This window comes from Canis aureus, chromosome 1 (assembly GCF_053574225.1).
Source record: "Canis aureus isolate CA01 chromosome 1, VMU_Caureus_v.1.0, whole genome shotgun sequence".
Lineage (NCBI taxonomy): Eukaryota > Metazoa > Chordata > Mammalia > Carnivora > Canidae > Canis > Canis aureus.
Window position 1 is genome coordinate 19943536 of NC_135611.1, and position 72089 is coordinate 20015624.

The 72089-nt window shown below is 38.8% G+C and overlaps 2 long non-coding RNA genes across 2 annotated transcripts; both read left to right on the forward strand.

Annotated features, from left to right (window-relative positions):
* The first annotated feature begins 15968 nt into the window (after positions 1-15968).
* LOC144281038 (uncharacterized) lies at positions 15969-32283 on the forward strand. The gene is made up of 3 exons (XR_013349518.1): positions 15969-16094; positions 18812-18925; positions 32164-32283. It is a non-coding gene; the product is annotated as an uncharacterized LOC144281038 (long non-coding RNA).
* Positions 32284-41420: 9137 nt separating this feature from the next.
* On the forward strand, positions 41421-57643 carry LOC144281075 (uncharacterized). The gene is made up of 6 exons (XR_013349548.1): positions 41421-41559; positions 48523-48584; positions 49924-50077; positions 54252-54441; positions 54522-54635; positions 57269-57643. It is a non-coding gene; the product is annotated as an uncharacterized LOC144281075 (long non-coding RNA).
* Positions 57644-72089: the final 14446 nt, after the last annotated feature.

The window sequence follows — 72089 nt, forward strand, 5'->3', positions numbered from 1 at the left end:
AAATATCCGTGACTGATAAGTGCAGAGAAAACTGCCTTCCCATGTCCTGTGTGTTGTTGTCAATCGCCCACACTTACATGATTTGCTCAGTGACGTAATGCTTTCCCTAAAACCTAGTTGCCTTTTCCCTGAGTGACTGTGAAGTAGCTGCATCCACAGGCATCTTCTGGGAGAACTGGTTGACGTCAGAAGCCCAGCTCTGTTGTGTGGCAGAGGCAAATAAAAGTTCTTTGTGGGATTACAAAAATGTACTGAGACAGGGGTCTAAGTAGATGTATCTTGAAATACATCTGTGTGATATTGTACAGAGTGGATTTCTCCACTGCTGTGACTGAGGTGAAGTCTCAAGCTGGCCTCGTTCAATCTCTAAGTCCTTCCTCTAAGTTGAGGTATAAAGGTACATTCTCTTTCATACTTCCTGTGGGTGTCAAGGCCTCACTTCCTTTTTGAGGTTTACAAGTTTACATTTGCAGAGGGGGCTGTTCCATATAGGGGGATTGGCTGAATTGAGAAGTCTGGAGGCCTAGCCATGTCTCACTGCTGTCTAAGTGCAAGCAGTTGTTGACAAGATGTCCTTAAGGCACAAGTAGCCTCTAGGACCAAGCAACATCAGTGATGTTCACTAAAATAGATACAATAACAGAGGAGTCAGGATGAGTTCTCTCAGGATTCACTGGCTCTGGCCACTGTAAGTATTCGTTCAGACGCTGGGTCCTCTCTCAGAGTTGATTCTCAGTTTTCTGAGTAGTCTTAGGTACAGGGAACACCCTCCCAACACCCTTGTCGCCCACACCCCAAATTTTGTAGGGTGTCGGTCTGGTAAACACAGTGTTCTTTCTTCTACTTCATCTATTCTCTTGTCAATTTATTATTTTTGGATAAACTCTTTGGTTGCCCTATGGGTATATTAACACTCTTAGATGTAACCCAGCTATCTCTTCCTTTTTTTGTCATCATCTCAGAGAGACACCACACTGATAAAAGAATGATATACGGCACTAGAAAGTAATTGGTCTTAAGCCATGTGAGTGGTGGTGGCTTTACAGATTCAGAGACTATGCCACCATTTGGAATTCCTACCTGTGTTCTCATGCATTTTGCCAGCTTGACCAGGGCTTTGCCTTTTGATATGCAAAACTTTTTATTCCCCTCAAAATATTGGTTCTTGAAAATTAAAAGCAGTGACTTTTACTTTTTTTTTTTTTAATTTGAAAGCTGAAATAGACTCTTTCTTGCTGCTTTCTTACTATAGAATTCTTAGTTCTCTCTGAAGCAGTGGGAACCTCTGATTGAATTATTTCCACACACAAGAATTTGTTCAAATTGCCCTCTGTCTTCCAAGTCCTTCTAGCTCCTCATTGTCTATAAGATTAAGTCCCAATTCCAGAAGAGATTCAAGAGCTTTAGTGGTCTGCCATCATACTTTGGTCTCATCTCCTGCCTCCCTCCCAGGCTCCCTTTGCTAGTCATCATGCTATTTCCCAATGAGGCCTCACCCATTAGTGACATCATACCCTTGTTCATGCTTTTCCACCACAATGGTACATTACTGACTCTTCTCCATTTGGGGAACTTTTACTTAATCTTTAATGCCCAAATCAAATATTATTTCTTCTGTGAACTACTCTATATGGACTTAATCTCACCTCCCTTGTCCTCTGAAAACATACTATTCATCACTAAAACATAGCATTTATCACATTTATAACACCGAGTTTCATCCTTCTCTCACTCACTATCCTGTGAACTCCTTGAGGCAGATAATATATCCAATTAATTTTTGCAACTGTACTATCTACCACAGAGCCTAGTACAGAGTTGATTCTCAATAAAAGTTTGTTGAATTAGCTACTAGAGAATTCTTTACAATAAAACTCAATTTGGATTATGCTAATTTGGAATTTATGAGTTAAAATGTTGTTACCATTTGTGAGTAAACTACTAATATACTAATTAAAATTAATCCCTCTATTCATTAAAGTAGGTCCCCAATGAATTTTGTCTGTCAGTATTTTGTTAGCTTGAGTTACTGTATGTATTTGAAATTTGTAAGCTTCATTTCTTTAAAAAAAAATACACCATTATTTACAAATTGGTTACTCTTTAGTATAAGTTCAAGAGATTTTAAGACATTTCCATATGAAGATATCCCATTCCAGACCTATGATCAGCCATGAAGTCTCATGAAAACCCAATAGCTCTTATTTTGGCCATTGAACTGAGTTTCATTGGCTACATTTTTCAAAGGAGAGAGGACCATTTGTGCATCATGTTCCACAGAAATATTAATGGTTCATCATTTGACCAAGTAATAATCCCCTCATGCAAGTGGATCACCTATGTGTCTACTCAGGTGTCCAGCCCATCATAAAGGACTTCAAGCCAAAACCATCTAAGAGGACTTTGAAGTTGTCAGTTTCTGAGATTTGGATCTGCAGTGGGAAATCTTCCATTCCAAACACAAGTCAGTATTTGGTCCAATCAAAGTGTCTTTTTGGTCATTATTCTTGTTAAATATTACTCCTCAAGTGGCTTTTATTTTCATCTAGTAGTTCCTTTGAGACACAAACATGAAAGAATAAGAGGCTTTTAATCATTACTCAAAGTGACTGTCCTACTTCCTGAAGTCACACTACAGGGAAGATAGCCAAAGAGGGTAGCCATATATGTCAATGTCAGTTGTGATCATTGTGCAAAGGGAGGAACACTCCCCCTCTAAGGTTATGTGCTATGTGCCAGCTAAGACGTGCTCTGCATGGTCGATGAATGCCAAACGATGGGAGTAAATGTAATGGAATTATTCAAGCAGTATGTCTTCCATATTTTAAAAGCACTAGAGAATGAAAAGTGATGGCACCTCTACATCATGTCATCCTCTATTTGAGAATCAGCCTGATTATTGTAATTGTAAAAGAGAAACATTCAGTTCTCTAAATATTTATGGGCCATGGTCTGTACTCTTCTGGTTACCATTTGTTGTTCTCAGAAAGAGTATGAAAGAATCCTGAGATCATTTCTGAGTTCTGGCTACTTGTTTGATTGGTTTGATCTTCATGATTCCAGATCTTGGACTCTGACCTAATAGTTAAATCTTTCCTTATTTGATGTCATAGCTTCCAAACCCTTGGATGACTACTGTTAGGTCAGCAGGGAAATACTGACCAGTGTCTTGACTTCTTGACTTTCAAATCTTGACTACTTACCTTGGCTCAACTCAGCACCCCCTGACTCACCTTAGTCCACTTTGACTCACGTTGGCCCATCTTGGCCCACTTTAACTCACTTTGAGGTTTTAGCAAAGGCTATGACATTAATCCTAAAAGTGCTGATTTAGGATATGAGTTCCCTTTCTGGTTTTACCCTGAATCTGACCCATTCTTCTGACCTTCTTCTATCCTAGGTCATTTATGCTCAGTGTGCTGCTTTGTTAGTTGGTGGCCTCTGGAACAAACACAGAGGTAATGGCACATAAACCATAACTGTGATGAGCAGAGGCCTTCTTAAGGTTGAGAGGTTTAATGCAAGAAATCATATGTCTAGCTATAGTAGCAAATTAAGGAACAGCAGTGTCTTGAGAAGACCTGATACAGTAAAATTGTTAGTAGTTTTGTGTGTGAAATTGTCTGGGAAATCTGACATTTTCTTTCAAACTCTCTATTTCACCCCATCCTACTTTAAGAAAAAAATATTTTATTTATTTATTTATTTGAAAGAGAAAGAGACAGAGCACAAGTGGGGTGGAGGGGCAGAGGGAGAGGGAGAAGCAGACTCCCCACTGATCAAGGAGCCCAACACGGGGCTCGATCCCAGGACCCCAAGACCATGACCTGAGCCAAAGGTAGATACTCTACTGACTGAGCCACCCAGGTGCCCCACCCCATCCTACTTTTAATTGAATCATAGCAACACAACAAGGGACAAATTCTTTAGATAAATTGTTTGCCTTTCCATCATAAAACAATGTTGATTTTAGATATTTTTGATGGAAAATGTTCTTTCATCCTATCTTCTTAAAGAGAATACATTGGGTGGAATTTAAATTTTTAAAAGAAGATTCAATTTCATCATTTCAAAAGCCTGATGATGTCATTATTGTTTAGTTTAATATTGCTTTTATGTCCCCTCAAACCATTGCAGACTCAGTTTACAGTTGCTATATAACAACCATCTCCATACGGAGTGGCTTACAACAATAATCGTTTCATTATCTCTTACAATTCTGCAAGTTGACTGGGCTCAGCTGTGTGGTCCTTCTGCTCCAGGTGATGTGGGCAGCAGCTGCATCCTGGGGGCTTGATTTAGCTGGACATCCAAGATGGCTTCCTTATGTGACTGGCAGTTGGTCCTGGCTTTGTCAGCAACTCAGCTGGGGCTGTTGATCAGAGGGACTCTCCCGGAGATCTGAGCTTTTCACAACATTGCATCTGAGTTCCATGAGAGGGAGCATTCCAAGAGGTAAAAATGAAAGCTATAAATCTCTTAAGGCCCCGTTCCAATACACTGTGTCACTTCTGCCAAAATCCTATTGCTTAAAGCAATTCACAATCCTGACCAAAATTCAATGTGGTAAGGCTATGGTTCACTGGGTGCCATCTTTAAGGATCGGTGATTAGAAATACTTAGCAAGTTTCCTTCTAATAATAAAGCTCTAATTTCTGGGAGAGTTACTCCAGTGGCTCAGCATCTGGTTAGTTCTCCTCTTGGTTCCAGTTCTAATCCCCGGTCTCTTGACTTGTTCTTTGTGACCAAATCCTACTTAGATACCAGATACAGTCATTGGTCTCTGCCCCTCATCTCCAGGGCTTCCAGCTGACTATAAATCATGTGCTGCCAAGTTTCTTCCATACTAACTGCCTAAGTCATCCTTAGATAATCTTCCTCTTTCCCCATCTTTTTCACTGCTGTCTCCCTCCTTGCTGAACCTCCTCTTATTTACTGAAAAGTTGGATTTCTCCCTCTGGGATCTATTTGATTTGGACCCAGATATCAGTCTGACCTGGCTCACTATCACCTGAGTTCCACTAATGCAGGAGCTTTTCTCTGAGGCTGAAGTTGCGTAGAGCTTGTGTCTGCCTGTGAGGTGGTCTCTATATCTGATTTGTTCCTAATGCAGTTTAATTCTGAAAACAATAAACCTAGTGCTCTTTGGATTGTTGGTTGGGCCATGTTTGCTATTTATTTAGCTGTATGGACTGGTCCCCTCCCCAGGGCCCGGTTGGCCACACTAAGATAGCTACATATGTTTATGCTCTTACCTCTGTGGCAATATTCCCCTAGCTCCTTATTTATGTTGACTCTGGCATGTCAGCTTGTAAAACCAAAGAACTTTTGCAATAAAATAATCTTGCAAAGGTCAGCCATACCTTTAACACTGGCCCCTTTTTCACGATTTTTAGAATATCCACCATCTCAAAGAATGTTAGCCTTCTATAACACAGGATCCTGGGTCATGCCTATTCATCTTATTTCATTCTCTTCCAAAAGAAACAGAACATGTGTTGGCATAAGGTGGATGTAGAATGTTTATGTAATGACATAGTTATTTTAAGATTCCTGACTAGGAAGCAGCTTGTTGCTGCTAAAAAGCTTAAAAGAACACCCCATACTGCCAGGACAGTCTATTAACAAAATGTCATTTTAGCATGCACGATGCCTATGTGTGTACCTTTAATTACTGAAGTCACAATTTATTAATAGATTTCTTTAACCTCATGTTCTGGACATGTCCCAGTTTGAAGGAATGTATTCTTCTTGCCTAAATTTTTTTTAGTCCCAGGCTAGTGAGAGCAGAATAATAGGCTAACCCTGACTTCCCGTGGTCCACTCAGGTAACCAATAAACGTTTGATGGCGTATGAACTGAGCACCCTCTAATGAACATGCATTTTCCATAATAGTAACTTCATATAATAGATGATACATATTTATTGATTTGACTTGAATTCTAACCTGACTCGATGGTAATTCATCTCATGCAACTTGTGGCCTCGTACACTAATAATAGTATTAATAATATTTCAAGTGTTTAGTATGTGTCAGGTACTATCCCACGTCTTTTACATGTTCTATCTTGTTTGATCCTTTCAATGAACCTATGAGGTAGGTTAGGTACTATAATTATTCTTCTCCAATGACAAGGAAACTGAGGCACTGGGGATTACATAACTGTATCATGTGGCACTGACATGCTCTTGTTTTATCAGTTGTAATTCAAAAGCACCAACAAAAAAACTCAACATAAACCTCATAGAAAACAAAAGGAACTTCACTCTTCCTTTCTAATAGAGAGGTGGATTTGAAGAGGCAGGAATGAAATGGGCAGGACAGGTGCCACATGGATGAAGTTTATGAACTCTTGCTATGAACTCTCTGTATGGGATAAGGCTCACAAACTATATGAGTGTGTATGTGTGTATACACATCACTACATTTCATTTGTGCTTGTGTATAAGGACTATGAATAGCCAAAAAGTCTTGCTCCAAATAGGAAAATCTTTAAAGATTATGAAAACATTTCCTAAATAAAGGAAACATGTTCCTAATGAATCAAATGGAGAATTATAAGGTCTTGTGTTCAAATCAGATGAGGCTTATTTAAAGGTCTTGAGAAACTATCAGATCTTGGTTTTGCACTTCCATTGAGCAGGCCAGGCTTTATCTATGGTCTCCTTAACTCTGACATTGTTGTGAATTTTTAACTATGAAGAAAATTGAGAAGATCAGCAAACCATTCTTGTCTGCAGAGGATGTGTTTATCCTGTTTCTCTGAAGCAGATTCTATGGCTGGTGGCTTCAGAGAGCTCCAAATAATTTTTTCCACTATGGGAAAAACTAAAAAAGCTATGCCTATTGGTTACCCTCTGTTTCTATATATGGTGCATCTGCCCATGCTATTTATATGTAGATACTTGTTTTTTTCTCTCTGTACTGACTGTGTGCTCCAACCAGCATCCATTGCCTATCCCTTTTCCTCACACACTGCAGGTTCTAGAGCTTCCCTCTCCTCAGCTTTAGTTATTTCTTTATTGCTACTGTATGCATGGTGGCCTTGTTGTCACAGCCAAATAAACCCTGAATCTGGATCCCCTTCCTGTGTCACATGTGAGTGGATTATTTTACCTTAAGAATTATTCACACAAAGATGATTCCTATAAATGCTGCTCCATGGTGGGAGGTAGTAGGCAATTATGAGAGTCAACCGTATTTTCTAAGTTCCTCTGAGATTCTGGGTAGAAGTTCAACTGATTTCACTCAATTGCTTTTGAGTAGAAGAAACAGAAGGCCAATGTATCTATGCTATTTGCTTTGGCAATATTAAGAGTTAGTACTGTTATTTAGTTTAAAAGTCCCCCAAAACATTGATGCCAAGTTGTTAGAGCAATGAAAGCCTTGGAGAATGATTACATTCAAACAGCAGTCCTCATAAGTGCTCAAAACAATAATATTGTAGAGTAGATAAGAATCTAATTTCTACATTGGTTCCAAAGAGAAACTTCTCCAAGTCCTTTTCAAACCCTGCTTTCAGACCCATCCTCTGGAGTCTCTTGGATTAAATAGAAAATAAACAACCCAGAGTAAAACACACACGCTGGAATCCAAGTGCTTTCTGTGAACAAGGCTTGATTTTGTTGGATTGCTAATAAGACTACTATAGTTCTTTGTACTTTAAAAATAAACAAATATGTTTTATGGAAGCAAGAGATCTGGAAGCACTGTCAGAAGTATTGAAATCTAGCCTAAAGAAAGCAGCTAGAGGTCAGCTCAGAGTTGGCTTGTCTTTCCTAGGACACATTCATTTAGTCTGGGGATAGACCAAAGTGGAAAACAAAATTCCATGTTTGCTTTTGGGGCACAGATGGACAACATAGAAGCCAAGCACCTTTATTAGCAGCCATTGTGAAATGGCTGGAAGCAGAGTAGGGAAGGCCTGTCATTATGTTTCATTACCTATCCCAGGACAAGGTGGAAGGTTCAGCCATAAGTGCACGTCTTGGGTCGGGATGTCAGAGAACGATGAGAATTACATAAGTTTGTGGTCAGCCTTCTTGACAGGGAAGCCTTATCCTTTTCTCTAGCTTTGCTGAGGATATCAATCAGGACCTCAGTGGGGAAAACTGCCACTGTTTACCCAAACACCTTCAGTACTGTTGTTTCCTGTTATTGAGTCTTGTTCTGCAATTCACATTTTATTGTTTTAGCTGAGACAGGGCCAGTGCTGTCAAAATGTGAGTTTTCATTACTGGTCTGATTGTCATTTTGTTCCTGTGCTAATAAAAAGGCTGAGCCAGAGGCTAATATCTGGCTGCCCTATAGATGCTCAATTTCTACTGGTCTCTCCCTGGACATTCATGGTACAGGGGTGGAGTTCCCACCGGCCCTCTTACTCTTGTCCCCCTGGGTTGGTTCTTTTCTTTCCACCTCTGACAGCATTGACTGAGGAGGGAAAAAGGTCATGGGGCACATTGCCAGATATGTATGGGGCTTTCCAAATACGATGTAATAAAGTTTACAAGGTTTGCTCTTGGTTTTTCCCATCTTCTTTTGTAGAACCTTTAGCTTTTGGGCCTACAGTATTTTGCTGATAGTAAATGAAATCCTTAAGAAAACTCAATCCCTGTGTGAATAGGAAGAGAGTTTGTTTAAAAAGTTATAGTTCATTTTCAAAAATATTTGCATTTTCAAGGAGGAGGTCTGAAAAAGTAAGAATTATTGTAAATGATCACTCAGTAATAATCAAATTTAAGGCATTAGAAAGGGAGATACATTTATTCAGGAGTGGGCTCCACCCTGATTAGATGGCTACCTACTGTTTCTTTCTTTCTTTGGCTGGCTGGTTGGTTGGTTCGTTGTTTTTTAAGTCCGTATAGAGCACAGGACTGTAAAGTATCATTTATCAATTATGTGTGTTCCAGTCTGCTTCTTCATCTACCCTTCACAGCTATAGTTCTGCTCTACAAACAAAACAAAACAAAGCAGAAACCTAAAAACAATCTCCCCTGACATAAAAAACAAAACACAACTAGAAGCCAATGATGAGACAGAGAAACCAAGGAAGACTAGAAGTAAAACTATTAAAGAAAGGTATTAAGTGGCTAAAGTCAGGAGGATGACTTATGTTTATTTAGGAATGATCTAGATGCTTTACACCTGGACCAGAAAGAATTCAATTAATGATGAAGGACTTTTCCAAGTTATGAGAAAAAAATTATAATGTGGGCCTACATCTACATCTCTGAGGAGGAAAAATTTAACAGAACTTATCCCCAAGGGCCTACCTGTCAGCTATTTGTTCTACTTATTCCATTTAAAAATTTCCAAAGGATGAGGAAAAAAGACATGATCTATTTCAAAAAGTGCAATTTACACTCTCAAGGTGTCCCATATTAGCTGGCACTTTGGTAAAAAATAAGCCAACCAGTAGGAGAGGAGATGACGGTGAGAAAAAAAGGAGCATGGGCATAAATATTAAATGGGTCAAGTTAAAATTAAATTAATTCACTGGCATTATGCTCTATGTTAAACTAGAAACCTGTGAAAGTTAGATGCAGAGAAATGATATTCAATGTCTTCATTCAGAGTTTTCACAATATTTTATCTGGTTAGGAATGTTAATATGCGGAATTTTTTGAAAAGAAAGATGATTTGAGCCTAAAACAAATGCTTCTTTTATTTTTTCTGATGATACAATAATACATGCTATTTATAGAAAGACAGAAGAATTAAAATGACAATAATCTCACTATCAAGAAATAGGCACGGCTAATATTTTTGGAAACAAATTACAGAAAAAAATTCCCTTCTAAGCATTTTCTTGCACACATGTGCACATGAACACGCATTTTACAAAATTAAATATTTTGTATTTAGTTTTGAAGCCCTTTTTTGCATTCACATAATTAACATATCCCTACATCATTAACATATACTCTCCAAACAATAGCCCACTTAACATTCTTCTATTACACCTTGAGGTCAGTTCTAAAGTTTTTAATATTATAAATAAGGCTATGATGGACGTTCTAGTACAACTGCTGCATTGAATGGCTTCAGAATGAACCTCCCTCAAATGTGCCACCTTGGCATGTGTATTTTGGTCTGATGACAGTCAAGGCCCAAAAAAGGAAGAGCTTTTTACCTTCCCCTTAATTGCCTCTGAGAATTTTGATAGAGCGCATGGCCCAGGAAAGACCTATCACCAGTACAAAAAGTGTGGGCTAGGTGTGGTAAACTAGGCTTGTGGGGGGTGGTGAACAGTGTGGGGAGAATGGCACTCAGCAGGGCCTTTTTGCTCAGGTTCCTCTGTGCCCTATTGTCTCTGCCTGGCATGGCAAGCATTTGTTTACCAAACATTTGCTCTTCCCATCTTCCTGTGAATGGTCTTCCTACCCTTTATAGCCTCAGGCTCCCATCCCCTTCTTAGTTTAGGATGGCATATAAACCTCAATTGTCTGTCTTTTGGCTTCTCATATCTTTGTGGGGCTTCCATACATATTAAATTAAATTTGTTTTTCTCCTCTTAATCTGTCTTGTATCCATTTAATTAATAGACCAGCCAAAAGAACCTAGAAGGGCAGGATAAAAATTTTTCCTCTCCTGCATAGGTTTACTTATTATTTTATCAGGGTTTTTTTCCTTTTAATTATCTTCTAAACAACATCTATCTTATACCATTTTCTAATATAGGTGCATGTTTTCTTATAAAGTTGTAGGGTTTTTTTTTTATACGTTGATGATATGAACACTTTGTAATATTTGTTCCAAAGCTATCCCCAATTCTTCATGCATCGATTATATTTTTGATGCTTTTATTGACATATAGAAATTGTGCCAAATTTCTTGGTTTTCCTTTGGTCTTTCTTCCATGCCTTCTAAGTTTTGAAAGTCTTTCATCACCCCAAGATCAATAAAATATCCATCTACATTTTCTCTCCATTTTGAAATATGCGTGACATTGTTACTTATTGTTTTTCAAAAAACAAAAGAGAAGTATAAAGTAAAAGTAGAAGTGCCTTTGTTCCCCACCCCCTTCTTCTTGCCAATCCCAATCCACAGATGCTCCTTCAGTTTTTGATGCTTTCACTTTTTACATTTCACTTTCGAACATCAGCTGGAATTTATTTTGTTGTGTGGTCTGAGGTGAAAATCTAACTTGAGAATTTTTTTTCTTCCAGATAGTGAGCCAATTTTCCCAACACCATTGTTGAATAATTCATTCCTTCCTCTTTGGTTTGTGAAGGCCCATATTTTTTGAGTTACCAAAGACAGGAAACGCACAATGACATTATGCAACAAAAATAACCTGCTTTCAGTCTTGAATACATGACTGGCTAAGCACATGGTTACTTATACACCTACACTCTATGTGGAGGCAGAGCATCTCGCTGTAGGGCAAGTGATTGGATTGTCCATTTTTAACAGAACGTTCTAATTTGCTGAACCACACAAGTCTTTAATTTTTCAGTTCAGTTCAGTTCAATTCAACTGACTTAATTTTAACCAGTGTTTATTAAATGCTTATTATATGCATTCACCGTAGTATGTGAATTATGGTTGATCCAGTTTTGGATTTCAACCCAGCCCATGAGCAACTTGTTTAATAACACGGGCAAGCACCAAATAAAATTCCCAAAACAATTCTGGAAGAAAAGAAGGAGGCTTTGCTGAAGTAATTTTAAATGACAACCATCAGAGTTTGAACTGATATGCTTTTGGGGCTGCAGGGTGCCTTCATGTTCTCATCTCAAAAGCTGACAATAACAAATTGTCCAAGTCGTTTGGATTATGCCATGGGAGCAGACTGAAAGCTCATAAGCACACGATTGAGCAAAATAAATAAATAAAACAACATATGTAAGTCAAGGAGACACATTCCTTTCCCAGTATAAAAACATAGGAAGACAAAGATGCCTGCCATTCTCGGATAACTACCCATAGTTCATCAAGTACAGAGGAGAAGGCGGAAACAACATTCTTATCACAGACGCCATATGAATATCTAAAATAATCATGTCCACAAATATTCTATTTTACTTGTATTTCTATTGCTTATCTTTTCTTTTCATCATGTTAGTATTCATTTTTTCCTAGGATGATATAAAAACAACCTGATGAGATTATATATTTCACTGGTTCCTATTAGAGAAAACAAAATTATTCATATGATCCCATTAGCGTATGACAGAAAACTGCTGACAGAATGGAAATGTACCAAAGATGTGTTCCTTGTGTTTGTAGTTACACTGCCATTTTTCTTTATTACCCCTGACATGTTGCCTATCACATCAGGCACAGTATGGGAAGCGAGGGAGTGCTGTTGGAAAACTTCACTCCTCCAGGGAGTTCAGAAGCACCTGCTAATTGCCCAGCACCCCTTTGCATTGCTCACTACCTCTTGGAATCTCCACAGGGCAAGATTTCCCACAATCTACATGACGGTCTTTTTTTGTGTGTTTTATTTTTTGCTTTTTTTTAGTTTACTCAACATCATCATTGTCTTTAAACTTGGTTTGAAGAGTATTTTTTTTTTACACAGTGTATTTTTATTTCCTAATATTCAGCATGGCTGCAATTTTACATTTATTTGTGTGAAAAGTGAATCGACTTTATAAATTCACTACGGAGAAATTAGTGTACTTTCACACCAAGGTATTTCTAGTACTTAAAACAGTGTATATAACGGAAACTCAATGAGTATTTATTGACTGAATGTTGAATGAACCAATTATAGGGAAGACATTTTGCTGGATATGAAGAGAGACACAAAGATGTGTGACATATTGTTTCTATTCTCAAAGTACTTACAGTAGAACTGGGAGCCATGACAGACACAAAATTAAATAGGAAGACAAGCCAATAATACAAGAGATGTCTTTCAAAAGCATACAAAGTATCCAATTAAAGGTACCACAGTCTGTCCTTGTGTCAGAGACAGTGTTTACCAAATGAAACACTCCTACTCATTTCTCAGCCTCCCTTGCAGTTACCGGCCAAGCCACTAGTGCTAGCTCCATTCTCTAAAATGTGAGTGTAGTTTTGTGTGTATCATCCAGGTGGAGGCTGTTAATTACCAGTGTGCCTCCTCCAACACGCTCTTCCTCTGCTGGGGCAAATTTAGAGACGCCCTGTTCCTAACAACCTAGCTAGGAGATGAAAACAGCCTGGATCTCTGAGTCACCACTTGGAGGAGCGGTGCCCTGTACACTCACTCAACCCACCTCAGACTATGATGTGAGCTAGAGATCAACCTTTTTTTTTTTTTTTTAAGATTTTATTTATTTATTCATGAGAGACATAGAGAGAGAAAGAGAGGCAGAGACACAGGCAGAGGGAGAAGCAGGCTCCATGCAGGGAGCCTGATGCGGGACTCGATTCCAGGTCTCCAGGATCACACCCTGGGCCCAAAGTAGATGCTCAACCCCTGAGCCACCCAGGCGTCCCATTTTTTTTTTTTCTTCAAGTCATTGATTTGTTGGTGTGAAATATCTTCATGCGCTATTACCACAGTTTTAGGAAGTTGGAATCACAGATCCATTGTTCTTTGGTGAGGTCTTTGAAATGCAGGAACACTGAGAACTTCAGAACCACAAATGCACTGGTGTGGGAGGAGGAGACCGTGGGAACAGTCCCCAAAGGAAATAATCCTCAGGATAGACACATTTTATTTGGGATGCAAGATGCTAGATTCAGAAGTAGAAACCTCTCCATGTCCTGGGAGAAGGAAAATACCCTGGCAATCAGAGCCTTTACTTTATCAGGCAATCAATTCTTCTTCTTCTTCTTCTTATTATTATTTTACAAGACAGAAGCTGCAAGGTACATATTCCTGTTCTACAGGATCAAGGGTGGACATACAGAACCTCTTAAAAAATTCACAGCAAGTTTTCTCAGCTTTCACAAAGTGATTTCAATCACATGGACAGAGAAAAACATACCAACTCAAAACAGTAACAAAAGCCTTTGAAGTCAGCTAAAAATATTGTGATTGCTTTTGTTTAGGAATGGAAAATTAAAGAATTGAATATTAGGCTCTTAGCTGAGGGGAAACAAACAAGAAGAAATAGCAAAACAGAATATTAAGAGGGAGGAGTGGAATTCAGCAACTTTTCATAATACTGGTAGAAATTGTTCAAGTTTTCTAAGGCTTTCTACAGAAACCACCCCATTTGAATTATGTGGGAACTTTTAGTCTAATGGGTGTCCTCTCTGGATGTTGGCACCACCCCAACTCCACTCACCAGAGACCTTAGTTTTCCTTTTTATAATTTTGTTTCTTGTGAATTTCAAGGTTTAGTGGAGAAGGGAAAATGTCTACATTTCCTTTGTGGGAGGATTTCTAAGATAAAATACTAACATTCTGGATCATGCCCCACTCTGCTGTGCGTGTGTGTATGTGTGTGTGTGTAGATCGGTGACAGCTAAAAAACTAGAACTAGAATTTAGGAATTTCTCCCAAAACTGCTACACTGTTACTATTCAGTCCCATCCAGGCTGCCCCCTGAACTTTAAGTGACAGTCTGATTAGGTCTTAGATCATGGATAACTAGTGTGATACTTGGCAAAGCATTTTAGCAGCAGAATAATTTTAGGTCACATGAGGCCTGGGGAGCTCCAGCTTAACTTGATCCATCGCAGCAGAGAAACAACAAAAGACTTTTAGGTATGTGGTGGCCTAAGTCCCACCAAAGAGTACTATTCAGCACTCCGGGTCAACTCAATATTCAATTATATCAGTTAAGCAGGGAATAATCTAATACTGGCTTTGTGTAAATACTCTTTCTATATTGAACCCTACATGCCATACATTTGCCAGAAAGGAAATTTTGAGTTTAATGATGTTTAAGAGTTCCTTAATAGAAGCACCACCTATTCCTTGACCTGCTTTTTAAGACATAGACGCAGTCTCAGCTCTGACAGTCTCTAAGGGAGGAGATGAGAATGGTGGCTCTGCCACTGTGTGCTCGTGATGGGGACGCGTCTCATCAGCCTGTGTACCGTGGGCCCTGCTGTCACTCATTCCAGAGTGTGCACACCCCTCTCCCCATGAGGAGCCTTTCGTGGCTCCCTTCCTGCACATTGGCCCCCATGTCCCTCGTGGGGGAGAGGAACACAACTCCCCAGGGATGCCCCCGTTTCCTGTCCCTTTCAGTCAACCTCTACTTACTCCTCACCTCCAATCTCTGAGATGCTTGATGGGGACTTAAAAGTCTTGTTATTCCAAGACCAGCAACACCTTATCACTCTGGAAGAATATTGCTGCAAAGCCTTGTTTTGAATGGTTGTGTTCCGTCAGATTGATTGGAAGTTTCTGGCTGGAATGTTTAATTATCACCTAATGAAGACAGACTTGCGTTAGACTCTTTTTTGCATGCCATGAGGTTTGCCAGCAGCGGGGTAAGTATGGCTTGATTGACAGCTGTCAGTGGCCCAGATGGAAATGACAAATAATATGACAGGAAGCGATCAAAGTTTTCACCTCAATGCTGACCTATGCCAGTATTCCTCTCTCTACTCCAGCATTTTAGGGCACATGCCATGGCCATGGGGTGCACTGACATGGTCATTAGAAGGCTGTGTTCTGGGCAACCCCTGTAGAGACCTGTCAAGCTATTCATCCTAATTTACGTGTTGCACCGTCTGGGTTGCATGGACCACTCCACTGAATGATCCACTGGTTGGAAATTGCAGATTCTACTCAGAAGGCCTGCGTCGCTGCCCACGTAAGCCACACCTAGTGCACTGAAAATAATGTTGCATCTTTATGAGATCAACACAGAAGAAGTTAGATGTAATAGCTCTGTAGGCTTTTATTTTAAAATCTGGTGTGCAAGGTTTGCTGGTGTTTTCACAGGCCCTGGGAGGGACAAGGAGTTGCTAATTCTGATTTTTGTTCTATTCCATTCATCCTGATTGGTACCCTAAACAAAATTTTTTTTTTTGAAACATCACAGCTTTTGTCACATTAATCACCTACTCAGAGGACCCTGGAAGACTGCCCATTGCTGACCATGGTAGTCCAAACTCAACTTGGATTCAAGGCTGTGTAGGCAACATTATCAATCTGCCTGTCCGGTCACATCACCTCCTGTTCCCTGAAAGGTGTTCCACTTTGACAAACTGTCTCCTCCCTATCCCCCGGAAGGCATCTTTCTTCACTTTATTTCCAACCTTGACTTGGCCTTTCTTCCATTTCCTGCCTTGGTGAGTGGAAGTCTTCTAAGTATACTCACTAGACTTCTTGCGTTAATTGGAGTTTGGCATTCTCTGGGGCTACAGATTTTTCTGGAACTCAAAAGAACAAAGGTTCATTCCCTGTACCTCAAGCAACCCAGATGAGGAGAGAGGAAGGATGTAGCATGCTTCTTGATCCCCATGGCCGCTCTCACTCTTCTACCCTTGCAGAAAATTTCCATCTGTTTGGATACTTACAGCATCCATCCAGACTACCTTCTACACCATAGCCTATTGTCTCTCTCATCTGTTCAGTCCTCACTTCCCTGTCCCCTAAACCACGATTGTGTTCTCTGATCTGTGATTTTAATTTCTGCTATGATTAATGTCATAAGAGACATCGTCAATGTATGTTCAGGGAATCCATGTAATCTCCCTTCTACTCTCTTTATTTCCCTTGGAATTGTTAGCTCCAATGACCTTTATAGCATTTCTGGTGCAGTATCATATGTTTCTGTCCACCCTCAGCATTATTGCATCTTTGAAACCTCTGATTATCTCTGTCCTCCCAACTGCCTTCTACCACCATTAGATTTGTTCATTGGCCTCAGTGAGTCCTCCAGACTTGAGACCCTTTAATTTTTACTTGTGTATCCAGCTCCGATCTCAATGATACATCATTTTGATTGTTCACTGGCTGATCACCCCTACTCCCTTTGCTCTTCCATCTTTCAGTACATCTACCCTCTAAGACACAGCTTCCTGACAGTCCAACCATGTGTTTCCTCTGTTTTTAGAGATGAACTTCTGAGCTGCTGAAGGAAAAGAAAATGTGGTCAAATAATGCTTCATAACTTGAAACAGGAACATTGTGGTCATGTCCTAAGAATGTTTCCTTCTAGAATCTTTAACAGGAAGTTCCGATGTGGTGTAGAAAAATGAACACAACTAAGAACCTGGAGGTTCTGTCTTTAATATTAAAGTAACCTTACTCGATATTTCAGAGACCTTCTTTCCTCTTTTCTCCCTTTCCTCCTTCCTTATTTCTTTCCTTCCTTCCTTTTTTCATCCATACTCCCCTTTTCCCTTTGTCTTTTCTTTTTCTTTCATGAACATTGATAAGGCATCTACATTATTTGTGTTTCTGGGGACACAAACAAGTGGGACATAGGTCCTTCCTCAGGGAGTTCATAGGACAGCAGTCAAGGAAATCATCTACTCTGGTGTGATGCAGTAGGTACAGCTGTAGTGCTCTCAACAGTGGAGTGGTAAAAGAGAGGAAGATGAGAGAGGGAAGAAGATGATTCTGATCCACATCCAATTCATCTTCTCAGATTTAGGGAATTGATCTGTACAGATAGACTAACCACATCTCAAGGTCAAGCCACCAAATGAATTTTCATATTCTGAGTTATTTATAGTAAAAAAAAAGTATAAACTTACATCTTTTCTTTGTGTCGTGCAGGCCTCACTGAAGGATCCCACCTCTGACTCTTCATTCAGTCACCCTCCCTAGAGCTAGGCCCTCACAGCAGTTCATCAATGTACAGATCCCTCTGGAACATGCTGTCTGGTATGGTAGCCACCCGGCACATGTAGCTATTTAATTTTGAATCTAAATTAATTAAACAATATTAAGATTTAATTCCATGACTGCACAAGCCACATGCCAAGTGCTCAATAGCCCCATGAGCCTAGAGGCTACCATATTGGACATAGTTATACAGATCACTGTCATCATTGCAGAAAGTTCTATTGGACTACACTAATCTGAAGGATGCTTCTTTCATGATTCTTTTTTCTTTCCATCAGATCTAACTGTGCAAGCCAGGCTAGACTCAGCCCATGAGTCAGGGCCTGCCCTGCCTTATGCTTAGCCTTTTGCCCACCTCCATGTCAGAGAGCAATATGGATGGAGGAGAATGTCTTGGAGATACCTTATGTCATTCAGTTTCATAACTGTGGCATTAGGCAGGTCCATCTTACGGGAAATAATGCCAATAGCAGTTATTTACTGTATTTTTATTCTATGCCAGACACTGTACTATTTTTTATATATTATCTCATTTAATCCTCATAACAATTGTTGAAGTCAGGCACAATCGGTCCTTCATATAGACGAGGAAACCAAAGTCTAGAAGAGTTAATTAACTTGCCAAAGATCACACAGCTAATAAGTGGCAGAACTTAACTCACTTACATCTAACTCCAAAGCTCCTATATCTGTGGTGCTAACACACAGTACCTGCAAGCAGGTTATAACAGAACTGGCTGAGGAGATCCCAAACTGGCAGTTCCTGGGCTTTATCACAGACTCACAGACAACCTGGGAAAGTCTAATGAGTGCTTTGTATAGAGAGTATAGACAACCCCAGGCATGCCCCCTCCTCTCCAGAAAGACCCTGCATTTGGTCCGTTTTTCTGTTCTTTGCTGTCCATACCACTTGCAAATGCCCAGAGCCAGGCAGAGTCATCACCTACTGCCTGAGGCACTGGGATGAGACTGAAATACTACCCTCAACTCTCCATCACTGGAGTAACTGCTTTGGTTTTCTCAGGTGATACTTAGCACTGGACTACCTCTTTTCCTTGTTCTTTCTACTCATTTATTATTTGGGTGGCATATCTTTCTGTTCTATCACCAGGTCCTGAGCTTCTAGTGAGGACAGACACCATGACTCAGTCCTCTTGGCACCAGCCCTCCCTGACCCTCTCCCATCTACATACTTATTAATGTCCAGTGTAGTCTTCTGCATAAGGTGAGAGCTCAAAATAATTATGTTAAATGGAGATAAAGGGGAACAACTAAGCATTGTTTTAGGTGCTATTGATCCAAAGTAAGGGCAATAGCATCTAAGAGAAGAAAAAGAGCAATATGATTAATAAGCCATGAAAGTTTCTGAGGAGGAAGAGAAAATTTGGTACCAAGTAGTGCAGTTTTAGAACCCATTGCATGGAAACAATAACTTCAATGGATGTGTTCTTTATTGTTGTATGAACTAAAAGGACTTTACTACACCATTATTTAACATTTAGCATTTTTTTCCTGTTGTAATTTGAATTAACAGTGGCAGATTTTGAGACTCTTCTATTTCATCCTATTTATATAATAGATTCATGTCACAAAATGTACTGCATCCCATTTCCACTTTAATCTGTGAGAGGTAATTTAAGACCATATAGTCCAATGGCTACAAATATAATTGCAGTTTCAAAATCTGCTGAGGTCATTAGTGGAGGACATATTCCATATTAAAATGATGCTTTAAACTTATTTTGCTATTCATTACTAGCATGGTAGCTAGTTCATTTCTATGAACCTATGTAATAAAAAGAAAGTCTGCAGTTTGAGCTGGTACTTAAAGGTGAAAGTGAATCAGCTTTTTAACTCAAATCTTAACTGGACTTTTAATTTATAAAATGAAAGGCAAAGTGGATACATCAAGCATTATAGTTAGAAACTCCATTAAATGTCTCTCAAAACTAAGTTCAAGGAAGGGGAAAAGCATAAGGAAATAAATAATAAAATGAATAAACTTGATTACATATAGATTTATATATGTATATCAATATATCTCCAAGAAATTGAGAAAGTATATATTTTTTCTGAGTACACATGGAACATTTACAAAAACAGGCTAATAATAATAATATAATAATAATAATAATAATAATAATAATAAAAATAATAAAATAAAGAAGTCTAAATTTAGGATTGGTGACATTAGCAACATGGTGGCATAAGATATTTCTCCCTTTAATCCCCTTTTAAGTCAATGAATTAGACACCTCTATGTGAACAAAGTGCCTTGGTGGGTCTTTGGGGTCTTAGAACTTCACTCCAGCAGACACAAGAGAAGTCTCATTCACCAGTGTAGCTGGTAAAGAGGTCTTGGTTTGAAACAGCATGTGGGGGATACCTGGGTATCTCAGTGGTTGAGCATCTACCTTTGGCTCAGTTCATGATCCCAGAGTCCAGGGATCGAGTCCTGCTTTGGGCTCCCTGCAGGAAGCCTGCTTCTCCCTCTGCCAATGTCTCTGCCTCTCTCTGTGTGTCTCTCATGAATAAATAAATAAAAATCTTAAAAAAAAAACATGTAGAGGGAAATTTTTATGTATATAAATTTATATCTTTAAATCAATAGCACCCAGTGTAAAAATTCAGGTCAGTGCACAGCATTGAGCTCCATGATCCTGCCCCCCATTTTCCACCATAAGCCTACTATCTCCTAACATACTGATAATTCACCTATTTATTATGTCTATTAATTATGATATGTCTTCCCCAATTAGGATATAAGTTGCAGAAGGGCAGTGCTTTCTGTTTTTTTATTCATTGATGTACTGCCAACTATTAAAATGGTACCTGGCACATAGGAAGCACTCATTAAAATATGTTGAATGAATGGATGAATGAAGAAGGGTTTTTTTTTTTTTTTAAATATAAAAAATATAAGTAAGGGTGATTGCATTGATATTAAAGACATCTGTTCAACCCTATGGAAAAGTCAACAGACTGATGATAAGTTGGGAAATTATATGTGTAACATTTAAACCAGACAAAGAACAAATATTTAGATTATACAGAGAGTTGCTGAAAAACAATGAGAATAAGCCAGGAATCCAAATAGAATAATGTGTAGTCTGAAAAATGCAACTAACACAAAAAAATAAAATGGAAAAAAAATGGATAACACTAAGTGTCAGTGGGATACAAACACCTTTATTCAGTGCTGATGGAATATAGACTAATCTGCTATTCTGGACAGCAAAGTAGTAGTATTTTTCATTATGAATTCATTATGAATGCACATATCAATTTCACTCCTGGCTCTCAATCTCAAAGAAATTCCTATATAAGGGCCCATGAATGAAAGTGTTCATCAAAACATTCTTTGTCATGCTGAGGCCCCTGAGTGGTGCATCGTTAAGACTTTGACTCTTAGTTTGGGCTCAGGTCCTGATCTCAGGGTAGTAAGATTGAGCCCTGAGACTGGATCAGCACTCAGCATGAAGTCTGCTTAGGACTCTTTCTCCCTCCCATGCTGCACCTGCCCCCTGTGCATGCTGTCTCTTTCTCTCACTCTAATAAAAAATCTTGTGAAAAAAAAGAAAGAAACATCCTTAGTCATGCCATGATAGGGAAAATGTCTGATGACCACCACACAGGGAGTGACTGGGGAATATATGGCACATGCATACCAAGAGCTAGATATATACGTGGCAACATGGATAGATTTTTAAAATGTAGTGCTGAGTGTGGGGGAAAAAAGTAAGAAAGAGAATAAGATCTAGAACAATATAACTTTTTTTGTAAGTTCAAAATACAAGGACAAAATAATAATATATGTTATACATAAAGATATATAAAGGAAAGAATGCCATTTGGCAGGGGTTTAGATGATAGGAATATATAAAAGGGCTATAAGGAAATAAATAAATAAATAAGACAAAATAAATGCTTTGTACAATGATTCTATGCTATGAACTGAAAAATAGAATAAACCGAACCTTCCAAAACTAAGACTCAACTGAAAATTTAAAAAAATTCAAAATAAATGAATAAATAAAAAAAATAAAATAAAACAGTTGTCCAGGATAATTTTTAGGTTTCTTTACATAACCCAGAGTTTTTAGTAAATGATTATTCTCCTTAAATGCTAACCTTATAGAATTCACCTTAGAATTTCATATAGGATTAGCCTTAAATGATTTGTAAATAGTTTATAAATGTTTTACAAATTCATTTTAGTGTGCATAGTGTACTTTCAGTCAACATATACTTTACATTCTAACCATTTTGCTTTAATGTCTGCCTTTGATCATCATCTTTCCTATAAAGCTTTCTCTAGTTGTCCTGAGTGAAATGTTCCTTCCCTTTTTACCCTCTGCAAAACTTTCTTTCTAATAAAACTTATAGTTGACAATGAAAATATAGCCTTCAGGGAAGCCGAACCCCTATGTTGCATCAGAGAGGTTTGTAGGGTATAGAATAGAAACATCAAGTCCTTCACAGTATTGAGTTTGTCAGGGACAAAGATGTTTGGGGCTTGGATGCTAAAATGGTACCCATCAACCAATTCCTACTTTTCACAGAGTATATTTCTAAGGGAAACTGAAAAGGAGCATCCATGAATATTAATATTCCAATGAGAGAAGACTATTAGAATGAGAGAAGAATATTAGAATGCTCTAAAATGAAAAGCTAAATTATAAGCAAAATTCATGAAGAAAGGTGCAAACTTACTTACTCATATGAATTTTAAAAATTACAATGGTTTCTCCCTAATACACCATGATTAAATAGTCACACTTTGTTGAAAGTGAAATACTTGCATTTCAAATAATTTCATTTAATACTTGCAGTATGAATATATGTTAGTATATGCAAGATTTTTTTTAAGCCTAAATGGGATCATAGAATATGATCACTACTTGTTTTGCTCACTACCCAGTGAAGTAGGACTTTTTTTGTAATTTTGCCCAAAGGAAGAAAAAAATGGATATTTGATGATTTTCCAGATTACCTTTTCATGTTAAATTTCTGAGATAAAGGGTTAGTAAGTAAACTAGATGCAAAGGTCGCATTCATAATTACCCTTTTGAACAGATGTTCTCTGTCTGTTGAGGCTGGCAAAGATCTGAGCTTGTGGTTTTCTGCATGAGTTCTCTGAGCTCCAGAGAGGCGGAAGGTGGGGTTTTGAGAGGGTGAAAGGAAAAGCAAAAGCAGAAGTCAAACTGTTTTCTTGCCTCCACTCCTCTGTAGGAAACTCTTTTCTCTTCAGGCCAACTCCTATGGTAGGGACAGCTTTTCATTTTGTACTTATTTGTATTTATGGTTATGTGGTCCTCTACACTTTATAATGCTCTTAAAGCTCTTTCAAATTCAATATCTCATTTGATCCTGACAACCACCCTGTGAGATAAGTAGAACTCTATTTTCACTTTACTGATGAAGTGACCAAGGCTTAGAGAAGATAAAACTAGAACTCAAACAGTTTTGTTAACTTTGAATATAGCGTTCTTTCTTTGAACCAAGATAAGTATTAGGTTCCCTTCACCCCATAGCTTTCTCATCCCATGATTCTCTCATCCAATGCCAACATCACCATGATCAAAAATGGGTTTAACATTTACTTTAAAATTCAACATCACCGTGCATCTCATACAAAGTTATTATTTTAAAAAGAGAGAGAAAAAAATAAAAAAAATAAAACAGAGAGAGAGAGAGAATAACAAAAACAACAAAAAAAGCAGTGGGACAGTTAGAAACCCTAAAATTTGTAATTTGAGAAGACATTCCCTAAATAAAGGAAGACTCAAAACTGCATATTGAAAGAAGACATCATATTTCTGGGATATCCAGCACCAAGATATATGCTATTCAAATTAGTGGATATTAAATTTAAAAAAAATCATTTGGACATCTAGGAACCACTGTTTACACAAATAAAGTAAAACCAAATATGAATTAAAAGTTATCTACAAAGGAAAGAAATCACATTTTCATTAGATAATTTTGATGGTTGTTGGTAGAAGAGCATGGAGTAACATATTTTCCTTTAGAGACTAAAGTTTAAAAATGAGCTAAGGATTTTATACCCAGCTAAAACAACTTCCAAATATTACAAACTTATGAATATGCAAGGAAGAATTAAAGGAATATTCTTCCCATGAATACTTCTTAACAATTCATTTGTAAACATGCAAGGAATATTCTTCCCATGAACACTTTATTTATAAACGTGCTTTACTTAAGCAAAATGACCAGAAAGACACCAACCAAAAAAATAAAAAATGAATCACCCCTATGCTGTGTAGTTAAATAAACTATTTAAAGCCAAGAGATTTAGAAAGGCTAAAAATAAAAAGGTAAACAAAGATATATCAGACAATGAAAACATAAATGAGGCAGAGGTTATATAATCTTGTTTCTTGATAAGGCAGAGATCAGGTCAAGCATTATGAGTGACAAGTTTAAAAGATAAAGGCTAAATTGTAGTGAAGATAAAAGTTATTAATATAGTATCAACCAATGACTCATTGACAACTTTCATACATCAAAACTTTTGGAGATTCAAGGAGAAATACATAAAGCTACACAAAGATTACTCCCAAAATGTAAACTATAGGGCAGCCCGGGTGGCTCAGCGGTTTAGAGAACACTTCAACCCAGGTGTGATCCTGGAGTCCCAGGATCGAGTCCCATGTCAGACTCCCTGCTTGGAGCCTGCTTCTCCCTCTGCCTGTGTCTCTGCCTCTCTCTCTTTCTCTGTGTGTGTCTCTCATGAATAAATAAAATCTTAAAAAAGAAAAAGAAATTGATTATTAGGGGTTCCTGGCTGGTTCAGTTGGTAGAGCATATGACTCTTGATCTCTGGGTCATGAGTTTAAGCCCCACAGTTGGTGTAGAGATTACTTTAAAAAGTTAAAAAAATGAAAAAAAGAATTTATTATAATCCATTTTTATAGAGTTAGGAAAAAGATTCATGTTTTAGAGCTAGGAAGAAAATTCCTATCTCCACAAATATATAAAAACATTGAAAAATTTATCACCTATTCACAATGAAAGTACTCAATAAGGTAGGAATGGGTGACTATTTCCTTAAAGACAGGTGATAGGTAGCTTCTTAATAGATAGCTTCTTAATTAATGGATAGTTAGCTTCTTAATTAGTGGAGAAACACCAAAAGCTTTTCTATTAAATCCAAGAACAAGTAAAGGATGTCCATTATAATAATTATTATTTAATAATGTATTAGAATTACATGCAATTATATAAAAGAACACTAAAGGCAAAAGAATTGGTAAATAAGAAGTAATTACTATCTTTTTATTTTTTTATTTTTATTTATTTATTTTTTTGCAAATGGTTACAAATCTGGAGAAACCAAAGGTCAATAGGAAAATAAGCATTATAAACATGTTATAAAACAAACCTTAAAAAGAATAGCTATTATGAATATTTTCTGGATACTACCAAAAGAAACTATAAGAGTTTTTTTGGTTTTGCTTTTGTTTTTTTTTAGAGAGAGAGAGTGGGCAGAGGAGGGGGCAGGAGAGGAGCAAAGGGAGAAGGAGAAAGAGAATCCTAAGCAGACTCCCTACTCAAAACAGAGTAAACACAGGCCTCAGTCTCACAATCCTGAGTTTATTACCTGAGCTAAAATCAAGAGTTGGATACTTAACCAACTGAGCTACCCAGGCACCTAAAACCACCTTTTTTTCTTATATCAAAAGATTCAGTATTGCAAAGATAAATTTAATTTAATATCAAGAAAAATACCATAATTTCCTTTTCTTCAGCAAGACAAGTTGGTTTTTAGGTTTATTTGAAAGGAAAAAAGAAGCAAAAATAGCCAGTATAATTTTGAAAAAGAACAATGAGGTAGCACATGATATTTGCCCACTCAGTAGAAGAATATATTAAAACTCTCTTTAAGTAAAATAATATGATGTTAGCACAAGAATAGACAGACCAATGGGACAGACAGAAAGCCCAGAAATCAATTATCTTTGGATATTCGAATGCTTTGAGATAACTAGATGGCTGGATGGTGAAAGATAAAATTGAAACTTGCTCTTACACTCTCACCAAGATAAATCCCAAATGGATCCCATATTTAGATAGTAAAAAGTGAAAATATACAACTACTAGAATAAAACAGGAATTATGGTTTCTATAATATAGGAGAGAGAAAACTTTCCTAATTATGCCTAAAAATCCAGAATAATTGTATTGCTTTAAAACCCCCCACACTTTCTAATAAAAAGTTGTATCGGGGTATAATTAACATACACCATTGTATTGGTGTCAGGTGTACAACATAAGGATTTGATATTTTCTTTTTTTTTTTTTGGATTTTATATTTTCATACACTGCAAAACCATCACTATAATAAGCCTAGTAAACATCCATCACCACGCATAGTTCATAGTTATGCATAGTTCATATTTATGGAATTTTTTTCTTGTGATGAGAATTTAAAGATCTCTCTTAGCAACTTTCAAATATATAATAGAATATTATTAACTTTAGTTGTACATTACATCCTCATTACTGACTTATTTTATAACTAGAAGGTCTGTAGGTTTCGACGATCTTTACCTATTTTGCCCAGCCCTACACTTCCCATCCCCAGCTTCCCTTCCTCTGGCAACCTGTAGTCTGTTCTCTCTCTATGAGCTTGGAAAAACCCACATTTTCACAGCAAAATTATCATAACTAAAATAAAGAGACAACAAACAAATGGAGAAAACCATTTGCAACTGACATCACAAAGGGATAATGTCCCTTACATTTATACAGTTTCTTAAATTAGAGAAGAAAAAAACCAAGAACCCTAGCAAAATGAACTAAAGAAATGAAGAGACTGTTCAAAGAAAAAGGTGCAGTGACTCTTGAACTTGTGAAAAGGTAGCCAATCTCCCTTCCTCATAATAAGGGAAATGCAAAATAAAATTACATCAAAATATTATTTCTCATATCTCAAATTGACAAAATTCCAAAAGTTTGACAACACACTCTATTGGGAAGGCAATTGGGGGGACGGGATTAAAAAAATGGTACTAGCTCTGAAAAGGAATTGGCAATGTCTTGCAAAATTGCACACATATAACTTCGACCTCCAAACCTCACGTTTAGAAATCTATCCCAGAGGTACATTAGCAAAAATTGAAGAGATGTATGCTATAGACTACGAATTCCAGAATTATTTGCAGTAATAAAAGACAGAAATCAACACAAATGTCCATCAGTAGGGACCAGGTTGAGTAAAACATGACGCATCCTTGCAGTAGGGTACCACGCGGACCAAAAAAGGAATGAGGAATATTTGTAAATATTGATATATTGTGAATTATTTGAAAAATGGAAGAATGAGTAATTTTTCAAAAAGTTACCAAAAAAGAGGAGTCATAGAAACTTGACTTATCTGAATATACATTTTTTTTCTGTAGTTTTAACTTTAGAAACTTGTAAATATTTTCTCTAAGTATAAAACAAAATTTAGGGGCAGCTCGGGTAGCTCAGTGGTTTAGCGCCGTCTTCAGTTCAGGGTGTGATCCTGGAGACCTCTGCCTGTGTTTCTGCCTCTCTCTCTGTGTGTCTCTCATGAATAAATAAATAAAATCTTTTAAAAAAATTTAAAAATTTTTAAAGATTTTATTTAAGGACACCAGAGTGGCCTAGTGGTTGAGCATCTGCCTTTGGCTCAGGTGGTGATCCCGGGGTCCTGGGATTGAGTCCGCGTCGGGCTCCCCCATGAACCTGCTTCTCTCTCTGCCCGTGTCTCTGCCTCTCTTTCTGTATCTCTCATGAATAAATAAATTAAAAATCTTAAAAAAAAACATTTTATTTATTCATGAGAGAGAGAGCACAGAAGCAAGGGGAGGGGAAGAGGAAGAGGGAAAAGCAGGCTCCCCATGGAACAGGGATCCTGAAGACAACAACACAGGGCTTGATTCCATCCAGTACCCTGGGATCATGACCGGATCGGAAGGCAGATGCTTAACCAACTGAGCCACCTAGGTGCCCCAAAACAAAATTTAAATTTTTTTTAAGATGTGGTATATCTACACAATGAAATATTACTCAGCCATCAGAAAGGATGAATCCCTATCATTTACAAGATTTAAATTTTAAAAGCAGTCACTAAAACATCAGAAGGAAGGTGAACCAAATGAACCGTATTTTATTCCGGAAGCAATGTGCCCTGATAGAAGCAATTCTTTCTCAGCTTTGTTCGTAGATAGCAATAGCTAATGAGGTGTATTTGCAAGTCATTCAGTGAGGCTTCTGAAATATCTCTTTAAAAGATCCAGTTTAGCTCTGAGAATTTTTTTTTTCCCTTGCCCTTTGCCTTCTTCCCTCCTAAAGTGTCAGCATGATGGCTGGATCTCTAATAGCCATATTGCAACTTTAGAATGAAGTTATTCTTCATTCTTCCACAAGTTATTGATGAAGGGAAAGTAAGAAGGAGTTTGGATGCTTTGTAAATTTCTGGTTTCACTATCCTAACCCTGGATTACCAAGCTTTGGAATGATTTTATATGAGAAAACAAGCTTTTGATTCCTTAAGCCACTGTAATTAGGTCTCTATTGCCAGCCTTTGAAGGCAATTCCTAATCAATACAGTGTTCTACCCATTTTTTAGCAGTCTGGAGGGATGGCGAGGGTAGGAGTTTTTAGGTGATGCAAAAGTTGTCCTTGTTAAAATAGCTGAGCTGTGCTTTCTCAGAGATATTGTTTTTTATTAGGGTTTTTGCTACATGGTTGGCAGGTGTGGACCATGACCATTAGGGTGTAGCTTGCTCTTCCGATTCCTTGGGTAGCCCTGAGCCTTACTTCCACCAGAGAGTCAAACCCATCTCATCTTTTCCTATTTCTTCCCAAAGACCATTTCCACAGGTCAGAAGAATGAAAGATGCAGATACTGATTCAAGTTGCTTCTCTCCAGAATGGGGGGATATTAGAGATTTGTGGACTCACCTGTACATTCTCTAGAGGGTGAGAGCAGAGCCAGGAGCTGACCATGCCTGGTCTCTGTTTCACTCCAGATGCTTCTGCTTTCTACTGTGGCAACTGGTCTTTGACACTTATTTCATTACACCTTTTACTTCTATGAATAATCATGTCCTCATATATTGAAGAGAGAGGTTTTCCAATACCGTTTTAATTATTTAATGTAATATTTTTTTTTAAAGATCAATATTGCCTTTATTTTGATTTAGTGTAGAGACACAGGTTAATCTGTAGTACTGGAAAAGTCTAATTTTTAGTGTCTTTTCCACTAGTGTGTCCCCCAAGTCAGAAATCCCATGGAGTTCTTAAACAGGAATGATCAGATGTGGTGCTACAGCTATCATGGCTGTTTATAGCCGGTGTCTCTCTTGAGTGGACATTTCCCTGCTATCCTGATCCTTAGATATTTAGAATATCACACCTGTTGTTTTATAAAGAAGGATACCCATAGAGATTGTCAAAGTATGTGTGAAAAAGGATAATTATTTAGGGGAATCAAGGGATAAAGTCAAGCAAATTCATGTCTTTGCTGCAGGATTTATTATCGACTTTAATATGCTAATGTTTTTTCTGGAAGCTCCAAGTGAATGGCTTAGTGCGTGACAAGAACTTCACAAATTTATTCAAACTCTGAGCTTCTTTAACTGGAGCATCTCTTGGGACTAGTATTCTGAAATAAACTCTGGGAAACACTTCCTTAAACATTTAAATTTTTCAATGAATTTTGAAGAATGAAGAAAATATGGCAATTATCGTTCAGCAGTACAAATGCTAGGCACAATATTTAGCTGTGATTTTCCTTCTTTTGTGTATCTTCAATTTTTTTCTCCTAGAAGGAACTTTTATTTATATGCAGATTTAGTTTTCAAAATATTCTCTAATATTCAGGAAGACATTGTTTAGTAGGAGAATCTATGCTTTTTTTCCTGACCCTCAAGTTTGAAGAGAGCCTTTGTATTTGAACTAGGGCTAAATGTATTTTATAAATAAACACAGGCACAAATCAAAGACCTTTCCATCATCTCTGTATATGTCAATCATAAAGATATTGTGAGCTTTGTGTAGAAAGTGAGCATTATATTGATGAAATAATGTTCCTTTTGGAAAATCTGTAAAAATATAATATCAAGAAGGCAGAAGGGAGGATCCGAGCCCTCTTTAAATGTGGTTGGATTTGTCCCAGTACCAAATATCTAAATAAGTGCCCCAAAGTTTAATTTATCGTCAACATTTTCATGACTAGAATTTTTACTTTCATTTCTTTGTGTTAAAATAATCACAACTGTGGACACTTTTCAAAGCCTTCTAATTTCAGATACTTTGAAGTTTATATTCTGATTTTTATCCCCTTAGAGGTTTTTTTTTTTTTTTAAGATTTATTTATTTATTTGAGAGAGGGAGAGAGTGCAGGACGTGAGGGGAGAGGGTGTAGAGGGAGAGAGTTTTAAGCAGACTCTGCACCGGAGGCAGAGCCCAGTGTAGGGCCCAATTCCATGACCCTGAGATCAGGACCTGAGCTTTCACCAAGAGTCAGACCCATAACCAACTGCACCACCCAGGAGCCCCTACCCTTAGGTTTTAAATCCTTTCCCTCAACCTGAAATTCATGTATAAACTAACATCCCATTTTCTGTGTTTTGCTTTCATCCTATTTTTTTGGTTGGCCATTCCCATCGTGTCAGGGGCAAGACTTTAATTGTTTGGATTTGAATATTCTCTTATTCATTTCAGTTTTAGCAACAGCAGTTTTTGCTGTTTTGTTTGTTTCCCAGGGCTTGCCTTCAGTTTCAGGCTCATGGTGACCCAACAATGTAAGCTACAAAGACACAAATGGGATAAACATCCCTGACTGGCCCCCTCCTGGGCAGAGGCCAGGTTCACCAACTCTGCATGGGCCTTCCCATGAAGCAAATGGGCATTTTACAAGTTGGAGATTTATAATAATTAGATTTATAAATTAAATAAACACCAGATTATAAACAATGACAATTTCTTGGTGGGTGTACTGATAAGCCTTTTGTTATCATGGTTTTTACATTTTATCCCCAGAACTTATTTTATAGCTGGAAGTTTTTATCTTTTGACCACCTTCAACCATTATTCCCACTCCCCTCCATTTTTTTTTTAAAGTTTGTGCTTTTCCATGTTTTGTAAAATTTTGTAAATATTCTTTCATCAGAAAAAAGTCAGTAAATGTCTTCGGCCTTTATGAGGATGGCACAGCAAGCTTTCTTACCTTTGGAAGGCAGAGGACATGTCTTTTTCCTCTCTCTCAACACCTTCCTTGCTGTGTTTCCTGCAGTCTTCCTGTGTTGGCAACATCTCATTTAAATTACATGCAGTTATTTCTTTTTTAAAAAAATATTTTTAATTAATTTATTTATTCACGAGAGACACAGAGAGAGAGGAAGAGACATAAGCAGAGGGAGAAGCAGGCTCCATGCAAGGAGCCCAATGTGGGACTCGATCTCAGGATCCCAGGATCTCAACCTGAGCCAAAGGCAGGCGCTCAACCACTGAGCCACCCAGGTGCCCTCACATCCAGTTATTTCTTATCAAGAACCAACAAGATATTATTGGTTCTTTAGGAGGATTGGATGGTGTAGTAGTGCCCAAAATATTCTCCACATCCAAGGTATTTATAACACCCTAGGGGAGACATACATGAAATCACTATAGAATATTACACAACAATATAAACATGGACAGGAATGTGTGGTCAATGCTGTAATTGCCTAGGCATTCAGAGAACATGATCAATCCCCTCTCCCAGTGTGTTTTTAGAACTTTCTTGATAATAGAAATTGGGTTGCTCCTTAAACATACAGAATCCTGGGCCCCTGCTCTAAATGTATTCATTCAGAATCTCTAGAGAAGAAGCCTGGGAGCCTGTCCCTTCCCGATGATTCCTATTATCACAGATGTTTGGGGAAACATGAGCTAGAATGACTGGGGAAGGTTTCAGAGTTGCCGGAACACGAGAAAAACATTAAGGGATGGGCCAAAATTAGGCAGAAAAGTCAGAGGGCGAGAGTTCCAGGGAAGGCTTCTTGTAAGAAACAGAATGTGAATTTAAGTACATATATCAGCAGGAAAAGGGAAATTTGTATAACCGAATGAGTCCCTGGGCCACTTGGTCAATGGATTTTATAGAGATACAGATTTTAGGGGGGAATAAAAGTAATGTGGCCTTAAGTGAAATTCTCTCTCTCTCTCTCTCTCAGGCTTGCTCTCTCTCTCCCTCCCTCTGTCTTTCAGAGTAGAGTAGAGCGTGCATGCCATGGTCTAACCTGAAGACCTTTTGAAGATTTATATTTAAACTTGCTACCCAGACTTTGAAATGAATACTGGAGCCAGGAGGGTATCATGTTAAATTCATTTGCAGAACCATGAGAAGCTATCACATACTTTTATCCATTTACATTAAATCCGAACCATCCATCCTCATACAATTTTTCTCTGCCTTCCCTATAGGATTAATATAAATCACGGGAGATAATTTGCAAAGAAGGCTATTTAAAATTGCGGCAGAGCAGTTCATTTGTTGCGATAATTCACTTTGGTGTAAAATTCAATTATTACTGACAAATAAAGGTTAGTAACTTAATCATTATAAAGAACAGACGTCTGGGTGAGGAACGAGTAAATTAGGGGATTCCCAAGCCTTTTAATCTCCAACTCCCCCCCGCCCCATGATTCTAGAGGATTTTTAAACCTCGTAAAAGCTTTTCTTTTTTTTCTTTTTTAATTCTCTTCCTTATCCTTGGACAGAATCTCTCTCATCCGTTTATATTCAAAGTAATAAATGTGTAAATACATGCCATTCATTTGTATACTTGCAGAACTCTGAAGCATTTTTTAATCCAGCCTAACTATTCAGAAAATTTGGTCTTGATTTTTCCCCTTCTGTCTCAGACCAAAGAGAACCCAGCCCGTTTGTTGGAGGCCCTGACATCTGCTGATTTGTCAGTTTTGTTTAGTTAAAGTGGATTCACGTTTGTGAGGAAGGGGGCCGTTCAGAGGAGCCAGTGTTGAAGCAAATGAGTTCGACTTTTTCCAGTATGAACTCCCTGGTTTTGCATTAATTGCAATAGGCTTTGTGAGTGCAGGAGCCACTGTGCGCCGGGATTTGGTGCACCGGGGAGATTTCATAAACCCAGATGAATCCCAACAGGGAGGGTGGGTGTTAACAGAGGCTGCCGGCCAGGATGGTGCAGGCTTGGGCCCAACGAGGCAGCCCTCTCCTGCCCATTTGTCCTGCACTGGGGTCCAGTTCTGATGAGCCAGCGGAAATTCTAAAGAGCTGGAATTTGTCCTCCTCATTATACTTTCCCACTTTGGGTAGTTAGTATGCATTTAATTCATTCATATTTGTATTGGAATCCACAGCTCTATCCAGACCCCAAAGGAGTGCTACTAAACAGTTTTCACAGCTCAGCACTTTTTTCCACTAAGGAAGAAAGCTGGACAACCAGTTTATAAATGCTGACAGAAATACACAGTAATTTAGAGAGCTTCCACACACAGTCTCCAAGATTAACTGCCCTACATCTCCTATTATTGTTTCAACTCATCCTTCTGAAATGGTTTTCCACGTAAAGAAAAGCTATAAAGGTATGGTGAGCAATGAATTATTTGCAAGCAGAATAAGGATGGTGATAAACCTTTTAAAACTTGTATCTATAGAGCGGGCACTTCAGAAAGTAAATAGGTATAATAACACATCTATGGGGTTCCCCTTCTCTTCCCATCTTTACGTGTATTTCTTTTCAAAGCGAAGAAAGCCTGACTAGGTAGCTGGCCTTTAAGCCGTCAATTAATTGAACAAAGATTTTAAAATTGTTCAATTGGTTTCATAAGGAAGTGTACAATGAAATAATAAAGTAAAACAAATGATATAAAGCAGAGCCACTAATTAGCTCTACATGATTGATATAGCTTTGGACCAGGCATTTGATCTCAAACAAAATGCAGTTCCTTGTTAAGAGGATTTTTAATTGATGTGCAGAGAGGTATTAGATGATGTTGGAAAATAATTACTCCAAAGCTATTCATGCATTTGGCTGAACATAACAAATGAAGTTTGGGCACTGGATCTGGCGAAGTGGACACGTGCTAATTAATAATGAGGAGAACAAGCATCTTCCAGGCATTTTAACCCAGTATTTGCTAGGAGATTGCTGAGCAATTATATGCCATAATGAGGTTGTCATATAAACAAGATTAACATTACTCAGATGTCAGATGAGATTTCAAATTCATGCAACCCATATGTATTTTCCGGTTGTTATAGATTGTAACGGGGAGCTAACCAATCAAGGTTGTTGCTCAAAGTTCAGGTATGATTAAGGAAACATCATAATGAGATAGCAAATCTTTTCTCTCTTCTGATGGACAAATTAAGACTGTCCTCTCAGAATAAATAAGCAGATTCACTTGAGCTCTTGTCAAAGCATCAATACATTAAAAAAAAAAAAGAACTTTTCTCAAAGATATGAATATTGACTAGGGTAAATATGCTCTTCATCTCTAAAAACTTGATGAGCATATGCACCGAGTTACACATAATTTGTTAAATCTTACAAGAACATTAAATTAGCATTTGGTTGGGCTCGGCCAAATTCTTTGCTCAGAAAAATGTGTGCATGTTGACATGAAATTAGAGGGACTTATGGGTGAATATCTGAAGGCAGAATTTGTCTTTCTTTGTTTTATAGAATGCTATTTTCCACCCCCTAACCCCCCCCGCCCCCCGCCGCACACAAATGGTAGAAGATAAAGCTAACTTAGGATATGTCTTCATAGTCAAAATGTAGCACTGATTCCAGGACTTTGATAACAGATACAATCCATTTACAATGGCAAGAAGGAAACCTTGAGTGTAGTATGAGCTAAAAGTACTGAATAATAGCTTCATAGCTCAACTCACTTTTGTAGTATGTTAAGCTTGGTTCAAGGGACCAATTTAATATCTGCCTTTTATTTTAATTAGTTAATTAATTAATTTATGTTTGAATATAGTTGACTCACAATGTCGCATTAATTTCAGGTGCGTTACTTTGATGATTTGACAAATTTATACCTTATGAGTAGCTGCCTTTTTAAAAGGTTCATTTTACTCAGTGATTCTCCACAAACTCTTAAAGTACTGAAAGTTTGAAGTGTTCCCCTTCAATAGTGGTATCCATGAATTAGAAACTTTCTAAGGTCTGGCCAGACATTGTGTGTGAGTTTATATGTAGACTGAGCATGTTTGTGTGAGTTGTGCGCTGGGGATGCGTGTATAGAGTGGGAGAGGGATCAGAGGAGGAGCAGGGAGGAATTCCAGACTACTAATTACTCTCTTAGTTTCTTCCTGAAGCTTCACTGCTCACCCTAGTTCCTACACAATTGTCTTTACCTCTTCATAAATATGTGTGTGTGTGCACATGTGTGTTTCTTTGCAAAGGCTCTTGTCTGAAAAAAAAAGAGATTTTAAGCCACTCTCCTCTGTGCTTATCCTTTCTTAAGATTATCCTTGATTATCTTGATTATTGACACGTGTTTCTTTGCTAATCAATATTTGATTTTTAACCCCTAATAGATTAATTTTTAACACCTAGAAAATTAATACATTTTCTAACAGGAAGCCTTACACGACCGAGCAGTGGTTCCTGCAGGATGCTCAGGACCCTGATCATGTGTCACTGCAATCTTGATCCCTGTTTTTGTGAGTAAATGCCGCCCAAATGCAGAGACCAGAAGACAAAAGCCCTTAGCCCAGCGGTCTCTGTGCTCCTGGGACCATAGAGCCGATATCAACAGGGTACATTAACACCTGATGGGAAGTTGCACTCTTGTCTGAATGGGCTCTGATGTAGACCACATCACTGTGGCTGGCAGGATTGGTAGGACTTGGATGGATGGATGGGAAGGTGAAGGAATTCTGGTGGGGAAAAGGGGTGCTTCTTCCCTGAAATAAATGAAGGAAACTTTTATAATGAAGAAATTAATTAAGAACTGCCTTGTTGCCCAGTTCTGCGGAGACAGCAATAGGAGTGAAGGAGTGGAATGTGAAACCCGAGGGGTAAGCAAGCTGGACTCCAACCAAAGGAGAGTCATTGGTTTTGATCTGTGGACTTGGATATATCTAAGTAGAGCTTGAGAAGTCCCCCTTTTCTTGGGGTAAGCACTGAACCATCTGAATAAATGCTGCAGAGCAAAAATGGACAAAGAAAAAAGCCCCTGGAATCTAAATGAAAGTCTAAGTGAAAGTGGGTCTATCTTAAATATGACCGTGGATTGTATCATAGAACCGACTAGAAGAAATGCTGTGGACATTTAAAGACTCTTCTGTATCTGAAGTCTGAGTAATTACACAGATTATTATCCTGTATAATGTTAAGTGAAGGAAGAGTTATTGACAATGTAATTACAAATTACGACCATGTTAAATAATATGAATAGAAATGAGACTAGAAAGCAATAAACCACAATGCCAATATCGGTTTTGTTAGAGTGGTGAGATTATGGGTCATTTACCCCTTCTTTTCCAAATTGCCTATAAATTTTTTAAAATTATTTTTATAATGAACACATTTTTTTTAAAAAAAGAATTCACTACACTAACTCATGCCAGAGCAAAAGTGAGCGGGCTTCTAGCAGAGTGGCTGGTAACTCTCATTGTTCTGCTAACTGCAAGCTGACTGATTGTGTTCTATGGTCTCAAAGAATGTCAAGAGTTATCATCCTCACCTTTGAGAGCAGTTCCTTTCACTGCAGTTGTTGGACGAGAAGTGCACTGATGCGTTTCTACATCTCCACACAGAGCACGGGAGCTTAACTGGCAACCAATACCTTTGGAAGACCTGGTCTTGACAGCACTGGGCAGCCCTTTGAAATGTGCCGAAGATTTAAAGAAAATTGTTAGCAGGTGAGTATCTTTCCTTTGTTCAGGGAACATCACAAGGCTAAGTATCCTTCCTTTGTATGAGAAAGCACTACGAAAATGAAGTTTCTCTCTATAGTTTATTTTACATCAGATTTTAAACTGCGACAGAGTCAGCGGCTTTCAAAGTCCCATCCTGAACCACCAGCAGCAGCATCCCCTTGGAACTTGTTAGAAATGCAGAATCTCAGACTCAATGAATCTGAAATTCTGGGAGTGGGACTCAACAATCTGCTTTGATAAGACATCCAAGGGATTCTGGATTCTGGATTCTGCTTGCTAAAATTTGACAACCATTGACATAACTAGAATGGCAAAGAGGGTGACTTTTGAATCAGCTGTAGATTTAAATCCTGGCTCTATCACTAGTTGGGTGTACTTGAGTGAAAGATGGAAGTAAATGGGAGGAAGATATGGAATTTCAAGAATATCCATGGGCCTCATCTTTGAATAGGAAAAGCCCAAGTAAAGAATTTGAATTATTTTGAATTTTATTTCTTGTTAATAGAGTATACGTCTTTGATCACCCTTAGGCTAGACTATTTGAGAGATAGCTTTTCTAAGTTCCATATTTACAAAAAAGCTTAAAAATGAAGAGTTGTGGTATATATATATATATATATATATATATATATATATATATAATGGTTTTCCACAAGTAATTGTGTTTCAACCACATAGGAACCCTAGAAAGAAAAAACTTCACATGTAAAATAATTCTTAAAAGGTGGAGAAGAAGAAGGAAAGAAGATCTAGCCTTGGGATCTAAAAGAAATGTAAATAATCATCTGAGATATGGAAAGAAATGGAAAGATTCTGTGTCTTTACAACTATTTAACGATCAACTGAGAAGTGAAAATTTTAAACCGTGATTTTTTTTAAAGCTTTTTATCCATAGCTTTCACCCGGGTCATGATAGAGGAAACCCAGGGTAAAATAAAATGTAAGTACCCCTGTTCAAAAAGTAGAAAAAAAAAGGTCCATTAAGAGTACTAATAAAGTGTTTTCATTTCTTCTGTCCTTTGTCTCTCAACTTGTCAAGGAATTTTTATTTGTCAATTGATGGTATTCTAAGTAAAGAAAAATTAAAATTTATTATATTAACATGAGTTTTCTTGTTCATCTTTGTATTGTACAGTGTCAGTTTTAAATGCAAATATTAGAACATTTAACTCGCACATAAATTCACTGAATGTTAGATGCAGGACTGTTGGAAGGAGAGAGAGAGTCCCCCAAGACACAGAACTAGCCTGAGGAAGTGCTCTCTTTTGCAGATACTCTTGGGGGGATTGTGGCCTTTATAGGCACCTGGGGCATCCTTGCCTTGAAAGTCAGAGAAACTGAGTACACTCAGGCCAGACAACTGTAGACTCTCCTTTTCTTCCACAGACAGGGTTTATATGCTGGGCCCCACCAGAGTGGGAAGATAAACCAGACATCTCCCTTCCCCATAGACTCACTGCCCTAATCCATGGCAGATGGTGCCCTCCTAGCCCAGGGGTGCACTAAGTACCAGAATGGGGATGAGCGTTTTGCTCATCCCTGTTGAGCTGCCCACAGCATGTGCTATGACCCTGTCATGCCCAACCCTCACCCTTCTAGGCTCCTGGAGTTGAGATGATCAGAAGTAGGTAGAAGACAGCAGCCTCACCTTCCAGAAGATGAAGGCGGGGAGAATGAAACCCAGTGGGCTGGAGGCAGCAGGAGGGGGCGCCAATGCCAGAGACTGGAGGATGCCAGACTTCGGGGGGGTGTGTGCAGGTAGGCTACCACTCCACTTCTCCCTCCATGCTTCCTCCTGCCCCTCCTCCACACTCCGCTGGCCTGTGAGACTTCACTTACAAAGCATATTCCAAACATAAAATTAAGAATTTTAAGGCAGTAACTACTACAGAGCATTAAATCACAAGCACAGAGCTCTTCTGAACACAGGGTCCTGGGTGACTGCACTGTCGCTGGCCCTGGGTAAGCAATGTGGTGAGGTCTCAGGTGAGCCAGGTGGCAGGATGCCTTGGAGAAGATGACTCCGACTTTGTCATTTGTATTTGGAATCTCTTCTCTATTTGGGAAGGCTTAGAGACTTATAAAATGAGTTTTTAGTTAATTAAATTAAATGCAGCCTAACAATTTGTTGAAGGATCTTATTAAAACAATTTATTGCACTGTCCCATCAGATCAAGGACATTGTTTAGAACCAAGGGCTCTGAATTATGGAAATTTTCACGTCCTCTGTGGTGCATAAGAATGCAGTTTCTAACTGATAAAGAAAAACATTTGAATAGCCTAAACTTGAAATGTTAGGGGAAAAAAAAGCACAGATTCTTATGATTTAAGAAAATATAGATAATTCTCCATTAGGAGTATGGCAACTGATTTTTACACTTTGCACTCGTTCCTCCATGCCCATCTTCCTTAGAATGGATGGAATCACCAATTGTGTGTGTGTGTATGTGTGTGTGTAACTTTGTTTAAAGTAGATTTGTTTTGAAGATATTCACAAACGGTCACCATATGAAATTTGTTTTAAGCTTTTCTATCTGCCTTTGGAGAACCACCTGCAGGGCTTGGGGTGGTCACAGCATCTGGTAAGTGTCCACCTAATATTGCCGAATGAAGTTTGGTGAGGTCATTCTATTGGCACAGTTTGGTCTATCGGAGCTCCCCAAGGAGACACAGCGGGGATCCCAGACCATCTTGACATTTCTGGCTCTGTAGGCAAACTTGGGCCAACATTTGGGTTGTAATCTTTTTAATGAAGCAGCTAAAATCAAAGCCAGGTGCTTCCTTCAGTGATTGAAACCTGGAGTCAGAAGTAAGATGTACAAAGATCAAAGCCTGGACTGTCATAGTGGATGTTAAGCTGGGAGCAGGACCCGGGAGCCTTCCATTTTGATTTAAATTATTGTTAACATTCCCTCCACACCCCCCCATCCTTTTTTTTTTTTTTTTTCTTTTTTGCAGGTGCTTCATCTGTGCAGTGAATTCAGTATTTCCAAACTTCTCAAATTCCTCACTGGCAGCAGTATCATTTTGGTGTAAAGTCTATTCAATAGCTAAAAAAAGTCACAAACTCTTTCCCCAGGACTTTTGATGATAGAGATGAATTCATGTTGCCAAACACTGTACTTTTAATTGACTTGCTCCCTAAACTGACTCCTACCTAGCAATTATATTTGTTAAATATAATAACACTTTTGTATAAGTTTGATTAAACTACTTCCGAAATACTGAAGCACATTTTAAATAAGAGGCTAAATGTCATCAACGGTTATCAATGAAAAATTCATGCATAAATACCAATTTCTTTTTCTGTGGATTTTTCCTAAAAAAAAAAAAAAAAACAAAAAAAACAAAAAAACAAAATTGAGTGTCTGCTAGGTGCCAGGAACATTGCAAATGATCTCTCCTGTATCCCTCGCCCCAGCCTCCTCAGAGATGTTTTATTACCGTTCCCAAGAAGTGCAAGAAGTTGACCTAGTCACCTGGGGTCACATGGGTAATGGGAAGCAGAGGGAAGATGTCAATGGTAGTCCCTTGGACTCCCAAACCCTGGCTGTTGTCACTGAGCTCTCCCTTAGAGTCTAACTTTCCCCGAAAGAACAGCTCTCTGCTTCCTTTTGTCACCAAGAGAAGGATTCCTTTCCCCTCCACCCCACGTGCCCTGGGGCAATATTCTCCCTTTAGGAGATTTTTCAAATTCCTCCAGATTCCCTGGGCCATCTCTCTTCTTCACATTTTTTGGTGACTTCACCTTCCTGTGACAATATCTCTTAGGAAGAAAGGTTGGGAGAGGGCCGGGGAAGGTTATATTCACTGCCAACTAATCTTCTCTCTCCTCCAGGCTCTTTTTTCCTTTCTCTTCAGTGAGTCATTACTTTGAATAAATATCTTCTTTGCTGAGCAAGATTTCAGCAGCAATTTTTACAGCCCTATTTTTTTTTTTTAAACACAACGAGGCTCTTTTCTTTCTGGATGTGTTTAGGCTTATTGTGAACAGCATGAAACAAGGCTAGACTCCTGGACTCTAGGATTTTGTGTGGATAAAATAGCTAGTGTCTAAAGAATGAGCCTTCCTGAAGGCCTGAAAAGTAAACCTCCCATTAGGTACCTCTACTTGGTTGTTTAGAGTGTGTTCTCACCTGTGGCCTCCTTTTGTCCTCCAACAATTGTGTGAAATCACCAGAGTGGGTCATTATCACTTCTGTTTCCCAGATTAAAGGCACTGAAACCCAAGTTTCAGAAAATTGGTGGCGGAGGAGGTGTAGAACTTAGTTCTTCCCTGGCAAGGGCCCTTGGAGCCATTGACTCTGTAACTTCTTTCCAGGAGGGACCTGCAGTGGCCCTTGCCCCAGGCCCCAGGCCCTGGGCCCCTGCTCTCTCCAGCCAGCCTTTGATCTATTCTCTGTACTTTCTCAGCCACATGCCTCTTTGATATAAAAGAAAAGTGAGAAAAATACATGTGCAGCAAAAACAAATTGTACAAGTCCAAGGAAGTGTTTCTATCAATATTTGGGTCTCTTGTTTATTTTTTTTAATGTTTGTGCAGTTGTCTATGTATCTTTTTATTGTGAGCCTATATCAATATTTTTTGTTTGATAGAGCAAATTCCTAGAGAGAGAGAGAGAGAATTGTGTCTATTTTTCTTTTCCAGCTTTCCACAAAACTCCCAAACTATGTGAATTTTTTTTTGATGTCAAATTTTCTTGCCCGACCACCCCCTCCCTATTTTGTCCTAATTATTTTCGAAAAAAAAAAATAAATTCTTTGATTCTAGAAAATATTTATTTAAGCTTTGTTTTTTTGTTTTTAAACTTTCAGCTGGTTCTGGTCTTGGACGCGAGCAACACTGACTCATCAGCATTTGATTCTGCTCTTCATATCGAGAGAAATCGAGAATTATGAACTTAAAGCTAGACCTAAGGAGTGAGCATTGGCTTAAAAATGTGAGTTTACCTGTAACATATTTGAATGTGGGTCTTTTTTCCCTGGATATATCAGACCTTCAACTATGAAGGATGACAGAGCAGAGAGGATACACTCTGTAGGGAGCCCCTTGAAAGCGCAAATAAATGATATATTTACAATATAAAATGCATTCTATTAAGCTTGACAGTTTTCACCAAGTAGGACAGAGAGATTCCCTTCATTCCAGACCTTCCAGGGGCAGCCATCTATCCCTGTTTCCTCTGACTTTTAGAAAAGACAATATCCTGTGACCTGCCGATAGGACATCAATCAAAAAGGAGAGAAATACTTGGTGGTCCAAATACTTGGTCTCCAGGAAGCCAAATAACTGGATGCCTGTGGTCTAAACAGACTGGAAATGGCTTCTTTGCAGCCATAGTCTAAGCCTAGCTTTGGTTGTATTTGGAGTGTCCATGTGTTTATGCAGCCCTGTGAGTTAGAGCACAGATTCCAACCCAATTTTTTCTAAACTCCCAGAAATCCCTGGAGTGGGTGTGCATCCCATCTGCTGTGAGACTCTGGGCTCACCAGGGTGGGCCTTGCTTGGAAAAATGACTGATCCCTAAGAGCTCCATGCCCATCCAGTGCCTCTGATAAAAGACCCTGGGACAAATATCTTGCCAAGCCTTCTCAAACTGAGGGTGCACTACACTTGAAAAGTCACAAGCTTGCCAGATTAGCCCAAGGCTTAATTTGGAGCTAGCAACTTCTCAGGGGCCCAGGACAGAGAGACATTGTGTGGTAAAGGAGTGAGAGACCTTGCTGTCTATGAAGACTCACGTGCATCACTTCCATGTCTGAGAAGCAACTGAGCTTCCAAGAGGGGAGAAGAACCTCAAAAGTGGCCAGTCCCTGATGAGCCTTGTCCTGATGAAACTGTGGTTTCTGCAGAAGAAGCCAGCCAGATTAAGAGGAAACCCCCCACTGCTTCCCACCAACATCTCTGCTGTTGATCAAAGTGGGAGTGACCAGGAAAAGCCAATTGTCTTCTACTTTGCCCCCTTCTTTCCCTCTTCTCCTTTCCCTCTCTTCCTATAGCCTTGCATTCTTGCATCATTCAAACCTTTATTGAGTAAAATTATGTGCCAGGCATGGTGCAAGGGGCTGAGTGACAGACTAACACATAATGCAAAAAACAGAGGTGTGCATGTAGTGGGACAGAGGCTTAGAGCGGGCAACCAATTCTGAGCAAGTTAATTAGGCCTTATTGGAAAAATTTCCACCTAGAAAGGGGTAGTGGCATCCTGAGCAGTGGGAGCACATGCTCCAAGGTTCAGATAATTAAACAGGCCTGAACTGATCTGTAGTCCAGATTCCCTTGGTAGCAAATAACAGAATTCCACCTAAACCATCTGGATAAAAAAGTGCAGATTTATTATGGGGACATGGTAGGGAGGGCATGAGTATTCCTCACCTCAGAAATATCTCTTGGACCTGCCTCGACCTTCATTGCCCCCACCTTAGTCCAATGGGCAGGATATCCCATAGGACCTTTGCAGAGGCCTCTTCCTTCTTTGTTCTTGCCCCATTCTAATGCCCCCTCCATCTGGCAGCCTCTAGGGTTCTTTTAAATTGCAAATTAGATCTCAAGGTCTCACTCAGATCACTGATTTACCATGGCACAGAGAACATAAGCTAAATCCAACATGGCCAACAAAACCACTGTCTGCTCTCTACTGGACCAAACCCTTCTTAATCTCAGAGTCTCCAACCACACTCCTCTTCACCTCACTGTACACACTCATCCTTCAAGTCTAACTCAAGTCATCCTTCTCCCCTTCCCTAATAGCGCACAGAGCTTTTCCTTCCTAGAACACGTCATACTTTACCATCACATATATTTATGTGTAAGTCTGTGTAACGTCCATCTTTACTGCTTGACTGTAAGCTCCCTGAGGGTATTCAGTGGAAATCTATGGCAAAGAATCCAGGAGGTGTTTCTTTTGTCAGCATTTCTCAGTCCATTTACAGAGCGATTTTCCTCCCATCTTCACATGGTTTCCCATGTGTGTTGCCATGTATAACTTTCCATGGAGAAAGGATCAGATCGTGAACAACTTCACTGTTTTGTTACATATATTTATTAAAACTATCAATCTGGGGCCTGCCAAACAGTCCACATCTATAATAACAAGACATGAGAGTTAATTTGAAGCAAATGAGTCAATTACTTGTTAGTTCAGTTTTCTCTAGATGTTTCTGGAATGTGTATCTCTGGGAAGCAAAGGCAGTTTTTGACTTCAGTATGCATTTGCTTCACAATCCACAAACATTTTAAAAGCAAAGAAATAGGGGTACCTGGGTAGTGCAGTGGATTAAGCATCTGACACTTGGTTTTGGCTCAGGTCTTGACCTCAGGGTCATGAGACTGAGCGCCATGTTGGGCTCAGCACTCAGCGGGGAGTCTGGTTAAGACTCTCTCTCTTTCTCTCTCTCTCTTCCTTTGCCCCTCCCCCTGTGTGCTCTCTCTCAAATAAATAAATCTTTTTTTAAGTGAAGAAATACATCTCACAATCCTGTGATCATCAAGGTCTTGACTTTAATCTCAATCAAGTCTACACTGCTTTTCCCTCCAGGCCAGTTTGTTGTAGTTTCTCCTATGGACATTTCCCCCTGATGGTCATTCCATTGATTAGTATCTGCAACTGAATTGATAGGAAGCATAACATTAATAAAAACCTTTTGGAAATTCCATCTCCCAAGCCTCATAGTTAAACAGATATGGTAGATTATTAAATAGAATACTCAGGTGTGTTAAGGAGCAAGAGCATGGGCTCTGGAATTGGAGAACAGGTGTTCAACTGTTACCAACCTGGGGACAGTCCTAGCACCTGGTAAACTGGGGACAATAATAAGATCTACCACACAGGGTAACAGAATTATGCGAGCTTAAAAATGCAATGTGCTTTCAACAGTGCCTGGCACATCACTTATCATTCAGTAGAAGATTCTCTCTTCTTTTTTCTGTATTTCTTAACTTTCAAACTCTACCAGAGTCTACGGTTCTTTCCCAACTCAGCTAAATGAAAACAAGCAAGTAAATATTTTCAGACTATAGAAACACCTACTCAATCAAGATATAATTTCCTTGAAATTTGTTATTAATGTTGCCAAGCAGTATTTTGACAAAAGACTTTTCATAAATGTACCTTTGAAAGCACACTTTTGTTTTATATTCACTTTAGTTGTATATTATGGAAGAACTTCATGTGTATTATTAAAAATAACTGCAGAATACATACAATGGAATATTATTCTGGCTTAAAAAGGAAGGAAATTTTGACTCATGCTACACATGGAGGGACATTGAAGATGTTAGGTTCAGTGAAATAAGCCAGTTACAAAAGGACAAATAGCATCTATTTACACAACACTGTAGAAGAGGAAAAATATTTTCCCCCTCTACTCTTCCAAATTCCCAGCCAAGGGCCCTATAACAAAAGTCAAATTGACAATACAAAAGCATATCAATTTATTTAATATAAGTTTTGTGTGACACAGGAGCCATCATAAAGAAACAAGGACCCAAAGAAGCAGTCAAACCTGAGTGTTTTTTACACTAGCTTTGATAAGAATGGAGAGTCATGGAAAAATGTGATAGGACAATGGGGTAGGTACGAGCTAATTGCAGGGAACCGGGGAAGCAGCAATGCCTGTTTGTCCAGATCCCTTTTGGTGTCCCTCCGTCTTGGAGGTCAGGATGCTCCTTTCCTCTGGGTACAGAGAGGACACCTCTCACATGAGGGTCTATGACCTACTTCAGGGGAAGGTCAGAGAGTCCTTCCTGCACCTGCTGTTTCTCAAATTCCTTTGGCTTAAAATATTCAATATGCCAAGAGGCTTTATTTTGCAGTAGTGTGTCCTGAATTCCATCAAGGTACTAAGAGTAGCCAAATTCATAGACACAGAAAGTAGAATGGTGGTTTCCAGAGGCTATGAAGAGAGAGAAATCATAGTTTAATTTTTTGTTTTGTTTTTTAGAGAGAGAGAGAATACACATACCTGAGCTGAGGGGAGGGAAAGAAGAAAAAGGAGAGAGAATCTTAAGCAGGCTCCATGACCAGTGCAGAGCCCAATGAGGGGTTTGATCTTGCAATCCTGAGATCACAACCCGAGCTGAAATCCAGAGTTGGACACTTAACAGACTGAGCCACCCACATGCCCCATAGAATATATTTTTTAAGAATTTATTATGGTAAAGTAAACAAAGTAAAAATCAAAGTCTCCTTGACTTTGTTACCTCCATTCCTTATTTTCTTTGATCTTATTCTCCTTTTAAGGAATAATTCCTGTAATAATTTGCTTTACTTTATTTAGTTAATATATCTTGGAGCTTTTCAAAATGGTTTTAAATAACCTGTATTCTATATAAAGCATAATATTTTAAATTAAGGGTTTTTAAATTCCAGTATAATTAACATACACTGTTGGGTGGGTGATTCAAAACTTCCATGGATCACCCAAGGCTCATTAAGATAAATGTACTTTTAATCTCCATCACCCCCCACTCTCCTCCCCTCTGGTAACCATCATTTTTTTCTCTGTAGTGGAGTCTGTTTCTCAATTTGTCTTTCTTTCTTTCTTTCTCTCTCTCTTTTCTTCCTTTGCTTGTTTTGTTTCTTAAATTCCACAAATGAGTGACATCGTATGGTATTTGTCTTTCTCTGACCGGCTTACTTTGCGTAGCATAATACACTCCAGCTCCATCCATGTCATTGCAAATGGTAAGATTTCATTCTTTTTTTTTTTTTTATAATCAAGTCATATCCCATTGTATATATAAACCACGTCTTCCTTATCCAGTCATTTGTCGATGGACCCTTGGACTGCTTCCATTATTTGCCTATTATAAATAATACTGCAATAAACAGAGGGGTGCATGTATCTCCTATAGAAAGCATCATTTCTTTCATCATTCATTTCACTTTTGATGGGCATTGAGATTATTTCTAATTTTTCATCATTGCAAAATACCACAGTGAATATCTTTGTGATGAATCTCTGAGCAAGTCTGTCATTTTTCTGTAGTATAGATTCCTAGCAGGTGAATTGCTGGATCAAAAGCCAAACACATTTCAACGTATGAAAGATGATCAAAAAGTGTCCTTAAAAATGCTATCCATCTGTATAAACACTATATGAGGGAGCCCATGTCTGACAACACTTGGTGTTTGTAATCTTTAACGTTTTTGTTGATCTGATGGGCGGACTAGTATAATGTTCTTCTAATTATCAAGTCACTAAATACTAGTGTAATGATCATATTTTCAAATATTTATTAGGTTTACCTTTTTCCTGTACATTCTTTTGTCTGGTTTTTGTTTTTCCTCTGTTGCCTGCCTCTTCCTTATTGATTTATAGGAATTCTTTATATGTTAAGGATGCAAAGCATTTGTCTGTTATAGGATTTGCATACATTTTCCATCTGATCTGTTACTATGTTAACTTTGCTTATCAAGTTTTCTGTGTACAAATTCATACTGAGGTGGAGTCAAATCCGTCAGTGATCTGGGTACTGTATTCTTAAAGGACTTCTTTATCATCCCTTTATAACTTATATAGTTTGTTTTAATGATCCTTAAATATTTTATTAATTTGTATTTTTTGTATATACATATATATATCTATATACATATAAATGACTATACAATATTTATGGGACTATATATGAGATAGTCCCCAATAGCTGTGTAATTCCTTCAATTTCTCTCCTTATTATGATGCTTTAAATTTGGTCTTACCATGTGCTCAGAAAAGGATCACTCAGAATAGTCTTCAGTTAGGACTTTTCTCCATCTAGGATCTGTGTCTGCATTTCCCCCTTGAGCGTCTATTTAACTAAGTACCTATTGAAATAACCTTGTGTAGCGTGTTCATTTCTCCTCTTGCTACTTGAGGGTGTGTTTGTGCTTTTTGTGTTTGTTTTTATTTTTAGAAATCATTCAGGGGGGAAGAAAAGGTGCTGCATTATCCTAGCAGATATCAGAAGAACAAAGTGTTTCTAAAAACAGCCTTTGCGCTGGTGACTGCTTTGTGAAGAAATTTCATAACCAAAGGCCCGTTAACGGGACTGATTATTTAAGACAACTGTGGTTCCTGTGTAGATTCTCGTGCAATGTGTGAACCACACTACTAATTTACTCTTTGACCAAATGCTCCTCTTCCGTAATATGCTGTACTCCCCTAAAGCTTGGGAAAACAGCTTTAAGCTTCTCACTTCTTTAGTAAAGAACTTCTCAGTTGATTTCAAGTGAAATGCCAACAGTCTCACTTTTTTTCAAACACACTTCACAGCCATGGCTGTATATCCACTTTACAAGTGTATGTTTTGTGGGTGGGGGTGCGGTGTGCTTTGAGCAGTTGTCAGATGTTTTATTTTTGGAAAACTCCAAATAACATTTTGGAAGATAATTAAGGGTTGCTGAAGTTTCCTTCAGAATTAAAAAAAAAGGTATATTTTACCTCCTTTGTGCATTTCTGCACTCAATCCTTCATTTGTCACCTCCTCCTCTATTTTATAAATCTTTTAATTAATGGTGTTTATTCTCCTCTCAGTCTGGTCTGAGTCGTGTTTTTATGATCATATTATTAGGAAGTGATAACATGTGTGGATTTTTTTCTGTATCTGGGCTTGCCAATCACTATGGAAACAAGCAAATATTTACATAGCTCAGATACTGATTAATACCTACTGGTTATTTTGACATTATAAAGTTACTGTTTGAATGTAAAGAATTTTCTCCTGAATAGTAACTTGGTCTATTATAATTTATTTATATTTGTAATTTTACCATCAGAAATTAATCCAGTAACGATTGCTTCATCAAGTTAAAACCATTTCTGAAAGAGTCAGGCTTGTTTTTTTTTTTTTTTTTTTGCCAAAGAATGACTCAAAATCAAGTGCTAGATGTTTGAAAGTGGTTGTTTTACATTTTTTACAGGGGCAAGTTCTGGAAAATAAAGAAACTCACCTGACATGTGTCATACAGATATGTCACCTAAGGTAATATCAGCATTACACTATATGCAAGATGATGAAGGTGAAAAGGCAGTTTTAAGGAGACATTTTATTAGAACCCTAAAAGGAACATTTATCTAGAAATGGAAGCCCTGGAATTGGGCTCCTTGAAGGCACTTGGAAATTCCCTCTGAGGGACAAAAATTACCTCACTCTTTTGCTCTTTCTTCATTTAGGTTGCCTTCTTTTCCTAGGGGAGATCTCTTTGAGTTACTTTATTTTTAATTTTTTTTTCCAGCTCAGGATCCAAAAAGTTGTAGTCCATATTGCAGAGGAGTGGCTCTTCACACCTGAGCGGCCATCAGTGTCCCCCAAGAGGACTTGTTAAAACAGATTTCTGGGCTCCACTTCTAATTTCTGAATCAGCAGGTCTGGGTGTGGCCACAGAATCTGTATTTCTAACAAGTGCCCAGGTAGTACCGTGGGCCCAGCAGGCATCACACTTTAAGAAACCCTATCTGCAGCCTCGTGGTTTTTTTCCTTTTTGTTAACCAAGTTGGGAAGATTTTATAGACATTGCAGAATGTTTTGAAACAGTCTTGAAAATGACCATGCAGCATATTTAAGCAGTAGAGTTGAAGCTTCAGAGCTGAGTTTGAAATTCAAACAAAATGAGTTTATTATTCCCATAAAGCTGGGAAGTGGTACCGTAGTGGTCCAAGCTGCAGACTGGTCCAGAGAGGGTGAGTCAGGAGCCCAGTAATAATAGTAGAGTCATAATCTCATAAAGGAAAATGTTTCCCAAAACTATGGAAGTATCTCCTTATTAATCAAGCTGATTGAATTCTGAAATCACACAAACACATAATTAAAAGGGGTGTGGACCGGACAAGTGGAGATTGGATCTGTCGAGATTGGCTATTCTTCACATATTTCATTAATATTGCCTCATAGTCTTCAAAAAGGCTATTTAGAATTTACTATATTACTCATTTCTTCAGAATTAAACGTGACTCCTAGCATCTCATCCTAGCCAGCCAAATCGTCAGGGTGGCAAATCTTGGAGCAGCATATTCAAGTAAGACTAAGATTTGGAATCAGAAGATCTGGGTGATTCTTAGGATATTATCACATCCTAGATGCATTTCTTATTTTCTTCACCTATAAAGTGAGGCTAGTAATACTTATTCCACCGAGGCATCGAATGTTCATTGAATGCTCATCAGGCATTGTACTGTGCTGTGGTGATGTTTCAGAGAGTAAGGCATGCTTCTTACTTTTAAGGCACTCATAGAATTATTTTAATGAATTGATGACAGCATGGCCATTAAGGGTTTCAGCAACTATAGAGTTCTAATGTAAAATATTACTGTTCTTTGCATAGCACTGGCCATAAACATGGATGGAATGAACCTCATCGTTCCATGGAAAGAAGCAAGACAGAGGGCAACTCCATGCTAAATGGAATCCTCTCTGGAGAAACATTGCTACCATTGGTTTTGGCATCCAACTAGTCGGTTGCAATTACATTACAACAGGTATTTTTCCTCAAAATACTTTTGACCTCGGAAGAACTCAAATTATATTTTCATTTCAAGAAAATATTGATTTAGTTGCAAACCAGAGAATCTAAAAAAGAATGATTGGAATATTTGCTCAATGAACAGCACTCAGGTATGTGATATAAAAAATAAATTTAATGAAATATAACATATAAAAAAAAGCACTGAAAAGACACTTTTCAGTGTCTTTTAAAGCTTAACATCAAATGATTTGGAGTCTTATCACACATAGTTGTTTTTGCTTTTGTTCATTTTGCTTTGCTTTTTGACAACTCTTTAAACTCCAGCTCAGAATAGGAGGTAGATTTCTTCATATCCGGGGAAGTTGGGCACCATGGTAGCGTTGGAGGCATTGGGCTTCAAATCTTACTGAATTTTGTTCTGGTAAAGCAATTTCGTTCTCAAATTGAACATGTCATTTCTTCTTTATTAAATTTCCCAGTTATTCTTTCACCTCAGGTTTTTATGTTGCCTCCTATTTATTTCTGTACTGTTCACTCAAAATGTGGGATGGCACAGGGTTTATATCAAGTCCGATGTACCCTGTAGCTGTCAGTTAGAAGCTAACATCTTTTAGACAGATCTTCATTTCAGTGTGTTTTATGGAAGGGATGATGCAAACATGGCATCACTCCACCATTTCCTGCAAAATGCCTGATGTCTTCCTGGAAAACACCAAACAACAACTTAAAACCTATAAGAGAAAATCAGTTGAACTACTTGTTTAATGTGCTCTAAGTTTTGAGACAGTTTAGCTATCCTACCATTTTTCTTCAATCTAGACTTTCCTTAAGATTTAGTTTAAGGAGTTAAATATCTATTCTACTCCTTTCTTCTTTGCCCCTGCTACTCATAACATGCCATCATATTCAAATTTTCCCTGAATTTATTGGTGATTTTCCTATGTATAGTCAATTCTTAACACTTCTAAAGAAGTAATGTTTGACACTATTATTTTATTCCTCAAAACACTTCACCAAGCTCACGATCTTCCCTATGGGCTGCAGGACCAGCTATTTCTTCTTTCATACAACTTTGCCTTATTTTACCATTGGTCCTTGTTCAGTACCTCTCACATATGTTTCGCTAGTTTGCTTCCTAGAATTGCTTTCAATTGGCTAATTTTAATCTTATTCATGCTACCCATTTCCAGTAAGTTAAATCACTTTCAGCCTTCTAAATCCAACATGTCAACTGCTTCTTCTAGAAAGACATCAGGAGGTAGGTGGACATTCAGATAATCTTCTGTGGGTAGTGTGTAATGCACACACTATCAATGCAGGGAAATCCTGATGAATAGTTTAGTTATCCAATTACACAGAGTCACCTTGACCTTATTGTATTTTTGCTTCTCTTTCCTCTCTCCCTCCTTCCCTTCTTCTTTCTTCCTTCCTCCTTCCTTCCATCATTCTTTCTTTCCCTCCTTCCTCCATTCTCCTTTCCCCCTTTTCTGTTTCTGTCTGTCTCTCTCTTGTATCTACTTTTCTTATACTCAAACTCCCCAAAATATGGATAGGGGAAGAAAAAAGGAATCAAGATTCATTCATCTGTTGTTTTGATGATTTTATTAGCATTATGACCTAAAGATTAGGTATTTTGTTTAATGGCTAAGTGAGCCATGTTATTCTAAATACGTGGACTTGTTGTAGACTGGGAGGGTTTGATCATCTATTTTAGTATCTCTCCATGTAGAAAAAAGACTGTTATTTTGGCCTTATTATGCAATTATTAAATGCTAGTTAAATCATATCTTCAAATACAAAACTACACAACAAAACTTTAACCACAAAATTTTGTGTTTAGCTGTGGCACTGACTTCTTTAAGAGAAGACAGCCATAAATAGCACTCGATCAGAACTATTCCACCTGTACTTAGATAAATAATTCCAAAGGCATTTCTGCTCAGGGTCATCATTGCACATAGATGCCTATACCTCGATGCTCTCCAGGCAATTCTAGGCAATTTCTTCTTAGTTTCACAGTCATAAGGCATTTTTCATTCATTAAATGAAATTTTGTTGGTGTCTACTAGAGCCCAGCACTATGCTAAATTAAACATCGAGGACATAGAAATAAAAGATACTTAGACTCCTTGGTTTAGTGGTAGGCAAATTGCAGGGATGGGTAGAGAGGGAAAGAAGAAAAAAAATGCAGAATTACAACACAAGTTGATGAGTGCCATCATAATACAAGCTCAGAGAATGACACTAGAAGAGTGAAAATTTCCTTACTGTAAGCATAAAGTGTGAGCAACATTTAAAAATACATAAAAGCACAATAAAAATTAAATTGAACCAGGGATCCCTGGGTGGCGCAGTGGTTTGGCGCCTGCCTTTGGCCCAGGGCGAGATCCTGGAGACCAGGGATCGAATCCCACATCGGGCTCCCGGTGCATGGAGCCTGCTTCTCCCTCTGCCTATGTCTCTGCCTCTCTCTCTCTCTGTGACTATCATAAATAAAAAAATAAATAAATAAAAATTAGATCGAACCATATGAAATTATTATTATTATTATTTTTTTTTGTAGGGCAAAATGGTAGGCTCTCAGCGATCTCATATAGCCTAACTTTCTCATAGTCATAGTGTCTTTACTCAGGGAAAACATCTAATAATATATTGGAATATGATTCTCTACAATGTTTTCAATGATATTACATATTCCCAGAATATAGGCACATATATTCACATTTAAAGTGTGTCTTTTAAAGTAAAAATATATATTATGGTTTGGTTTTGGACTTTCTTTCACTAAATATATCATAAACATCCAATCAAATATAGGCCTACGTATTTTTAATGACTGAATACTATTCCACAGTATGAATGAGCTATTATATCCTCATCACCAGATATTGATGCTGTTTTCCAATTTTCACCATATATACAATAGTTGTATACATACTGCCAAAATGAACATGATGACATGGCTCTGAATCATTCTTCCTCAATGATTTTAAAAAGATCACCACAAATTAAAATGACAATTGAGTAAGTCAGGTAAGATTTAGCCACCAAATCCCATATTTTAATCCCTATGATTTGCATAGTGTATGGAATATCTTGGAATGTTTAATAAAACCTCTCTACCTGACTGCAGTTATTTTCAAACTTCATAATTTTTTTCAGGAAAAAAATAGGCATAGAAAGCAGGTTACCCAAAGACAGGCCTGGGATGGATAACAATTCTAAGGAGCCAGATAAAGCCACTTCCCAGTAAACAAATAGCATCATGTTCCTGTAACAATTGCCCTGGTCTTTCCCCTGAGAAGAACCAGGCACTTGCAATTGTTTGGCCCTCTTTCTGCTCCCTAGTTATTGACTTAGAGCATGACACGTCTGTATGATTGTCACTAAGTCACCAAATGGGAAATGTCCAAATCAAGTTGCAATTAATGTGTCATAAAGTGCTGGGTAATAAGCCACACATTACCTCCAGGAGTGACTAATTTTTAGAACTAAACCTCAGTGTACGTCTGAAGCAGCAGCAGAAGACTGGAAAGAAAAAAAAATAAAAGCCAATCCTTGCTAGGTTATTGTGGAGTGTGAAAGCCACACTGTTGTGGAAAGGCAGTGTGAATCCATATTATGCAGAAATCAATGGCGACCCAATCTTTGCAGACTGCACGAGGCACCGTGTGACAAGGGCACAGCGATTCTCCTAATCAAGCAGGTTGTGTGAAAGCAAAGAGTCCAGCTGAGCTTGATATATCCAGCTGGACTTTGTTTGCTACTTAATGGAGCAGGTCATAGTTATAACACCCCAAAGAAATGAACCAGCCTCTGCTTGAGGAGCCCACGGAAAGTGTGGGAACTCCAGCAGGTCTAAGTTAAATCACTTCTATAGGTCATCTGCAGAGAAAGAACTCGGCGAAATAATAAAGGAGCGTCGTTCTGCTGTGTTTATGATTCTTCCCCAGGGAAGGGATTTGGGTGGGGAGGAAAAGCAATGTGGCTGGAGAAACATTTTGTCTTTTTTATTCCATGCATTATAAAGCTCTTGGCAGGGCATCAGGCACTGAACCTCGCTCCCCCTTCTTGAAAGCCACACGTTACAGGGGTTTATAAGCCAGAGTGACAGTGATAAAAGGCCAATTCAGGGCTTGGGGACAATTTTTCCTAACAACATGCTTTTGCCTCTTTGCCTCCTTAAGCACCTGCTGCTTCCCACAGCCTTCTCCAGCTTAGCCTTCAGGGCAGCTCTGACTCTGAGCGGGGCTGGGGAAGTTCAAAGTTAATGTCCTTCTCTACTGTCACTGTCAGGGGTGTGCAGAAGATTAGTGCCACCGCCCTCACCCTGGCATGAAAAATGCCACCCTCAGAATGCATATGGAATTCAGGAGGGTAAGTGGGGCTCTTTAACCTTCTTGGGCCTGGGACTGCTTTTGCTGGAGACATTGAGATCCATCTCCCATTCTCAACAGAGTCCTTAAAAAGCATTCCAGCCACACAAGCTCTTGGGACTAACGGAGTACAAAAGGCACCTGGTAAATAGATAAATGAATCAGATCAAGGATTGACAAGGGTTCAACATGCAGGTATGTTGGAGGTGCACCAGGGTGGAGGAAATGAGCACTCTATCAATTTGAACACTGACCGCCTTATCCCTTCTCACTCCTCATTCACTGTGAAGAGCTAGACTTTGGCACCCTGCAGGGTTTTAGCCACTGAAATTTGGTGAAGATTCATTAGGAAAAGCAGGGAGCCCTGACCGCCCCCCCTCCCACCCCGATTCCCATGCACATGCTGTGGGAAGGGCTGAGTTTGAGGTGGAGAGCTGCTGACACCTAAATGGTGTGGGAAATTTGAAACTTTCCTCTTTTCCTAATTGATGACAAACAGAAGAACCTTGAGTTGCTGGGTCTGGGCTGACCAAAATATGGAAGGTGCCGTGGTGTGGTGGAGTCTCAAAAACACGGTGCCTCAAGGCAGAGCTAGGTTCAGATCTTGGCTCTGCCACCATCTTGCTAAGAGCCCCAGACTGAGTCTCCTCACTTCTCCAGGACTGGGCTTCCTCATCAGCAGAGGGGAAAAACCTGGAGCCTGTGATTTTCAAAGTCCTACCTAATATGCTGTGATTTTCCTTGGTGTAGTCATCTTGTGCCTTTGTGGAATTGGGAGGATAGCTTGCAAGAGTGGGTCTGTCCGTTCTGATGCTCCTCCCAGACAAGCCAAGCAAGTCCTGCTTTCTGGGCCTCAAGTGTTCCTTCTTGCTGTGGGATGGCACTAGTCTGTCTTCTGCCTTAGACCACTTTTTTTGACAGAGTCCTGGCCATTGGAACTGCACATTGGATGACTAACACCCCCATTAGAACACCCCATTAGAGCATAGCCTTGTCGTTTTGCATTTTTAATAGTGTACAGTGAAAATTCACTGTTGACAGTAATGGCCTGCACACTGAGATTCCATATTTTTAGCACAGCACATAATTTATGAGGCAGGAGGGTAGACTTATTTAATAAGAAACCTTTAGGAATAGCAATGGCTGAAAAAGGGAAGAGTTGAGTTGTGTCATAGGTTGAATAAAGACCCCGAAGATGTCCACTTATGAATCCCCAAAACCTGTAAATGTTATCTCCCATGGCAAGGGGATTTGTCAGATGTGATTAAGGGTCTTGAGATGAGATTATCCTGGATTATTTGGATGGGCTTGATGTAATCTCTGTGTAAAAGGGACATAGAGGAGCCAGAGTCAGGTGACAAGTAATATAATGACCGAAGCAGAGGTAGGTGTGATATGGAAATAAACCAAGGAATATCAACAGCCTCTGGAAGCCAGAAGGGACAAGGAACAGGCTAATTCTCTTCTGGAGTTTCCAGAAGAAACCAGTCCTGCCTACACCTTGATTTTTATCCCTGTACAAGTCATTACTCTTAACCTCTGGGCTGTAAGAGAATAAATCTGTGTTGTTTTAAGCCACTACATTTGTGGTAATTTGTTACATAAGCAATGGGAAACTAATACAATTTATAAAAATACAGTTAACAAGAAAGTTGAATTTTTTAAATGCACATTCACTGAAGAGTTTGGCTAATTTAGATTTGATTTGAAAGCAGTTCTAATGAATTCTTTTCTAAATGTGTCTTTCTTCAGGAAGACCTAGGAATTCACGATTCACATCCCTTTTGTTTCAAATTCTTCTCGATCTTTAGAGTTCGTTTGCCATAAACATCCCACCATGTCATGGTGGGCCGCTGCCATCCAAGGAGTGGGATGACCCCACATGGGGCCTTTTTTTTTTTTTCCCCCATTCAGAGCAGCCAGTAGTTCCTGTCCTCAGTCCATCAGTAACTTGGGAGAAACAGCCTCTCAAGAAGTCTCTAAGTCCTTAATCTTCAAGCTGCAGGTAGGAAAATTTGGCCTCTTCAAACTCCCAGAACCCCCTGAGAAATATAGGCATGAAGCATTCTTAGTTCTCTGTTAAAAAGAGAAACTGTAGAGGAATGGCAGCCCAGCAAAGAGGACCACAATGCTCAGATGTCTGCTTTTTCTGCCTCCACTATGTTACCCCCAGGCCTTTTTTTGTAAGCTTTTTCTGCCAACCCTTCCTTGCTACTTAATTCATCTCGATGTAATTAAATTGAAAGAGTGCACCATGTGATTTAGGCTTGAATGTCCAAGGACGATGGAAAGATTGATTTTAAAGTAACTGAAGAGAAACAAATTTAAAAACTATCCTTCCTTAAAACTTCAGAAAGGTCAGTATTCTTAATTGGAGAGGCAGGTGTTAGATAACAATTCTGCTCATTCTTTGCAGATGTCAGCTTATAATTCCCCCAGAGCAATTTTCAGTTAATATGGGCCTTGAGATGAAATTGTTGCTTCTGAAAGCCTTGCCATAGATGCTAAATTTGATGCTCTTCCTCAAACGTGCACGCAGATTTTCACAGTTGATCATCTGCATGAGTGAATTTTCCACTGGGAGGCTGCTTTTGGAATTTGCTGTCTGTGAAGACATACAAGGGACGGTGACAATATAATTAATTTTAAAAGTTATATGTAAATCGAGGACATGGTTAAGATCCAAACAGCTCTTAAGTTTTGTTAATTTGTTTACTTGCTGTAAACTTTTAGATGTATAGAACTAATTTTTCTCTCTCTTTTCTTATTTCTCTTTTCTTCTTTTTTCCATTTTCTTTTTCTTTCTTTCTTTTTTTACATTTATTCAGAATTCCTTGATATGTCAGGTATCAGGTGCTGTTTAACAGATTACTCCAAAACATGCTGCCTTAAGAAAACAAACTTCCTCGTGACTCTAGGATGGCTGGGGCTCAGCCAGGTGGTTCTTCTGTTGATCTCACACAAGATCTCCCAGATAGGTGCTGTCAAATGACATCAGGAGACTGGAATAACCTCGACAGCTCTACTCATATGTCTGGAACATTGATGGGGATGGCTTGAAGGTTAGAAACTCTCTGTCTCTGTTTCTGTCTCCCTCTCTCACCCCACATGGCTAGTTTGGACATTTTTACATGGCAGCTGGGTTCAAAGAATGAGCCCCAATGAACAAGGGGATCATTTTTTTAAAAAATTTTTTAAGGTATTTATTTATTTATTTATGATAGTCACAGAGAGAGAGAGAGAGGCAGAGACACAGGCAGAGGGAGAAGCAGGCTCCATGCACCGGGAGCCCGATGTGGGATTCGATCCGGGGTCTCCAGGATCGCGCCCTGGGCCAAAGGCAGGCGCCAAACCGCTGCGCCATCCAGGGATCCTGAGGATCATTTTTTTAAAGGGTTTTTTTATTTATTAATTTGACGGAGAGAGAGCCAGCAAGATCACAAGCAGGAGGGAGAGTCAGAGGGTGAGGAAGAAGCAGACTTCACGCTGAGCAGGGAGCCTGATGTGAGGTGGGACTCGATCCCAGGACCCTGGATCATGACCTGAGCCAAAAGCAGATGCCTAACCGACTGAGCCACCCAGGTGCCCCTGAACAAAAGATTTTTTTTAACCTCCTGTATACATTGTGTTTATTAATATCCCACTGGCTAAGCCCAGAGTCAGTGTGGGAGGGACCACACAATCACTACTTCTAAGAGGTTTGAGCTTAACATACTGGGATCCATGGTGCCATACCAGAAGAGAACCCTGTTTTTATCCCCATATCAAACATGTATTTACAGAATTTATATTAAAAATGAGGATAAATATAAAATTTAGTCATTGTTCAGCCATGAAAACAGATACATCAGCTAATGAATTCATTATTTTGTTGCATTATTTTATATTTGGTTGTAATATTTCAAAGATTGTGACATTTTGATGCTGAAGAGAGCAGAAAGTAGGTGCTAGGCATCCCATGTTCACCCCTAAAGGGCCACAAGATTTCTCCCTCACTCAGCTGTCAGAATTCACTGTAAGGTTCAATTGGGTGGTGACAATCACAAATTGTTAAGACAGGAGTCCTGGTCAAGTGCATTAAAGTTCCATTGCTTCTACCTACTTACCATGAGAAAGAATTTGCCTTTTAGTGTCTTGATTATGCCCATCTTTATGTCTACAGACACAAATCTTGGACATTATCTATCCATCATTTCAGGGGATGCCTTTGATGTACCTTTGCCTTTAGGTATGCCTTAGGGTTGGGCTAACTCACTGACAGCTCATTCTAACTGTAGCAGCTAAGGTAGCCTGGCACATAATATGTGCTCAATAAAAAATTCTTGCCTGAAAAAATGCTAGGCATAATAGCTCAGTATATGCTGGCTTTTCTCACTCCTCCAAATTAGGGAGGTTTTTCTTTCTTTAACCCATCAAATCTACTGTGACAATGTTGTATATTAGGTAAAAACTAGGATAGGTCTTTTTGTATGATGGAATGAGGCAGAACTTTGGAAAACTTCCAACCACACAATATTTCTTCCCACACAAAAATTTTCTATTTGTCATCAGTTAAAATAATCAAGTAAAAGAATTCACTAAAATAAAAAAAAAGTCACCCAGATTCAGAACCTGAAGAAAACATGGTAACTTGGTCACTGCTATTAACAGCCTCCTACATAAGGTCTTTGTAAGTGGTCACTGTACAAAGAAATTGCTAACAACCATGGTTTTTACCTGTGACTCTGAAACATGCTGATAAAATGCTCTCTCATTTCCCTCTCTTTCTTGGACCATTAGCGTTATTCTGCTATATTTGGAGCTGAGCTCGAATCAAATCAATAAAGTCATTTATTTTAAAGGAAACAGATTTAAGAAACAACAGACTTGACTACTCTGATAAAACATAGCAAGCTCAAAGTATGAATGCAGTGTTGAGTGAAGGATTTGATTTATATGCCATGCAGAAAAATCCAGTAAGCAGAAATGGAAGTTTTTATTGTCTTGTCTATAAATGACTGTCCATAAATATAAAATTATTATTTATTAAAATAAATTTAGCATTTTATTGTAAATATGGCCATTGTAAATAACAATCCTTTATTATCTTCTACTCACAATGCTGCCTTTTAAATTTTAATCACCTCTGTAAAGTAGCTGCCTCAGTTTGCCAAGATTTACATAAAAATAAATATCCATTTATGAGTCCAATTTATGCTTTACAAATTACTCACTGTGTAAAAAGCTTTTGTTTGCAAGAGAGAAGAGTGGTAAAGGAGGAAGGGGAGGAAATCTCATGTCTCAAATACCATCTGGTGTCAGGATGATCAACCTGGTCTGAGATATCAATATCTACACCACAGAGTGTCTTCTCAATGCAGAGTTATTAGGAGACACCTGGGTGGCTCAGTCAGTTGAGCATCTGATTCTTGATTTTGGCTCAGGTCATGATCTCAGGGTTATGAGATTGAGCCCTACAACGCACTCCATGCTCATCTTGAGATTCTTTCTCTCCTTCTCCCTCTGCCTCTTCCCCCACTCTCTCTCTTTAAAAATAAAATAAAATAAAATCTAAAAAAATAAATGCAGAGTTATTAACATTTGTAAGGTGGAAAGAGTTGGGTTCTTTTATGGAAGGTTGGGCTGTTTCCTATGAAAGGCAACTAGGGATGATGAAAACTCCTTGCTGCAAAATAACTCCCTTACCCAGGTACCGAAGTATTTGGAATTTTCTTTTTTTTCCTTCCTTACTTCCTGGAAACAAAGAAAGCATGTAAATCATCCTGGGAGAGGAGGCATCAAATCAAATTAACAGTAAAGCCCTGATGAGACTTTCCCACCCAAGTGGAGAATCTCAAAGCCATGGCAGTAGATAGAAGCCCACAAAAGGAGGAAAGAAAGGAAAGCTCTGGAGAAATCTGAATGAGGCCACAGTAGAGAGGCCAAGAGTACTGATGGCAAGCTGGGCCTTCCACATGGTTTTGCCAAAGCTGACCTTGCAAACCTGTGATCACTAGGGATACAACTTTGCTCAGGGGTGAGAGCCAAAAGAATGTGACACAGAAGAGTCAATGTAAGGTGACATTCCTCAGACATTGGCATGTTTTGCTGATACACTGAGAGAAGGACTTGAGACTTGTAAGTCCTGAGTTTTGATCTCAGAGTAACTCTCAGCAACTACAGCTGCAGCATCCATTCTTGTAGGCACAGGTGATGGGAAAGGTATCATTGGTGCTGTTTTGACCTGGAAAATCCTCATCAGCCACCATGTAGGACCTACTTGTGTTCAGAGCATCAGCGAAGTGCTTTCTTCATAAATCATAATTGTTAACCTTTATAAAATCACTATTAGGAATTATCTCTGAGTTATTAAAAGTTAAATAAGCAATTATTCCTGCATTGGACCATTACCATCCTCTTCCCTTTTTTCCTCAAGGATGTATATACCTATATCTCTATAGCTAGATATGAACATGGGTATAGACATAGATATTATATATCTATCAGGATAAACTAACTTTGTAGATAAATAGTATATAGATATTATATACCTATCAATACAAATTAATGAGCTGACTTACATTGTTTATAACTGTAACTAATGAATTAATGAATAATATGAATGGAAAATTTCTTTGTTTCCTCTCTTAGCATTTGTACTTTGTATCACTTAGGCTTCAACCAGGAAAACAAACCAATCTCAGTATATCAAGCCAGTGGATTTTATTTCATTTTATTTATTTTAAAATATTTTATTTATTTATTCTTGACAGACACACACAGAGAGAGGCAGAGACATAGGCAGAGGGAGAAGCAGGCTCCTTGTGGGGAACCTGATGCGGGACTCCATCCTGGGACCCCGGGACCACAACCTGAGCCAAAGGCAGATGCTCAGCCACTGAGCCACCCAGGTGTCCCAGGCCAGTGGATTTTAATATAGATAATTGGTTAACTGGTTCCAAGAGTTGATAAAAGAGCTATGAAGAGCAGGGAGGAATGCAGAAATTAGCAGCAGCAGGAAGTCCCTACAATTCCTATGCTGCAGGGCAGGTAGTATTACTAGAGCGTAGGGGTTGGGATCATCCAACTGAAGTTTGACCCTGTAGGTCTGGCTATCAAGCTGGAATCTAGAAGGAGATGAAGCGGTGGTTGGAGATGTGGCCCGAAGTTGGGGGATAAAAGGATACCTTGACTTCTCCCTTCCTCTCATCTTATAATTTCCCACCAGTGCTTCCCACTGTGAGGAAGCTGGGAACCATCTGACATGGGAGCTTGGAAACAGTGTCAAAGGTCAGCCATCCCATCCCAACCTAGCAGATGGAGAAGAATGGACCAGAAGGCAGATAGACCCAAGCATGCCATAATGAATAGTATTTTGTGCAGTTTATTCAGAAGTAGGATCCATAATACGCAGGCCATATGACTGAATGGTAGGTGAGTATGCTGGACACCTGCAGGATGTCAAGTCCTCCAGTTTCAATGTTCAGTGCCCCTGCCTACCACTCTGGGCAACTTCAGAACTCCACCCATGACTTGGAAGGCATGCTTAATGTCCCATAGTCACCTCTGGGTCCCAACACTCAATTTTCATCTCTAAAAGTGTTCCTCTCTCTATGCACATATTTGTCCCCTCTGCTACCTGCCCCCAGGGGTACTACCCATCATTTACTCCTCAACTATAGTGAGTTGAATAGCTTCCTTTCAAAATGTATAACCACTTGGAATCTCAGGCCATGATTGTATTTGGAAATAGGATCTATGCAGATGTAATTAAGGTGAGGGTGGAGATAAGATAATGCTGGATTTGGGTGGGCCCTAAGTCCACTAAGAATGTCCTTATAGGAGATAGAAAAGGACACAAAGACAAAGAGAAGAAGGAGATGTAAAGGCAGAGGGAGAGACTGAGTGATGTATCTAAAAGCCAAGGATGCCAATGACAGCTGGAGCTGCCACAAGATGGAGAGGGCAAGAGAGATTTCTTCCCTAGAGCTTCAGAGGGAGCACAGACCTGCTAACACCTTGGTTTCAGACTTTGTCTTCAGAACTGTGAAAGAATAAATTTCTGTCTTTTTAAGATCCCTAGTCTGTGGTAATTCATTAGGGCAGCCCTAGGAGACTAACACAACAAAAGAGTGCTCCCATAAAGTTGTGTGCCAAACGGCCCTCTGATAGAAGGTATGCAGAGAACCAGAGGTGGATTTCTGGTGAAGCTAAAGCTTCAGGGAATCTCACTTGCATAGACCTCTTTGAAGACTCTAGTGTGTTCACATCATCATATTTTTAAAAATTAAGTAACATTAATAAGTTTGAATTATTTAAAAGTATTAAAAGTCAGCTATCTTATTGGCAATTAGGACTATTGATCCTTTCCTCCAAGCACACTTCCCTGTAAATCAAGAGGTATCAAAGTGCCTGTGAGTGTTGTTGAGATTCAGCTAAGGTGGGATTTAGGTGGGGATCTTAGTTTGTGTTTAGAGAAATTTACAGGGACTTCTGGGTTGAGTTTGGTGATTGCTGGGGGTTCCCATGTTGGACTGGCTTCCAGTGGGGAGGGTTGAGGTTGTACAGTGAGATGCATTTATCCTACAGCACCAACACCTTGGCGATGTGGCTGATGAAGGAAAAACAGTAAAGAGAGTGAAGCCAGAAGCTTAGACTGAGCAAAATCTCCTAACCATCAGATGTTTATAATTGGGAGTAGAGGATTCAGTTCTCACCGATGGCTGATCAAAACAGAAGTGATCTCCTGTCAGGAGTATATTCAATTTTTCAGCATATACAAATACAAATGCAATTCTTTCTTGGTGGGAATTGTATAGAATAGACAATATTATAATAGCTTGATTGTAGAATATAAGCATATAGCAGTCCTACAGAGAATAAGTATTATTTATAACAGCTCATATAAGAAACTTCATAGAAGTTTTCCTGAATTTGACAAAAGTCCTGAAAATTTACATGACATTGTCAACAGGTTGTGAATCTGAAAGAACATTTAAGAAATAAGTCAATTGGAGAAAGGTAATTATCATATAGTTTCACTCATATGTGGAATATAAGAAATAGTGAAAGAAACCATAAAGGAAAGGAGGGAAATTGAGTGGGGAAAAATTAGAAAGGAAAACAAACCATGAGAGATTCCTAACTCTGGGAAATAAGCAAAGGATTGCCAAAAGGGAGGTGGGTAGGGGATGGGGTAACTTAGTGACAGGCATTAAGGACGGCAAATGATGAGATGAGTACTGGGTGTTATTGTTGGCAAATTGGATTTAAATAACATATAAAAAATAAATAAAAATAAAAAATCGTTAATAATAAAAATATATTTTAATGAACTATCCTAAAGGAATTGTTTTATTATCTTTTAATTCTATGAAACATTGTATTAATAAGAACCTTGTTAAAAAAAGTGGCAATCAAAGCAGATGCAGCCAAAAGATACAGAAACAAGTATTATAGAAGTGATTCAGGCCATTAATTAATAAAAATGCTGTGTCGTTTTTCTGAATTTCATGATGTCTGTGGTATTTGTTGCTTTTAAAATGTATAATTTGTTGTGGTTCTTTTGCTCCTTCTGAATAAATATTCACTTTTGTTAACCAAATTTTGTATTTGTCATTTTTGTGGTCTTTTTCTTAGAGAGGGCTTACCAAATTGTATAAGCATGAGGTGTCTCAAAGCCTATGTCTGTCCTGGGAGGGCAGAGGAGTACTGTGTCAGTCAGTGCAATTACTGCAAGTCAATACCCGAAAGTTCCAGACCATCTTCTCTACATGAAAGCTCTCACTGGCCATTATTTTCAGTAGACGCCTCCATCTGCCCTGCTGTGGAGTTATCATCCTTTCCTTCTCAGTGGGTAGAAGCTGCTTTCCTTTGACTTTGTTTTGCCAACTAATTGATTCAAACTTCAGCCCATAACAGGTTCAAGGCCTTTTATAACCAAGAATCCCATAGAAGAATTTTCTTATCTGAAAAACCACCTGTTTCTCATCTGCACTCTTCAAAACACACAGAATGAGCATCTTTGAGGTAGAGTTGAAGTAGATACCCAGCTATTCGTTCAATGGTTCTACTCCTGCGTCCATGCCCTGGACTTGACTCTTGGATGTGGTTGCCCACCCAAGGTTTATATTTTCTAGTATCCCACTTCCCAGTGTTAGGGTTTCACTCTCACTTTGGCTGCTCCAGCCTGGACCTACTACTCTCTGAACTCTAGATACTTACATCTAACTGCCTATTTAAAATCTCCCCTGGGGCATATGGGTAGCTCAGTTGGTTAAGTGTCAGATTCTTGATTTTGGCTCAGATCATGATCTCAGGGTCATGGGATAGAGGCCCAGATTGGGCTCTGTGCTCAGTGGGGAGTCTGCTTGAGATTTTCTCTCTCTCTCTCCCCCTCTGCTCTTCCCCACAGCTCTGTCTCTCTAAAATAAATAAATAAGTCTTATCAATCCATCAACCAATCACTTAATCTCCCTTTGGTTGAGATATGTATCCCAACTGAGTTATACCCAATGGAAAGGAAATGAAAATGTTGTTTCATTTCTAGCCCTGATCCATATGAGCCCTCTCCCCCCAGTACACACACACCTCCATACTTACTTCCCTTTCTGGAATGGAGATGACCTCCAGGATGACCTTGAAATCCACACGTTGCATGTGGCATCAGTCTGAGTCATTGAACAACTATGTGGAGGAGGGTTGTCCTGCCAACTGTTCACAGGCCCAGTCCTACTCCACAATCAAGAAATCATCACAAGTGTGCCAAGCCACTGAAATCTAGGGCTTTACTTCTCAGAACAGCTAGAATTACCCCAATATGCTGGTTTTCTATTTGGTTACACCTAGATAGGGCTCTTCCCTTCTCAAACACCATCTATGTAAGCAGACATAGGTGGTTAGAGTATTTATCCTCTCTCTTGAGAGAATGAGCCAGAAAGGGATTAATTAATTAGTTAATTATTTATATATGTATATTATTAATTATTCTTTATTATTATTATTATACTTAAATTATATAAAACAATTTAAACTAATGTCACTACTGAGTGCTTACTCTGTGCCAGGCCCTATTCTTTTTTTTTTTTTTTTAATTTTTATTTATTTATGATAGTCACACAGAGAGAGAGAGAGAGGCAGAGACACAGGCAGAGGGAGAAGCAGGCTCCATACACCGGGAGCCCCATGTGGGATTCGATCCCGGGTCTCCAGGATCGCGCCCCGGGCCAAAGGCAGTCGCCAAGCCCCTGCGCCACCCAAGGATCCCCAGGCCCTATTCTAATGTAAAGGACTTAGCGTGTACTATGTCACTGAATCCTCAGGTGATTCCATTATAGTACACATTTTCCAATTGAAGAAATTGAAGCACAGAGAAATTAAATCAGCATCCTGAGTAGAGTCAGAATGGAAAACTAGGGGCCGACCCTCACACAACCCAATACTGAGCCCCATATACAGAGCTCGGGTCAGTATTGATTCACAGACTTGTACTTAGATTGCATGGTGACATGCTCCTGTCTTGTCTCCCGCATTCAAATATATACTCTAATATGGCCTCTTAGCCCTGGGGAGCTCCTCGGCCACATTGTTACGCCGAATCACCCAGGGCCCAGAGATCGTCATGGATCCTTGGTTTCTTGCATTATTTTATTCATGTGTAACACAGAGCCCAAGGAACCTGACTCCCTACCTCAGCAAGGAGAAGGAACGAGTTCACGTCATTAAGGTCATAAGGTCATGTCAAAAGGTCTTACTCCAATGTTATAAGGAGCTCCTTAGTTAGGCCGCTTGATCAGTCGCTCCATCTTCACATTCCACCCAAACTTGCGTGAATAGACTAGTCTCCCCCTGCTCATCTCTCCCACAGGCAGCCTGCCCATTTTAACTTGGACTGAACTTCTGGAACATCAGCAGAGGGGCTGAAGTGGCTGGAGGATGGAGCTGGGAACAGGATGTAACAGAGCCACTGATTTTGCAAAGATGAGTTCCACTTGTTGAGCATATTAGTAGGGTTCAGCAGCACAGGCTGAGCTCATTTCTTGCTGCTAGAGGAGCTTGAGGGACTTGAATTCCCTGCACTAGACTGCTCAGTGCGGGCCCTTTGGGGAGGAAAAGAAAAAGGTTTCTCCATGTTATTTTGCCCTTCAAATGGGCTCCTTTTACTAGGCCATAGAGTAAAGGCTTAAAAATATCTGTATCAAAATACACTTGCTCCTAAAGCGTTTCTCTTCCACCCCTCTCTCTGTTGAATCATGTTAAGGCACCACAGACACTTACCTCACCAGGCACCAATGGCTCCCACGTCCCAGGCCAATGGCCAAATCTGCCTCCTCCCACTCCACTGACCAGCTGCATTCCATAGACTCTCCTCCTGGAAACACTTCCTTCATGTCAAGATTCGGCTCATTCTCCTCTTTTCCCAATGACCACTTTGTCTCCTTTTTCTGGATTCTTCTCAGATCCATGACCTCTAAATATTAGAGGGCTCTAAGGATTAGTGCCCACTCTTATTTTCCCTTTGGTCTAGAATCCCACCCTAGGTGATCTCATCCAGTACAATGGCTTTAAATGTCATACGTCATCTCTATGCCAATGACTCTCATATTTGCAGCTCCATTACTGACTTACTCTCTGAACTCCAGACTCTTCTATCCAGTCACCAATTTAACATCTCTCCTTGGTTGAGATATGCATCTCAAATCTGTCCAAAACTGAACTCTAACCCCCATCTTCAAACTGCTCCACCCACTGTCTTCCTCGTCTCTACATTATGCAAGTTGTTCAGGTCCCAAACCTTAGAAGTATTTTGACTCTTTCTCTCACTCTTTTAATGTTCCATATACAAATCCTAACTGGCTCTATCCTCAAAATATCTTCAGAATGCCATAATTTCTCCCCACCTCTGCAATTAGTTCCTAGGTATGAGTCACTCTCACCTGGATTATTCCATTAGCCTCCTGGCTTGTCTCAGCCTTCACACTGACCCCCAAGAGTCCATTCCCAACACAGCAGCCAGAGGGATTCTCTGAAAATCTAAATTAGATCACATCATTCTTCTGCTAGAAATCCTTCAAAGCCTTCTCAAATCATGCAGAATAAAACTCAAATTTGTGATCTAAGCTTACAATTTGTCCTGCCACCATCTCCCTGACCTCATCTCCTTCTCATTCTTTCCCTCTTGCTACAGTGGCCTCCTTAATAATCCTTAAACATGCCCAGCATGCTCTTGCCTCAGGGCCCTTGACTTATTATTTCCTCTGCCTCAAATGATCTTTCACCAGATGTCCACAGTGCTTATTCTTTCTCTTTATTCTGGTCCTTGCTAGAAAATCATCTTTTAAGAGGGGACTTCCTTGGTCACCATATCCAATAACACATTCTTTCCATCAATCTATCAATCTCTGTGCTCTTTCCTTGTTTATTTTTCTTAGCATTTTCTAATAACCATGCATATTAAGTACTTATTTATTTAATTTGTTATTTCCTTTCTTGAAATAGAAAATATAACTTCATTTAAAAAGGAGCCTTTTCTGCTTTCTATACCACTGTACCTACATGTGAATCACAGCAAATACATGTTGAATTGATAAATGAATTTCTTCTGATTAGTAGAAGTTAAAATGTGTGTGTGAATGGTGGGTGTGTGCGTTGACAACTGAACCATCAAAGGCTGTGTGCATGGAAGTTTAGACTTTATTCCCTTAATATTTTATTATTTCTCAGAGAGTCAATGTCTTTTTCATTGTATTCTTTCTGCCATCATGGCCCCAAGGAAAGGAGCAGAATAAATGTGTTTCTGGAAAAAGGATAAATGGGGGCGGGGTGGGGGGGGGCTATTGTGGCACAGAAAAAGGAAGAAAAAGCCCATCTATCTTGGCCTAAAATGATTCTAGGGAAGGGAAGGTAGACAAAAAGATCAAAAGATCTTTTGTCATTTTTTTTTAGAAAAAAGATCAAACAGAAACATGTCAGGCTTACCCCTCAGATCCTCTTCCCACCTCAGAAGAAATCACAAAATTTCTGAATACAAGAAGTTTCCCCTGTTTCTTATTAAATATTCTGAAAGACCATTTCATAGAGTCATCTCCTACCTTCTCTATACCATCTATGAACCAATAAAATTGCTGCTATGGCCTGATTAGGAGGGGGAGGTTGAAATCAGTGCCCTAGAACCAACCCGCCTATTCTACTTAGTTTCTTATGCCTTCAAAAATATCCACAAGTTTCAGTTTGTTCTGTGAGGAGTCAGAGAAGGAAGGCAATGATGCTTCTTGCTGATGAGATTATTGTTGAAGTGGCTCTGTTGCCACAACCTGCTGAGGAGGTTACCCAGTCTAAATATCAAATGCAAATCATTTTCAGATGTCAGAGACAAATAGTATGAACAAAAATTGATCTGGGACTAGTCACCTGCAAAGGCCACCAGGTCCTTGGTGAATCAAGAAGAAATCGATCATAAATCTACTATTTGCAGATTTCAGTGGGAGATGCCAGTGGGGCAAACCGTGGCCAATAGAACAATTAAGCCATCACAACAGAGGCCAGCTATGACCCACATGATCCTTTCTCCTGCTAGTAAAAGGCTAAGGTGAACTCACACACCCAGAGGTGATATTTGAGACATTTAATAATCATATGACCCATGTAGTGACTCTGTTCATAAGAGGAGTTAATTACTTTTTCCCTGTCTTGAGGTCACACGGATATTTTCCTATATTAGTTTTGTATAATATAAACTTTATAGTTATTCCTTTCACCTGGTATCTTTCATCAAGATACCTGGAATTGATTTTTGTGTATGGTGTGAGGTAGGGATCCAATTTAATGTTTTCCCCATTATTGACCCATAAAACTTCCAAAGGTTCTTAGGTTTTTTTACCATGTGAAGGGTGAGGTTTCTTCTAATAAAATAGGTCAGAGGGATGTTAGTGGCAATTTGTAAAAATGGATTATTTGTAGGTCAGGTGTTTGCCAGCTGGATGCCTATCCCTCTTATTGTCCATCAATGCTCCATGCTTAACCCTTTAATCTCCAGTATCAAGTTTTAATAAGTTGACAGACAAGAGACTAGGTCAAGTACATTGGCTGATGTTGCAACACCAAGGCATATAATTTGTCCAAATTCCTTGATGGAACCAAACTCAAAAATAACTTTGCCTCAGTATATGACACATTTTGCTTTCCATATTACTTCAAGCCCAAGGCAGAAAAATTATGTATCAGCAAGAGTGAAAATGAAATCTCTAAAAGCCTGACACTCTTAGGAATTTCTTTATACTGAGGCCATAGATTTTGCCACTAAACAATAAGCATTTATGCAGCATCTATGAAATGAATTTTAAGTTTACAAAGCTTAAAAAAAATGGCAAAATCCCTAGTTCTCTGCAATAGGCAAACCAGAAATTCACTTAATTTGTTACTCATCGTTTTGGCCTATAAACTCAAATACTTATTAACGCTATAAATATGCCTTTTTACTGGCTGTCTGACAGCTCCCATGCTTTCTGTGCTGTCTCCTTAAACATTTATGAGTGTTCATGAATATGCAAATATACAATCTAATGTCTGCAAATGGTTGCAAGTACAAATGCTATGTTAATATTTCATACAGTGATGGGAGCAAATCAACAATCATAAATTTTGAACAAATATGTTGCCTCATTAATAACTAATGAAGCAGTGCATAGAGCTGAGGATTTGGCATTTAATACTAGGAGTGGTGTTTAAATAGAGCCTATCAGGCAAGGCTACCGCTTCCAAAATTTTCACCAGGATCTGATTCTTCCAGGATGTTTTCTGTTTGAAGATAGGGGAGGTATCTAAGAAGAGAGGGCTTCATAATACTTGTTTTAAAACCGAAATATCTTTATATGGTAAGATTAAAAATAATTCTTCTGACTAATGAATTGTCCCAAAAGTGGACCTTCCTTCTTGCACAAGAAGGGTGTTTGATTTGATGCTTCCACTTTCCTGAGAGCTGAAGATATGCAGTATCAGCTGAGGAGAGCTTAAATACTCAAAAGATTTGTAGAAATGGAGACATCAAAGGCATTTGATGGGTTACCCCCTTGAGCTACTCAGGGGCCTGAAAGGAGTGAAGTGATTTGCCTTTAGTTGCAGGGCCTATTCCAGTATCCATAGCTTTTTGTTCATGATTCCTATCCTTCCAAATTTCCCCATGCTGCCACCATTCTGGGGGCACCAATTTCTTAAGGAATCCCATGTCCCAGTTAATCAATTACTAAAGTGCAAAATTGCAATCACTATATGTCTGAAAAATTATGTCAAAACTTTAGAACAGAGTAAAATATCAACAACACATTCAAAAGTCACTTTATATTTTTGGATGTCAACATATTCATTTACCAACTGGATTAAGATCCTTTCCATCTCCTAAAATTTGAAAACCCTCAGTGGGCTCTTCCCTGGATGAGATACAAGATGTTTCAGGATTTTTCAGCTTCTCTGAATTAGCATAAAGAGCATCGTGACAGTTTTATGGGCCTACAGGAGCAGGATGTGTAGTAGATTGAATAAACTAGTACTGGCTGCATGGTATATCCTGGAAGATTCTCTTCAAAAATAAATTCTTGATGTCAGCCTAATTATCATTTGTGTTCTCTTCATGGAAATCATCACAAGACTTTTAGGAGCAGTAGTACTTTACCATTTCTTGAGTGCTTTTTTATATATTATTTTATGCCATCTTCACAAGTTGCTCCATAAATAGGTATAATTATCCACATTTTACAGATGAAAAACTCCATCTGAGAGAAGTTAAGTCATTTGCTAAAAGAGAGGAAAAAAAATCTGGTTATCTGAATGTGTGAAAGTTGGGTTTTATTATTATATACGGCTTTATAAAATAGTCTTTTAAAAATATTCTTGACTTTTAAAAATGGGCTCCTTTGCCATTTATGTACCTGCACCCATTTACTTGCATTTCTTTGATTCAGATTCCATTTTCAGTTAGCCTAATTCTCCTCCTTGCTCAAGTCCCTATCCAGGTAGAAAAGAAAGTATTCATGGGTTGGCAGTAAATTTTTTAGTTATATATTTAATGCTTAGTGATAGTAATATATTAAAACACTCCTTTGTAAGGATCTCTGTGGTGATGGAACTCTTATGTGTCTTGGCTATGGTGGTGATTGCAGGAATCTACACGTGTGATAGAAGGTATGGAATGAAACGCACACACACGTACATGGAAGACCAGGGATATCCAAATAAGACTGTTGCATTGTATCAATGGCCATTTCCTGGTTGTGGTAGTCTAATACCATTATACAAGGTGTTACCATGGAGGGAAAATGAGTAAAAGGTACATGGGATCTCTCTGTACTGTTTCTTACAACTGTGTGTTAATCTACAGTCATTTCAAAATTAAACTACAATTTATGAAACCTCAATTAAAATATAATTGAACTATTTTTTAAAAAGCCCTTTCTGATTAATTGACATTGAATTGTTCACACAATTCTTTTGGACACTTTTGGACCCAGAAGAACATGAAGAGTATTTCAATATTTTTTACTCTGAACTATTGCAGCCATGGAGTGTGGCTGGGTATGGTGGAGAGGATGCTGGGTGTAGGTACCTGGACACTAGCTGAGCCCTTTTATTCTCTAGCAATGTAATTTCAAGAAAGTCACTTTCTACTTTGAGCCAGTT